The sequence below is a fragment of the Schistocerca nitens genome, chromosome 6, assembly GCF_023898315.1.
Source record: "Schistocerca nitens isolate TAMUIC-IGC-003100 chromosome 6, iqSchNite1.1, whole genome shotgun sequence".
Lineage (NCBI taxonomy): Eukaryota > Metazoa > Arthropoda > Insecta > Orthoptera > Acrididae > Schistocerca > Schistocerca nitens.
The window spans coordinates 432,452,371-432,524,459 of NC_064619.1; positions in this window are offsets into that span (position 1 = coordinate 432,452,371).

Here is a 72,089-nt window from a genome sequence, read left to right on the forward strand (position 1 = left end):
ACAGTGCTGTTCACAACATTATTTCTCAACTACAGCTATTGTTGAGGAATGATGGTGGACATATTGAGCATTTCCAGTAAAAAACATCATTTTGCTTTGTCTTACTTTGTTATGCTAATTATTGCTATTCTGATCAGATGAAGCACTATCTGTCGGACATTTTTTGAACTTTTGTATTTTTTTGGTTCTAATAAAATCCCATGTCATTCCAAGCATGTGTGTCAATTTGTACCTCTCTATCTACATTATTCCGTGGTTTATTCAGTTTTCAAATTTATACTGACTTTTTGGTCACCCGGTAATTCTGCTCCCCAAATGAATATTCTCAGAAATTTCTTCCTCGAATTAAGGTCTGTGTTTGACACCAGAATACTTATCTTGGAGAAAAGTGTCCTTTCTGCCTGTGCTAGTCTGCTTTATTTGTCCCCGCTTCGTCCGTCAGGGTTTATTCTGTTTCGAAGGTAACAGAACTAACTTCGTCTACCTCGCGACCACCAACGTTAATGTTAAGTATCTCGCCATACTCGTTTCTGTTACTTCTTATTACTTTTGTCTTTCTTCGGTGTACTCTCATTCCGTATTATGTATTCATTAGACTGTTCATTCCATTCAATAGGCGATGTCATAGCAATGTCATCACCGAGTCTTAACATTGATATCTTTTCACCATGAATTTAAACCGTACTCTTGAATCTTCCTTTTATTTCCGTTAGTGCTTCTGCGATGTAAAGATTGAACTGCGTTTCGTTCATGGTCTTCCATCCTATTGTTCCAGGTTTTTTTTTCCCAGCAAGACACACACCGCATAGCGTCGAGATTTTCACTGATGTGCACACTTTTCAGTACAACATACATACTGAAATAACTGGGGCAAGCAACCAAACTAAACGCAATAACTCTGTAACGAGCCCCCAGAGACCGTAGTTTCCTTACACCAAAATATCCACAAGGTATCCCCGAAAAACCTCTGAAAGTTTGTCGGTGGAGTTCTGGTTAACCCTGTGGAATGGTGTAAATACTTATTAATAAATATTGAAACTAGAGGGACACCAGCAAGGATGCGGACGTTCAGGGCACGCAGAAACTAGCGTATAACAATAATCGCAAAGTCACATCAACAGTAAAATATACAAAACGCAACTTACAGAAAAATAAAATAAAGCGAAAAATCACAGAAGCTAACAAAACACGGTATGGACAACTTGAGCTGCATACTCGATGCTAATAAATAAACAGTGAAAGAAAGATCCCTACAAACCCCTCTCTACCGAAGATCCGTGGTGGAACTAAGGAAAGAAGGAAGACCACGTCCCATCGACAGCGCTGTCATTAGGGACGGTTGTGGGTGAACTAAGCAAAAGAGTATAATTACAACTACTAGCTGGAATTTGTTGCAAAATTCAACAAGCATTTCATCTCTCTAATTTACTGATGAGCCCGTATTTTCCATAACTCTGTTTTGTGTTCGTTCTACTGCTATAGCCTTTCCATGACAAAGCTTTATAGAAGGCAACTTCAGTGCCAGGTAGGAGGGTCTGCGCACTCCAGTGAAATTTAGATGTATGGCGACGATAGCATAATTGCTGACCGGGTCACCCAAGCCGAATAGGTATCGACAGAAGGGCCGGACGAATCGTGTCTCTCGTAGGACAGTAGTCGGGGAGGGGGTGGGGGACTCTATAGGTAAAGGTAAATCAACCTTCCTAGAGGTGAAAACCCCAAGGGAAAATCCTGTTTCTCCAGGCTGGGGGTTGGGCATGGAGTTAACAACCCCACTTTGTAAAATGGAACTGTTGAGGACAGAACTGTTGAGGACACTACACATCGGCCTCAGAAGGATATGAATTGCAGGATAATGACACGGGAAAGAAGAATATTAACGAGAAGCACCCACTTGACATGCGAGGATTCTTAAGAGACCCGGTAAATTGCAAGAAATGAGAGGAGAAGTGGGTAACTATAGAGCGAAAATAGCTGCGCTACAAGAAATACAATGGAATGGACAAAGAATGAATGTATTGGGGAAACATATACTGATGTATAGTGCAAGGGATGCAGGCAGATATAATAAGTTTCAAAGCAATTAGCACAAGGCTGTGCTCCTTGAGAGATTCAAAAATGGTTCAAATGGCTCTGAGCACTATGGGACTCAACTGCTGAGGTCATTAGTCCCCTAGAACTTAGAACTAGTTAAACCTAACTAACCTAAGGACATCACAAACATCCATGCCCGAGGCAGGATTCGAACCTGCGACCGTAGCGGTCTTGCGGGTCCAGACTGCAGCGCCTTTAACCGCACGGCCACTTCGGCCGGCTGCTCCTTGAGAGATAGGGCAAAATTTTTCAGTGTTACGATGATGTATGCCTATACCACTATGGAGGAATCAGATGAAGATGAGAAGGATGCATTTTACTTCAAACTGGAGGGGAAAATCAGTAAAGTTTTGTCATGCTAAAATGATCCATGGGAATCTGAATGCAAAAATAACGAAAGAAAAAGTGTATAGGAACATAACAGGAAAAGAAAGCGTGTATGAAGACAGTAATGATAAAGGACTAAGGCTGACAGACTTCGCTAATGGTAAGGAAATGACAATAAAAAGCACATGACATCCAAGGAAATACATTAAGATGTGCACATAGGCATCACCAAACGGAGTTACAAGAAATCAGATACACCATGTAATTATCGATAAATGGCATGCATCAGACATTATGGTAGTCAATAGCTATAGAGGGGCAGACGGAGACATAGATCTTTGCTTAGCGCGGGACAGATATAAACAGATGACAGATACAGTAAGAAAGAAAAAGAGTGGGGGCAAAGTGAAACACAGATTAGAAAGGCTCCAAATTAAAGAAAAGCAAGAACAATACATTACAAGAAGAAATTAGAAGAAATTATCGAGACGAGAAAGAGCACATGGAAGGAACGGGACATAGAAATTAAATGGGAGATACTGAAAATGCCATTGTGTAACCATGGAAGAAATACTGGGGAGGCAATACACCAAATGGCAGCGAAGGGGTTTTACGAAGAATGTTCGCTTGTAATCCGAGAGAAATGAAGCGAGACAAAGAATGCTGCAAAGGAAAACAAGACTAGCGATGTAACAGTATAGAGAGAAGAGGAAAAGAGCAGATCAGTTTTGTAAGCTGAAGAAAAGGTAGTATGAAAGGAGCGATATTAATTCGTTACGAAAGTTCTGTGAAAGATCTAGAGATATGAGGAATTTGTTGAATTGGTGGGTGTACTTGGTATCCAGTAGCCCTTCCCAAACGTTTTAATCCGACAGGCCACTACATAACTATCCCAACATAGATTCGCCGCTGCCTACTTCTGCGGTGGATAAGTGGTCACTCGCCCTCTCCATGATCTCTCCAAATGACGTGCTCGGAAACAGCAAATGATGTCATATCGTTTAGGCTTTCACGGCGTAATTAAAACTTCCGGGCTAAGAGGCCGTGGTCCAATAGTGGAAATACTTCTCCCTCACGTTTCGTTGCCAGACTCACCTCAGATGACGTTGTCCGCAGCTGGCAACGAAACGTCAGGGAGAAGTATTTCTACTATTGGACCGCGGCCTCTTAGCCCGGAACTTTTAATTACTGAGCAAATGATGTATCTGCTGTCCCCGTATCCAGTAAGCTCATAACCACCTGTAGCAAGATTCTGCAGTTCGTTATAGCGTTCTCTTGTCAATTAACATTTGAAGGTTGAGTGACTACATAAAAAACTTACAGCACCATATCGATATTACCTATAACGGTCTTATCTAACTTCTTTTTCTGTTTTTACTTAATGTGATTCCCGTATAACCATGCTCTTTGACGTGACACACATATAAATGTTTTGTTGATTATTTATGACAATTTACATAATTGTAACAAATAAATGGATTTAATTTAAAAAGCTATATACTGTAGAAGAAAGTGTAAAATCTTTGTTTGTAATAGTGGTTCATGCGTAGGGAAAGTAGGTTTGTAATCATGTAAAACTTGGAGGGAAGTCCCTCCGCAACGGAACTCGCTAGGCGGAAATGGAAAAAGTTGATGTGGCGGCAAAGTGCAAGGCTCCCGTGTGGTATTAGTCAGTGGCTAGCAGGCAAAGGGTGCGCTTCTTGTGAGTTGAAAGAGGCGAGAAGAGCTGCAAATTTATGTAACATAGCCTCGGATGATGAAGTAATTCGGCTTCTTATTCATGGCATACTTTGGTTAGCTCTGCACTACGAAAATCAGACGCTAAGAAGAGAATTTTCAGGGCTTGTTAGATGGAAAGAGCCATGGATAATTTTGCCGCATTTTTGAATAGTACAGGAGATCGACACTGCCACCATCTTCATCTCAAGTTATCAATTGAGTACTGTATAATTGCATGGACCAGTTACGTGATTTTGTTTTTAGTAATAAGTTTGCATTTTGTAAACTTGTGTTGAGCCATTGTATTTTATCCTTAGTCATTTACCTAGACAGGGCCCCATCTCTAGTGCTACGATAAATCCGAGTATCCTAGTTTACTGTACTGGGAATTTCAATGGTATTACCCCATACAAGGCGAAAATGTTTATGGGTGCCTCCGCTGTTGTTACCACTCTACTGAATTCAAACAGACAAAAGTGTCAGAATTGATCCGATTTCTCCAATTGATACTCCATTTTCTAGCGTCCACAGCTCCACTCACTATTTCCAGATGAAAACATTACAATATGTAAAATCAAATAGCAACAATTAACTACAAATAAAGAACGACAGTCGATAAAGAAGTCCATAGCAGCCGGGATACTAACACGCAAAGCAAAAACAATACGAACTTATGCATCAAACTAATAGTTAGAGTTTTTATGTACACACATCAAAAAAAGTTTTGCATCACCTTGGTTCCGAGAGTTCCGGAACCAATACAGAAAATTGGAATACAGACCAACATAAACAGAATTTTCGTCCTTTTTATTGCTCATGAAAACCACACACTGCATGTTGTACCACCATACAGCGAGACCTTTAGAGGTGGTGACAAAAAACAAAAACACCTACAGCCGTCCTCATGATTTTAATTTATTTTGTCGCTACCAGTTTAAACGCTTCATTGCGTCATCTTCAGGCAATGAAGCGTTGAAACTGGTAGTGATTAAACAAATTAAAATCATTAGGACGGCTGTAGGTGTTTTCATTTTTTGTCGCGGTAATAAACGGCCGTCGTCCCAGAGACCACTCTGGAGGATGGACATACAAAAAATTCAGAGGTGGTGGTCCACATTGCTGCACACCGGTACCTCTAATACCCAGTAGCACGTCCTCTTGGATTGATGCAAGCCTGTACCCGTTGTGGCATACCATACAAAAGTTCATCGAGTCACTGTTCGTCCAGATTGTCCCACTCCTCAATGGCGACTCGGTGAAGATCCCTAAGAGTGGTTGGTGGGTCACATCGTCCATAAACAGCATTTTAAATCTATCCCAGGCATATTCGATAGGGTTCATGTCTGCCCGGACGCTGTGGACGAGCGGTTCTAGGCACTTCAGTCTGGAACCGCGCGACCGCTACGCTCGCAGGAGCGAATCCTGCCTCGGGGATGGATGTGTGTGATGTCCTTAGGTTAGTTAGGTTTAAGTAGTTCTACGTTCTAGGGGACTGATGACCTCAGATGTTAAGTCCCATAGTGCTCAGAGCCATTTGAACCATTTTGTTCATGTCTGGAAAACATGCTGGCCTCTCTACTCGAGCGATGTCGTTATCCTGAAGGAGGTCATTCACAAGATCTGCAAGATGGTGGCGAGAATTGTCGTCTACGAAGACGAAGGCCTAGCCAATATGCTATCGATATGTTTGCTCTATCTGTCGGAGGATGGCATTCACGTATCGTACAACCGTTACGGCGCCTTCCATGACATCCAGCAGCGTACGTCAGTCCCACATAATGCCACCCCAAGACAGCAGGGAACCTGCACCTTGCTGCACTCGCTGGACAGTGGGTCTAAGGCATTCAGTCCGGGTTACCTCCAAACACGTCTCCGACGATTGTCTGATTGAAGGCATATGCGACACTCATCGGTGAAGAGAACGTGATGCCAATCCTGAGCGGCCCATTCGCCGTTAGGCCCATCTGTACCGCGCTGCATAGTGTCGTGGTTGCAAAGATGGACCTCGCCATGGACGTCGGGACTGAAGTTGCGCATCATGCAGCCTATTGCGCACCGTTTGAGCCGTAGAACGACGTCCTGTGGCTGCATGAAAAGCATTATTCAACATGGTGGCGTTGCTGTGAGGGTTCCTCTGAACTATAATCCGTAGGTAGCGCTCATCCACTGCAGTAATAGCCCTTGGGGGGTCTTAACGAGGCATGTCATCGACAGTTCCTGTCTATCTCCTCCATGTCCGAACAACATCGTTTTGGTTCACTCCGAGACGCCTGGACACTTACCTTGTTGAGAGCCCTCCGTGGCACAAAGTAAGAATGCGGACGCGATCGAACCGGTTGAACTACAAATAACACGAGCCGGAGGAATGACTGTACTAATTGGCTGTCGGATTGCTTTCGTCCAAGAGGCGCTGCTCATCTTTGGGCGAGTTTAGTGACATCTCTGAACAGTCAAAGGGACTGTGTCTGTGATACTATATCCACAGTCAACGTCTATCTTCAGGAGTTCTGGGAACCGGGGTGATGCAAAAATTTTTTTGATGTGTGCATATAGACTGAAGCGGTTAGTGAAAATTTGTACCAAGGCTGGGAATCGAGCCTGGGTCTCTTGCTTAGTAGGCAGATGCGTTAGCCACTGAGCCGCCTTCGCACAGCGGTACACACATCTGCACGGATTACCCTGACACGCCTCTCTCCTCGATCCATATTCTTACAGCTGCCCCAGTCTGTTTTAAATTCCCTCTTACACACGAACAGAACTGTCGAGGCTCTCCATGTTCTGGAATAGCACCTCACCATTGGACGTAAATTGGAGATCCAGCCTAAACCCCAGGTGTAGGTACTAATGCAAATGAAATGACTCAATTTCGGAGACTTAACTGGTCTCAAACAGATATGATTTTATGTGTGTAAAATGAAGTGGCGAGTGCGTACCAAGGCCGGGAATCGTACCTGGCTCTCAGAATTTAGATCAAGGAGATAGGCATGTCAGGGTAATCCGTACATGCGTGTGAAAGGCTTAGTGGTTGACGCACCTGCCTAGTAAACAGGAGACCTGCTTCGATTCCCGGCCTTGTTACAAATTTTCACTCGCCGCTTCAGTCTACGTACATAAAATCTTATCTGTATGAGACCACTAGAGACTCTGAAATCGCGTCACTTCCTTTGTAATATTTATAGATTAAGCACACCACGACGCTGTCTAACCTGGAAGTTCGCGTTTTCAGCGTCAGATCAGAGAAGAAGACAAACTTCCGCTTACACCAAGATAAAGCCAGGTCCCAGAATACTTTACGATTACGGAACACACTTCAAAATTTGGCTAGTCTCTCCAATTACATCCACCATACGGTCTTGATTTAGCTCCGTCAGACTGCAGTCTATTTGGGCCTATGAGAAATGAGTTATTTCGCCAGCACCTCCCAAACTCATGTTCTGCCCGCAAAGCTGTAAGACAGTGGCTGACCTCAGCTGGCTCAGGCTCCCCAACATCGCTGGCAAATGTGTTTCACGGAAGACAGTGACTATGTGGAAAAATAGCATTATTTAGCTGTAGCATTGCTCATTTAAATGTGTATCTCTGCTTTCTGTATACGTTGTAGTTTCTGCGAACGTAGTTGCGAGATATTAGTTTCGGAATGATTCAGTAATACCCTTCTGAGTCTGGCCCTCTCCGGACCTACTTTCAATACTCCATGCAATCCTTCTTTACATCACAGGAGACCATTGTACCTAACCAGCCCTGTAATAGAAGTTTTATCTCTTGTATTATTCTGTTTCGGAATAATACCATTCGCACTATATGTAGTGAACTCGTTTTCTGAAATTACAAAAAAAAAAGTGAGGTTTCTCCAAATGCGAGAAACTGTTTTGAGCTACAATATGGTGATCGACCTACCAATAAATATCCTATTCGAGCCGGTCGTTGTGGCCGAGCGGTTCTAGGCGCTTCAGTCCGGAACCACGCGACTGCTACGGTAGCAGGTTCGAATCCTGCCTCGGGTATGGATGTGTGTGATGTCCTTAGTTTAGTTAGGTTTAAGTAGTTCTAAGTTCTAGGGGACTGATGACCTCAGATGATAAGTCCCACAGTGCTTAGAGCCATTTTTTCCTATCGAATTGAAAAGGGTTTCTGTCGAGAGAATCTTGTCAATACTGTATTTTATTGTTTATGTGTTATAATATTAGTCTACGTCCGCCTGCTTAGCTGGGTGGTAACGTGCTTGCCTCCCATGCACTGGGCCCGGATTCGACTCCCGGCAAGGTCGGAGATTTTCTCTGTTCGGGCGCTGGGTGTTGTCCTCATAATCATTTCATCCTCATCTTCGGCTGCAAGTTTCCCAATGTGGCGGTGACTGAAATAAGACTTCCACTTGGCGGCCGATCCCGACTGGGACATCCCGGCCAACAATGCCATACGATCAATTCATTTTTCGTTATTATTCTACTACATACCAATAATGAGTAGGTGAAATCAAATTAAGAAGTGTTATCAAGAACCAGTTACAATTTAAAACGTTTTGAAATAGAAGCTATTGGCAGCTAACACAAATGCCCCTTTTCGAAATGGGGAAAATTGTTAAGATGTGAAACAAACTCAGTTCAATTGTAAAATGTAAATTTTCACTGCTGGAAACGTCACAGTTAATGAACTCTTCCGGTCTACCATGGATTTCATATTAAAGCCCAACGCTTCATTCCCATCTAAGGGGGACGTTTACAAGGGGAACCGTAGCTTCTTCAGGAATTTCTGAAGAAAAGAGGAGGGCATGAAATCGAATGTCATCTAGATCCCACTACTGAAGAACGTGGGTAACAGCCTTCCACCATGGGTTGACAGCAAAAGTGGCCAGTTACACTCGGATGTTCAAACCACGTGTCGTCACGTCACTGCTCATGGAACCCAATTGAAATACGAGCCCGGCAATGGACTTGTGACGTCACACTAGTCCGTTTGTCCGCCATTCTTCGCAAACACTCGGCACTGTGCGGAACTCACGGGCAATCAGTACATCAATAAAATGGTACTCAAGAAGGGCCTTAACTTTGTAGTGTGCTATTGAGAGCTTGCTTGCATTGAAACGGTGCAATCAAGAACTATTAAATTCGTGTGAAAGAGTTACTCGCTCCCCACCGGTGACGCCTGCTGGCACTCGTAAGACCTTCGGTGTCATGTGCTGTGACGTACCTGCCGCGGCCTCTCTTCCTCGTGGACCTCGACTGTGCGGGAGTACGCGTAAACGGAATTTTGATGCAGTCAGTAGCGAGCCAGGCTGCGAACCGGACACTCAAAGAAGCTACGATCCCCCCTGAAAGTGTCATCCGCAGATGGGGACAAAACGTTGAGCTTTAATTTGACATCAGTTCGATCAAGGCGTAATAACCCGGGTCATTTTATTAATTGAAACTCATTTCATTTGAAAATATGACGGGTAACAAGTGTAATATCCACGACACAATGTTCTAGCCACAAGACGTTAAAATGAACTAACTGTACAAACTTCAACAAATATTATCGATACCTCGCATAAAAAAACTGTATCGTGTAAAAATGACGATAATTATTTCATTACCTCTGTAATAATTTAATTTCTGTGTGAATTAAAACTATTAACAGAGAACTACGTTCATGGACAACGACAATTATCATTACATATTCAGTTGTTCTTCCTGTGGTAACCGATGAACTGCTCGGACGTGAGACGTGTGAGGTCTGTAAAGACAAAACCTGTAACGATATTGTTAATTATTATTTGAAAAATAAAGTCGCTGTAGTATAGACGTAGATTTGTATTTATTTCAATTGTAATCCAATAAAATTAATGTTTTTCAGTGTTAATTTTCAGTTCCGCAATCAGGAGCGCAGCCATTAGCGCTAGTAACTTACAGCGGAGTTTACTAGTAGCTGGTAAAAAAAGTGAAGTAATTTCATTTAAAATTATTAGTGAATAATTTTAAATGATAAAGAATAGAAAGCAAAAGGCTTAAAGAATTTTATCTAAATATATTGACTTGATATAAAAGGAATCGAGAATAACAATAGAAAAATTGACTATCGTCTGTCTGCCGCCATCTTAGCAAAATTATCTCCGCAGCAGTTTTGAATCGAGAATTTTTGACAAACATAAATGTTGTTAGATATAAATGAATGGAAATAAATGTGCACTGGTGGTCTCCAATCTACTTTAAAAGACAAATTCAACTCAGATTGAATCTTTACAAATAGTACTCACAGCACGTTACGTAATATCAATTTCTTATTTGCTGATGTATGAAGAATAATTATTTCGAACGATTTACATGAAATATTTTAATAGGAGACATACGTCAGTGTTGTGCGCGGGTAGTATTTTGTGACTAAATGTTCCTTTTGCTAGAGAAAAGTGTTTCCATCTTAAGTAAATGATATGCAATTTAGTTCCACTCACACGACTTTACAGACATTTTTACACAACGTCAAGTGGAGATTTCTTTTGCAGAGTGAAAAATATTAGCAGGGATAATCATTTTTGAGATCAAACGAATTGTTACGCTGACAATAGGTAACTGCTTTTACGTTTTTTTTTTTTTTTTTTTTTTTTTTCAACCGAAATATCATTTATAGGTAATTAAAGTCTGGAAATACTATAAACCGGTTCCACCACAAACGGTAAAGAGACTTTCCGTTCGAAGCTACATGACGGTGCACGATTAACGAAGTATAGCTTAACCGTCCATATGTTTTGTAACTACATAGAAAAATACAGAATTTCACACACTATAAAACACGCAACTGAAGAATTAACATCATCCTTAAAACAGCTTTCATACACTGAAGCTCCAAAGAAACTGGTATAGGCATGCAAGTTCAAATACAGAGATATGTAAACAGGCAGAATACGGCACTGTGGTAGTCAACGACTATATAACACAACAAGTGTCTGGCGCAGTTGTTAGATCGGTTACTGCTGCTACAATGGCAGGTTATCAAGATTTAAGCCGGCCGGGGTGGCCGAGAGGTTCTAGGCCCTACAGTCTGGAACCGCGCGACCGCTACGTTCGCAGGTTCGAATCCTGCCTCGGGTGTGGTGTCCTTAGGTTAGTTAGGTTTAAGTAGTTCTAAGTTCTAGGGGACTGATGCCCTCAGAAGTTAAGTCCCATAGTGCTCAGAGGCATTTTATCAAGATTTAAGTCGTGTTTGAAAGTCGTCTTATAGTCGGCCCACGAGCAATGGTACACTGCGACTCTGAGGTAAGGATGAAGGGATTTTCCCATACGACCATTTCGAGTGTACCGTGAATATCAGGAATCCGGTAAAACATCAAATCCCCGACAACGCTGCGGCCGGAAAAAGATCCTGCAAGAACGGGACCAACGACGAATGAAGAGAATCAGATGGTTCAAATGGCTCTAAGCACTATGGGACTTAACATGTGAGGTCATCAGTCCCCTAGACTTAGAACTACTTAAACCTAACTAACCTAAGGACATCACACACATCCCTGCCCCAGGCAGGATTCGAACCTGGGACCGCAGCAGCAGCGCAGTTCTCGACTAAAGCGCCTAGAACCGCTCGGCCACAGCTGCCGACTGAAGAGAATCGTTCAACGTGACAGAAGTGCAACCCTTCAGCAAATTGTTGCAGATTTCAGTGCTGGGCCACCAACAAGTGCCAACCATTCAATGAAAACTATCGATATGGGCTTCTGGAGCCGAAGGCCCACTCGTATATTCTTGATGACTGCACGACAGAAAGCTTTATGTCTCACCTGTCCCGTCGACACCGAAAATGGACTAGTGAAGACTGGAAACATGTTGCCTGGTCGGACGAGACTCGTTTCATGTTGTATCGAGCGGACGGTCGTGTACCGGTATGTATGGAGCCTTTTGAATCGATGGACCCTGCATGTCAGCAGGGGACTATTCAAAATGGTGGAGGCTCTTAATGGTATGGAGCGTCTGCGATTGGAATGATATTGGACCCTTGATATGTCTAGATACGGCTCTGACTGGTGACACATACGTAAGCATCGTGTCTGATCACCAGCATCCATTCATGTCCATTGTGCGTTTCGACAGACATGGGCAATACAACACCCCAAACGTCCAGAATGGCTACAGCGTGGTTCAGGAACACTCTTCTGAGCTTAAACACTTCCCCTGGCCACTAGACTCCCCAGACACGAACATCATTGAGCATATCTTGGTTGCCTTGCAGACGTGCGGTTCAGAAGAGATCTCCACCCCCCCTCATACTCTACGGATTTATGGACAGCCCTGCAGTATTCATGGTGTCAGTTCCCTCCAGCACTACCTCAGACATTAGTCGAGTCCATGCTACGTCACCGGCGGCGGTGGCCGAGCGGTTCTAGGCGCTTCAGTCCGGAGCCGCGCGACTGCTACGGTCGCAGGTTCGAATCCTGCCTCGGGCATGGATGTGTGTGATGTCCTTAGGTTAGTTAATTTTAAGTAGTTCTAAGTCTAGGCGACATGAGACCTCCGATGTTAAGTCCCATAGTGCTCAGAGGCATTTGAACCATTTTTTCCATGCCACTCGTTTTCCGGCACTTCTGCGTGCTCGCAGCAGCCCGATCTTAGGGAGGTGTTCCAGTTTATTTGGCTCTTCAGTGTATATCACACAGCACTTAAACATGTAGAACTTCTAGTATTTACAAGCACTGCGGAAACATAACGTCTTGCTTCCCAACAACAAAAACAGTAGAAAATTCTGAGACCTAGTTATGGCGGTCTATAATGCTTATTCCGTCATGTGATTCTAAAATCTGTCACTAGATCGAAATACCGATCAGGAAACATCGTGCGTTCCTGGGTACACTATCAGCCAGTTACAATATAGTTACCTATCCTGTATTCTTTTTTTAGGTATCTGGCGCTGATTGTGGTAGTTTTTCCATCCATTAGCTATTTCTATTATACCGACAGCATACATTGGTACGTATAATCTATCTGTAAAGACCTACGCTACAAATTTCGCTTTTGCCTGAGGTACCCGTACTGTTTGCTGTCCACCTCAAATGCTATTTTAGTGAATAGAGAACGATCTTCGTTCTTGTAGGACGCAAATATGGGGCGACTTTTACAGCTCAAATTGAAACTACAATACGAAAGCTATTACCTTGTGCTGTTCGGAGCCGCACAATGTCAGTTTAAATCTGCCATTAGGTAGCAAATATCCCGACCGACCCACATCCAGCGGCAGCTAATGGGCCGGAGTATCGCGGTAATGCGAACCGCCCGAAGCGTTCCGTGGAACCATTTCCCGGGCTGTAATGTTGATGGCCTCTAACTGCCCGTCATTTGCTCCACTTGTGGAGGCGTCGCCGAGTGCGACCATCAGCCATCGGAGGCCAGCCGCCGCGAATAAGGAATATGCGGCCCCTCCCCAGTAGCTGACGCCTCCAACAGTTCTCTTGCGCCGACACTCCGAGGCAGACAACTGTATTTGATACAGAGAGACCGCGAACAGCGTAACGCAGACGTCTCTCGTACAAGTGTGCTGCATTGTTAGAAACACGCTCATTCTACATTATGTGATTTGGGAAGTATAATAGCCGAACTACACGTTAACTAACTTCACAATGACCCTGTGATCTATCTACTGCATTCCACTGTCCAAACGAGGCCATTCTTTTGGGGAAATTTAAAGTCTATAGCTTTAAATTGCCAATGAGTAAGTGGCTCACTTCACGCTTAAATGATATGAACCAAAGATATTTCACACAGTTTTCATGGTGAATCTTCCTTAGAACAGGAATAAATTGTTAACGGTGTTCCACAAGTTTCAGTATTGGGACCACTTCTGTTCTTGCTACACAGAGTGTTAGGTCATTCCTGTTACAAACTTGTAAGGCTTGTAGAAAGGACTGAGCACACAATATTTTGAAGTTGAAACCATGTCTGGAAATCTACTGCATCCATTGTATAGACAGACGTCATTTCTCGGAATGGATTCTTACACAAATCCCTTGGTGTTAACGATGCTAGATAACACCACGATAATTTTTTTCTCACTAAAACACTATTGCCAAGGCCGGCCGGGGTGGCCGAGCGGTTCTAGGCGCTACAGTCAGGAACCGCGCGACCGTTACGGTCGCAGGTTCGAATCCTGCCTCGGGCATGGATGTGTGTGATGTCCTTAGGTTAGTTAGGTTTAAGTAGTTCTAAGTTCTAGGGGACTGATGACCTTAGAAGTTAAGTCCCATAGTGCTCAGAGCCATTTGAACCATATTTGAACTATTGCCAAGGCGTCGTCTTCTAGACGTACCTATAAAATTTTTGTGATTCAACACTTTAACATCCATGTCGGCAGTAAACAGTCCATGTCCATCATTAAAGGAAATATTCCACTGTTGTTTTTAATGATTTCTTCGTCACTAGGATGTAGCCATCATAGTACTACTAGTAATAGTTGTTGTTGTTGTGGTCTTCAGTTCTGAGACTAGTTTGATGCAGCTCTTCATGCTACTCTATCCTGTGCAAGCTTCTTCATCTCCCAATACTTACTGCAACCTACATCCTTCTGAATCTGCTTAGTGTATTCATCTCTTGGTCTCCCTCTAAGATTTCTACCCTCCACGCTGCCCTCCAATCCTAAATTTGTGATCCCCTGATGCCTCGGAACATGTCCTGCCAACCGGTCCCTTCTTCTTGTCAAGTTGGGCCACAAACTCCTCTTCTCCCCAATTCTATTCAATAGCTCCTCATTAGTTATGCGGTCTACCCACCTAATCTTCAGCATTCTTCTGTAGCACCACATTTCGAAAGCTTCTATTCTCTTCTTGTCCAAACTATTTATCGTCCATGTTTCACTTCCATACATGGCTACACTCCATACAAATACTTTCAAAAACGACTTCCCGACACTTAAATCTATACTCGATGTTAACAAATGTCTCTTCTTCAGAAACGCTTTCTTTGCCATGCCAGTCTAAATTTTATATCCTCTCTACTTCGACCATCATCAGTTATTTTGCTCCCCAAATAGCAAAACTCCTTTACTACTTTAAGTGTCTCATTTCCTAATCTAATTCCCTCAGCTTCACCCGACTTATGGTTCAAATGGCTCTGAGCACTATGGGACTTAACTGCTCAGGTCATCAGTCCCCTGAACTACTTAAACCTAACTAACCTAAGGACATCACACACAACCATGCCTTAGCGGTCACCCGACTTAATTCGACTACATTCCATTATCCTCGTTTTGCTTTTGTTGATGTTCATATTATATCCTCCATTCAAGACACTGTCCATTCCATTCAACTGCTCTTCCAAGTCCTTTCCTGTCTTTAACAGAATTACAATGTCATCGGCGAACCTCAAAGTTTTTATTTCTTCTCAATGGATTTTAATACCTACTCCGAATTTTTCTTTTGTTTCCTTTACGGCTTGCTCAATGTACAGATTGAATAACATCGGGGAGAGGCTACAACCCTGTCTCACTCCCTTCCCAACCACTGCTTCCCTTCCATGCCCCTCGACTCTTATAACTGCCATCTGGTTCCTGTACAAATTGTAAATAGCCTTTCGCTCCCTGTATTTTACCCCTTCCACCTTCAGAATTTGAAAGAGAGTATTCCAGTCAACATTGTCAAAAGCTTTCAATAAGTCTACAAATACTAGATACGTAGATTTGCCATTCCTTAATCTTTCTTCTACTAAAAGTCGTAAGGTCAGTATTGCCTCACGTGTTCCAACATTTCTACGGAATCCAAACTGTTCTCCCCCGAGGTCAGCTTCTACTAGTTTTTCCATTCGTCTGTAAAGAATTCGCGTTAGTATTTTGCAGCTGTGACTTATTAAACTGATAGTTCGGTAATTTTCACATCTGTCAACACTTGCTTTCTTTGGGATTGGAATTATTATATTCTTCTTGAGGGTATTTCGCCTGTCTCATACATCTTGCTCACCGGATGGTAGAGTTTTGGTAGGACTGGCTCTCCCAAGGCCGTCAGTAGTTCTAATGGAATGTTGTCTACTCCCGGGGCCTTGTTTCGACTCAGGTCTTTCAGTGCTCTTCACGCAGATCATATCTCCCATATCATCTTCATCTACATTCTCTTCCATTCCGATAATACTGTCCTCAAGTACATCGCCCTTGTATAGACCCTCTATATACTCCTTCCACCTTTCTGCTTTCCCTTCTTTGCTTAGAACTGGGTTTCCATCTGAGCTCTTGATATTCATACAAGTGTCTCTCTTTTCTCCAAAGGTCTCTTTAATTTTCCTGTAGGCAGTATCTATCTTGCCCCTAGTGAGATAAGCCTCTACATCCATACATTTGTCCTCTAGGCGTACCTGCTTACCATTTTGCAATTCCTGTCGATCTCATTTTTGAGACGTTTGTATTCCTTTTTCCCTGCTAGTAATATAAAAATTTATTTATATTTCGATTGCATAATGCTTTTATTTACATATGACTAACTTCAGAGTTTTAAGCACCATCATCTGATGGCTAGGAATGGCACGTAAGTGTGAACTGCAGTATCATAAACAGGAAACTGATTGCTACTTACAGTACTGCAGTTTACATTGGTGTGCTCTCGTTTACCAGGCATTTTATGCAAGATGAAGGTGCGTAATGCACTGAACCTGGTGATATGTTAACAGAAATAATAAAATACTACATAATGATTAATCTATTTTTGAGTCTGACGATGAAAATTCAAAAATTTTCTGCCAATGAATTACGCATAGTATGAGTACATACCACTTGCTTCAGATTTGTGTATGCAGTAGAGTTCCGTCAAGTGTCATGCACCTGGTTTTGTCTTGTCCTATTTTGATGGCATCCTGTTACACAGCAACATGTCTACCGTTAGTGTCAAGCATTGGAACAGTCATGATATGGGTGAATGTCATGTGGAAAGCGAGCTTTTCAGATACATCACCGTTTCATTTCCTGGATGGGAGGCCAATCATCTTGTTGTATTTTGATGGACCTTGACAGCAACTGGTGTTAGAGATGTCTGAGCAGTGGCTGGCACGTTTTATGCTGTGCATTACACCTTGGTTGTTATTCTGTGATTACTCTCCCGCTGTTATCACGATTATGCTGTTATCCTCTCTCTCCGTGAGTGGCCTCGCGCTTATACACTCCTGGAAATTGAAATAAGAACACCGTGAATTCATTGTCCCAGGAAGGGGAAACTTTATTGACACATTCCTGGGGTCAGATACATCACATGATCACACTGACAGAACCACAGGCACATAGACACAGGCAACAGAGCATGCACAATGTCGGCACTAGTACAGTGTATATCCACCTTTCGCAGCAATGCAGGCTGCTATTCTCCCATGGAGACGATCGTAGAGATGCTGGATGTAGTCCTGTGGAACGGCTTGCCATGCCATTTCCACCTGGCGCCTCAGTTGGACCAGCGTTCGTGCTGGACGTGCAGACCGCGTGAGACGACGCTTCATCCAGTCCCAAACATGCTCAATGGGGGACAGATCCGGAGATCTTGCTGGCCAGGGTAGTTGACTTACACCTTCTAGAGCACGTTGGGTGGCACGGGATACATGCGGACGTGCATTGTCCTGTTGGAACAGCAAGTTCCCTTGCCGGTCTAGGAATGGTAGAACTATGGGTTCGATGACGGTTTGGATGTACCGTGCACTATTCGGTGTCCCCTCGACGATCACCAGTGGTGTACGGCCAGTGTAGGAGATCGCTCCCCACACCATGATGCCGGGTGTTGGCCCTGTGTGCCTCGGTCGTATGCAATCCTGATTGTGGCGCTCACCTGCACGGCGCCAAACACGCATACGACCATCATTGGCACCAAGGCAGAAGCGACTCTCATCGCTGAAGACGACACGTCTCCATTCGTCCCTCCATTCACGCCTGTCGCGACACCACTGGAGGCGGGCTGCACGATGTTGGGGCTTGAGCGGAAGACGGCCTAACGGTGTGCGGGACCGTAGCCCAGCTTCATGGAGACGGTTGCGAATGGTCCTCGCCGATACCCCAGGAGCAACAGTGTCCCTAATTTGCTGGGAAGTGGCGGTGCGGTCCCCTACGGCACTGCGTGCACTGCGTGCATCCGTGCGTCGCTGCGGTCCGGTCCCAGGTCGACGGGCACGTGCACCTTCCGCCGACCACTGGCGACAACATCGATGTACTGTGGAGACCTCACGCCCCACGTGTTGAGCAATTCGGCGGTACGTCCACCCGGCCTCCCGCATGCCCACTACACGCCCTCGCTCAAAGTCCGTCAACTGCACATACGGTTCACGTCCACGCTGTCGCGGCATGCTACCAGTGTTAAAGACTGCGATGGAGCTCCGTATGCCACGGCAAACTGGCTGACACTGACGGCGGCGGTGCACAAATGCTGCGCAGCTAGCGCCATTCGACGGCCAACACCGCGGTTCCTGGTGTGTCCGCTGTGCCGTGCGTGTGATCATTGCTTGTACAGCCCTCTCGCAGTGTCCGGAGCAAGTATGGTGGGTCTGACACACCGGTGTCAATGTGTTCTTTTTTCCATTTCCAGGAGTGTAGTTTCCGGCTGTGCCATGTGCGCGCAGTTGCTCGGTTGGCGTGGAGCAGCAAGGAACTCTCCGTGGCGAGTGTCTGGCCGGGGCCACTGGCGGCGTCCATGCGCAGTCGGAGTGTGAGGGGCTGTTCCCACTGCTACGAGGTCCGTGGCTCACCGATACCAGACACAAAAGTTGAGTCTTTATTTAAATGACAAGCCAGCCCCAACTGTTCACATTGTGTCGTTTGAATTTCGTTGTGGGCTGTTGGGACATTCCCGCAAGCAACAACGTGTGTTTTCAAGATGGCGAAATTCTAACTGCCCTCCTGTGGAGTTTAACTTAACTTGATTATTTTGAATTGAAGTGAACCAGCGAGATCTTCTGCTTTGTGGCCGTTAACGTTCCGGTTACCTGCCCTGGCCGTTGACGTAAATTCAGGCAGTGTATTATCCTCGTCGTGTTGTGGCTGTCCAGCATGGTATGTAGTTTGGCACCTGATTGTGTAATTCGTTGCGGGCGCCGAAATCGTCTGCGCTGTTCCATTGAGCTCCGTGTTGTGTGCTGGTCGGGTGGAGCGGAAGTTATCCTGTCGCTTGGTCCGCTGACTGTGTGTCGGTTGGGTTTCCGTCGGATTGAGAATTTGTTGGGCCGACTACCTGTCACACATAAGCGAGCGTTAGTGTTTAAACTCCAGGCCGACCCTTGGAAACTTCTAAGCGCCGTTTGATGTGCTGCCTTTTCTTATTTGTCCTTGTTGCTTGTTTATGTATGGCTTCTAGCCGATTTTAAATTAAAGTTTTTTTGCCCTTAAGGCGTGAGATTGTTCGGGCCTGCAGCCTAATTTAGAGAAATGTTTTAAGATGAGGCCTTCTGCCTTTTAAAATTCAAATTCTTGTTTTTGAGTCTTAAGTGCTTGGCCTTCAGCCGGTTTTAAATTAAAGTTGTTTTGCTCTTGAGGCGTGAGATTGAACGGCGCATTTAGCCAAGGAATTGAGTTTTAAAACTAATGTTTGGCTTGCTCCGTTGTAAGAGGTGAGGTATGCGCTGCCTGCAATAGGCAAGACTTAGGAGAGTCTCAGACCAGAGAGCAGTATGTCGTTAGTTGTTGCTTGTCGCTAGTCTGCGCTTGTCTGCGCGTGTCGACTGCAGGCTTGAGTAGTCTGCGTGAGTCGGCGGTAGTCGGCGCGTGTCGGCTGTCTGCTCTGCTCGGGACTCTGGTCAGGACTCTGGAGGATGAGTATTGTTGTAGAAGGTAAAGAAGCAGCCTTGCGCATATCTAGTAATGTATATTAATTGTCATTTAATTTCTTTCAAAAAATGCCCCAATAATAATTTTTATAATATAAAGTATTTTTTTTTTAAAAAAAAAGCATTCATTTCAATTTAAAGATTTTATCCAATGAATAATTAATTCCTTTCACGAGTCACAAAGCATAGGCCAGCATTGCACGGAGCTGTGCCGAAAATTTCTATGTAAGAGCAGATATATTTGCAGTTTTTGTTGAGGTAAGAATTTTTGCTTTTTTATTCAGAATACAGGGCCGAAGGGCAGCGCTGCTGTCGTCATAAAATTTACCAGGTTACTAAATGTTTTTTATTATTTTGGTGTTTCGGAATTTTTCTGTTTCGAACTTAACATTAAAATGAGAAAAGAATTTTGTGGGAACATTAAATGTGAATGCATTTCTGCACACAGATTATAAATGGGAGCCAATTTTGTTCAGAGGTTACTATATTAAAAAATTCATTTAATTATTATTTTTGTGGGGAGTTTACGCTTGGTTCATTTTCATTTTTATATATATTTATATTTTTTCTGTGGGGAGGTTACACCGTTTTTAATGTTTTCTTTACTCTTGTAATGTTTGTCAAATGAATAAGGAGTGTGTTCGGGTGCAACTGACAGCCACTCATTTTGGCCCCTTTCGACAAATTAAACTGTCTGACCTGTCCTGCGGGTATAGCAGGGGACCTCAATCTCTTTGAAGACGATTATAATAACATGACTTGACGCTGTACCACGTGAGTTGAAAGCTAGTCTCGTTCCCCTCTTATTGACTTCCTCACAAGGCAGTGTGAGACACTGGTATGACTCGAAGCAGTTTTGAATAACGAAAACACAACATATCGATAAATTGTTTGTGATTTCATATTGCAAGTTCTCCTTCCCTCATCCTCTCGTGCTAATTTCTTTATGCCGAGCCGGCCGTTGTGGCCGGGCGGTTCTAGGCGCTTCAGTCTGGAACCGCGCGAATGCTAGGGTCGCAGGTTCGAATCCTGCCTCGGGCATGGATATGTGTGATGTCCTTAGGTTAGTTAGGTTTAAGTAGTTCTAAATTCTAGGCGACTGATGACCCCAGATGTTAAGTCCCATAGTGCTCAGACAAATGTGAACCATTTGAACCTTATGCAGAGTAGCGAGCAGAGCTGAACAATTATATTCCAGTTGTATATCGTTTCTAATCTGAACATTTCGTTTTTGGTAATGCAATCTTATTCTTTCTTCTTGTTTCTGACCAATACATCTTCACTCGAGAGAGTAAGTGGCACACAATGGTGGGCTTGCACACCACTGGGCGGAAAGCGAAAGAGGGAATGGGCTTCACTACTGACTCATTACGCCTTGGCAATAGGTGCGAGGTGCTACCCAGTTGTTAATTCTATGTCACTGTGCACTCGGAGTGTTTGCCTGGAGGAGGCTCTGCCAGCGGCTGTCAACTACACTAGTTCAAACCAACCACATATAGAGGCACATGTCAGCTCTAATGACGCCTGCCACTTGCTTTCTGAGGCTATCCTCGTTTGCTTTCGGCGGACGGCTCATTTGGTGAAGAAAGCAAGTATTGCAACCTGAGATGACTATTTTTAGAAGCATACCAAGTGCCGATCGCGGTCCTCTGCTTTGGAAAAGAGGGGAAGGGCTAAACCAGAGACAGACGATTCTGCGACGATATCGGATGCGAATTTCTCTACCTCTGCTATCGGATGGGGAATTATAGGGTTTCCTTTAATAGGTGGGGCATGCATTATACGCAGGAAGTGGCTGCTAGGGTGGCGCAGTACTTGTGGCGTGCACATGTCTGTTTTTTAGGTTAGGGGAGCCAACCATTGAAATCAGAGATGCCAAAATCGAAGATACACAAGCCACAATGTTCTGAGAGAATGCTCTACGTCGCAGATTGAATATGGAAATTGGAAATGAAGTCCCATGCATCTTGACAGAGCGTAGGGGAACAATGCGGGAGATCCGTACCACCGTACTAGACAAGGTCCTAATGGAGGTGGTTTGCCATTGCCTTCCTCCGACCGTAATGGGGATGAATGATGATGATGAAGACGACACAACAACACGCAGTCATCTCAGGGCAGGTGAAAATCCCTGACTCCGCATGAAATCGAACCCAGGACCCCATGCTCGGGAAACGAGAACGCTACCGCGAGAATATGATCTTAGTGAACTGCATAAGCATCCAAGGAAATATCCTAGAATTAGTATCACTTATTGAAGCTTATAATTCTCAGACAGTATTAGGAACAGAAATCTGGTTGAAACCGAAATTGAATAGCAAGGTAATCCTAAGTTCAGATTCGAATATTTATCGCAAGGACAGTTCAGATTCGAATATTTATCGCAAGGACAGGATATTTGGCAATGATGGATCGTTTTAGTAAAGAATTTGATAATATCTATCAAGGTTATCACAGATTGCGAATATAAATTAATCTGGGTGAAGTGAAGTATCTAAAGTCGCTCAAAAATGGTACCTGGTCAGGAACTGTAGTGGTAGAGCGCTTCAGGGAGAGGTTGCAGAATATCATTAATAACTATCCTCGTCATGCCGTCGTAATAGAGGTTGACTTCAACTTGCCAGAAATAAATTGGAAGAGTCATGCTACGAAAACTGGTGCCAGAGACAGGAATTCGTTTGGTATTAGTGTGAATGCTGTGAGTGTCTTGTACGAAAATTACAATGAGCAGATAATTAGAGAAATGACTCGTCAAGGTATCACCTGAGCCTCCTACCAACAAACAGACATGAACTTGAATCCGTCAACGCAGAGGAAGATATCAGTGATCATAAAACAATGATAGCAACTATCACTAGGGATGTTACAGTGAACGTTAAGAAAGTAGAAAAATATTTTTGCTTAGTAAGAGTTACAAGAAACAAACTGCAGTGTGTCTAAGAGGTTTGTGAAGCGTGCCAGTCCCCGGTGACACCAGGCCAATTTGTTTACGCTCGTCGACTGCGGAGACAATTTGAGACTTTAGTGCCTGATTTCGAGAAATCGCTTACGCTTTAGTAATGTGCTTTGGTATTTATTGTTCAATTCAGGCTGTCTGAAGTACTTCCTGTTCTATTGAAACTTCACTGGTTTTATTTCTGTTTGAGAGCCCACATGAGATTAGCACTCTGGTGCAATTTTCCCATTAATATTTCACACTTAATTTATAGCTAATGTCTTTCAATTTAAAATTTAACTCATCAATCTTAAACGAATTTTTTTATTTAAATATTCACTATTCAGTTTAAAATATAACTGGATGTTCCTGTAATCTTAAAGAAAATTAATGTGTTACATTTTTCCTGCGTTCGTTTTAAAGTTGGCTTTTATTACTAACAAACGCTGTTCAGTCCTGTAGTCCGTAACGAATGTTGTTCAATCCTCCAATCGTCCAATCCTTCTACGTTCTGTCCTATAAATCACAGGCATCATGCACGCTATTTCTTGGTAGCAGAGAGCGTAGTTACGTTCCGAAGGTTCGGTTAGTTTGTTGAACACCATTCGTCACCTATGTTGCAGCAATTTTGATACGACTAATTTTGGTAATAATTTTCCTGTTTTGTCATAATCTACGTCGGTTTTATCAAGTGCACTCGCTGATGGTACGGGGTCTCACCCGGTGACAGGGATCAGCTGCCTGAGGAAGGAGCAACTCGACTACGAGCAGTCTATTCGCGGCCAATTGGAGGACAGAGACGTCTGGGAACTGCGCTCAAGTCTACGTGGAGCGGCGCCGCTTCCGGGACAGGTTACTGCGGAACATGTTGGCCAGATGAGCGCTGGACTACTGCGCCGCTTCACATTCCGATCTTGAGAAAAACCTCGCGTTCCTAGAGGGTAGCCAACCACCGCAAGCACAAGTGTACCAAATTCAGCTGCAGATTACGCAATGCCTTCACTGAACTGAGGGTTTAGGGCTGGTAGTATCAGATTTACAATCAAAGGCGAAGCATAGTAAATTTGAAATTAAAGTAATGTAGTTAGAGATGAGATTGTTTGCTTTAGAATGGCCATGGATACAGGCGAGACTGAGAAGGCAGTGCCTTGTTAGAGAAATCGGAAGAGTCTTCTAGCACGGGTACACGGAGCGCGAATAGTGAGTCATTTCATTTTGCTAAATTGCCAAACCCATTTTTACGTGTGTTCAAAGGACTGGCGTACCGTTCCATCAACACTGTGCAACAACCAGTAAAGTTTTTATGTTTTCTTCTAAATTTAGAGAGGTAGATTAATGTGTTCAGGGTTTCATGGAGTGTAATTTTGTTATACTCATTGTGTCGAGGTTCATTGGCCGACATGGTGGGTGCTGTCCTGGCGGACCATAGAAATCTGGAGGAGTTGCGCACGGGGATTTTGAAGGAAAGGTTGTGTCGGTTAGGGTTAAGAGCGACTTGAATAACCAATACATTTTTCGTGTTCAACACGTAGGAGAGCCATTGACTGAATATATACGGGAGGCTCGAACGGCAGCACTTGTTGATGTATTGAGGTGGTGCTCCTGTTGTGCAGCGCTTGAAGCCGGAGAATCGCTTCGGTGTTTTATTCTCGGAGAGCCCTGCCACTACAATGACTTAGATTGTTGGTGACTAGCACCGGCGGCGTGATGCAAGCTGATATGAGGCGCTGGCACGAGAAAGTATTTGTCCAGTTAAGCGGCAACGACGACGGTAAAGGTAGCGGAGTCGGTAACGCCAGTCGCGTTTAGGGATATAGTTACAGCTGTGGCGAGACGGGCCACCTCTTTCGCCATTATCGCGACGAGCAGAAAAGGCAGACGAAGAGCTGGCGCCGAAACGGACGCATGCAGTTTCAGTCTTGCGCTTTGCCGAAGACTTTCAGTAAGGTAAGAGGGGTGACTTACAATCCGCTACTTTGATGTGCGCGAATCTTAATCATGAATATTCCGTGCATTATTAGGCTCAGAGGGCAATATTTCTTTATTAAATTATCAATGGTATCGCAGGTATCGTATATATGTAAACTTTCTGAATTACAACCCGTCACGCGAACCTGTAGCGCGGTTAACGGTCAACTTCTCGCTTTGATTGGGTTGTTAGGTGTCTCCTGTAGGACTGGTAACTCTTACTGGCTCTTAGAGGTATGAGAGGCGAAAGGTTTAGGCACTGATTTGTTGTTAGGGTGTGATTTTGTCAAAAAGGACTAGGTTAGTTTTGGATTATTCACGGTGGTTTTTTTATTTTAAATTCTGCCTATCTCTAAGGTTTCGTTTGTGTTGGCACGATAAATTTTGGTGAGTTTGTTCGGTATCAGCTGATAACGGTGGGTCTGATGTGACTCATTTGTCCAGGGGAGAGCCTCAAGACTTACTCAATGTGTTCCAGGAGTTTCCAGAGGTTTCGACGCATAGTTTAGGTGTGACCATCGAAACTGAATACCGTATCTGGCTGTCGGATGAGGTGCCAGTTAAGCAATCCTCTTACAGGCTGCCACCTCCTAAAATGAGAGCGTTGGGTTCGATAGTAGTATGGGGGGAAGGAGTAGAAGAAAATGTTACAGGAGAATATGGGCTTGGGACAAGGAATCAGAAAGACTATTAAGTCCTGGAATAACTTTCGCTAGAAATAGCGAAAATTCTGTTCAAGAATTACAAGAGGAGGAGGTATACTTGTAAAAGGCCGGGTGGTGCGGGAAGATTTAAGTTAGATTACACCATGGTCAGACAGAGATTCCGAAATCAGATAATGGATTGTAAGGCGTACCCAGGAGCAGATATAGACTCAGATCGCAATGTAGTAGTGACGAAGAGTAGGCTGAAGTGTAAGAGGTTAGTCACGAAGAATCAATATGCAAAGAAGTGGAATACGGAAGTACTAAGGAATGATGAGATAAGCTTCAAGTTCTTTAAGGCTGTAGATACAACAGTAAGGAATAGCTCAGTAGGCAGTACAGTTGTAGAGGACTGGACATCTTTAAAAAGGGCAGAAAGAAAACATAAGTCCAAAGGAGGTGACTGTGATGAAACCATGGGTAACAGAAGAAATACTTCAGTTTATCAATGAAAGAAGGAAGCACAAAAATGTTCAGGGAAATTCAGGAATACATAAATACAAGTCGAAATGGCTGCTGGAAGAATGTGAAGAAATCGGAAAGGAAATGATTGTCGGAGGGACTGACTCAGCATATAGGAAAGACAAAACAACCTCCGGTGAAACTACAAGCAAGGGTAGTAACATTAAGTGTTCAACGGCAATTCCACTGTTAAATGCAGAGGAGAGAGCGGATAGGTGGAAAGAGTACATTGAAGGCCTGTATGAGGAGAAAGATTTGTCTGATGTGACAGAAGAAGAAACAGGAGTCGATTTAGAGGAGACAGGGGATCCAGTATTAGAATTTACGAGAGCTTTGGAGGACTTAAGAACAAATAAGGCAGAAGGTATAGATAACATTCCAGCAGAATCTCTAAAGTCATTGGGCGTGGCAACAAAGCGACTATTCACATTGGTGTGTAGCATGTATGAGTCTGGCGACATACCATCTGACTTTTAGAAAAATGTCATCCACACACTTCCGAAGACTGAAATAGCTGGCAAGTGCGAGAATTATTGCACTATCAGCTTAGAAGTTCATGCATCCAAGTTACTGACAAGAATAACATACAGATAAGTGGAAAGGAAAATTGAGGATGTATTGGATGACTATCAGTTTGGCTTTAGGAAAGGTAAAGGCACCAGGGAGGCAATTATGACGTTTCAGTTGATAATGGAAGCAGGATCACAAGCTGCGACATGGTCGCGAATTGAACAGTGATCCGAATATAGAATAAATTTCCTTTAGTACAGTCTATGGTCACAAATTTTTTGTCATCAAACTACCGGTTTCGGTTAATAATGACTATCTTCAGATCTGCTTTGTTAAAACATGTCCTAACATTGCTGCTGACAAGATGACTCTTAAAATTGCGTAGGCTTCCGCGGCCAGAGTCAGTCGACATAAAAGTTTTCTGGGTAAACAAAAAACAAACTGCTGCTTTTGGAGAAAAAAAAACAACGTTTCGGCCACGGTTGCAGCGGCCTTCTTCTGGGTGGCCGAAACGTTGGTTTCTTTTTTCTCCAGCAGCAGCAGTTTTTTTACATTATGACGCGGTACCATAGCCAGAAAACTTTTATGTCGGAAGATGACTCTGGTATATACTACTATTTGACGATGCTGGCGATGATATTGTGTTTACTAGTTGACGTTGCTACTATGGCTCCAGCATATTAGGACATGTTCTTATAAAACATATCTGAAGATGGTCATTACAGACCGAAACCGGTAGTCTGACGACAAAAAATTTGTGACCGTAGATGTGTAGTAAAGGAAATTTATACGTTCACAGCATTTGTCGACAATGTAAAATGGTGCAAGATGTTAAAATTTCAGAGAAAAATGGGAGAAAGCTACAGGGAGAGACGGATAATATTCAATATGTACAAAAGCCAACAACGTAGTCTCGGATTAAAAAGGGTGTAAGACGAGGATGTAGTCTTTCGCCCCTACTGTTCAATATGTACATCGTAGAAGCAATGACGGAAATAAACGAAAGGATCAGGAGTGTAATTAAAATTGCATGTGAAAGGATTTCAATTATACGATTCGCTGATGAAATTGCTATTGAAACACTCCCTATTAAACCCACCGTTACTGACTAGTGGATTATAGCCTAACAGTTTAAAATTGTTTGGCCGTGTGCAATTGATAAAGGCTGATACGTTAATATTTGCACGGGAGTTGTTTCGTACCAAATCCAACAGAGCAAATTAGAATGTCAGGTAGCAATAATCGGTACATACTTTGTTGTCAAAGTTTTATATCTTTTGTCTAAATAGCACGAATGAAGCAGTTCCTCCCTTCGTCTGACAAAGTAATAACGGTTAATTCATAACAGGTCGCCTATTAATGTCGTCACACGCCAATTTTCTTCATTTGGCACTGAATACGCAATCCTCACAGAAATCCAAATCGTGGGCGTCCGTTGCGGTTGTCGCGTAATCACGGTGCACAAATGAACACTTAAAAGCATCAAACAAATTACTCAGTTAACGTCATTTACGTATTTGCTGGAGGTCAGGTCCTCGGCTTTTGGTGACACACACAGGCGTTAAACAATTGTAAACGAGCTCGGGCGTCCTGCTGAAATCCACCCTGCTCGCTTAGCAGCCATCTACTTACTATCTCCGAGTCTCAACACTGACTACCCTCTGGCGCACTGGGCGCTCGACTATCGATAGTACCTACTGCGACCTGCGTTAGGCAAAGATATATTGTTCTCAATACGTAAGGGGCGGTTGATCCCTTACACTGTACTCAGTGAAAGTGAAGAAGAATTACGTGATCTGTTGAAATGAACAGCCTAATGAGTACAGAATATGGACTGAGAGTAAAGAAAGAAAGACGAACGTAATGAGAAATAGCAGAAATGAGAACAGTGAGAAACTTAACATTAGGACTGATGGTTACGAAGCAGATCAAGATAAGGAATTCTGCCTCCTAGGCAGCAAAATAACCAATGACGGAAGGAGCAAGGAAGAGATCAGAACCAGACTAGCACTGGCAAAAACAGCATTCCTGGCCGAGAGAAGTCTACTAGTAACAAACATAGGCCTTAACTTGAGGAAGAAATATCTGAGAGTGTACATCTGGAGTACGGCATTGTATGGTAGAGAAACATGGACTGTGGGAAACCAGAATTAAAGAGAATCGAAGCATTTGAGATGTGTGGTGCTACAGACGCATGTCGAAAATTAAATGGACTGCGCAGAATCGGAGAGGAAAGGAATATGTGGAAAACTCTGGCAAGGAGAAGACACAAGATGATAGGACATCTGTTAAGGCATCACGGAATGATTACTAGAGGTAGCTGTAGAGGGCAAAAACTGTAAACAGAGATTGGAATACATCCAGCAAATAGTTGAGGATGCAGTTTGCAAGTGCTACACTGAGGTGAGGAGGTTGGCACACGAGAGGAATTCAAGGCGGGCCACATCAAGAAGAATGATGAGAAAAAAAGGAAAAGGGCGTTATCCGGCTCTCAGGATCTCCTTATGCCTCACCGATTTCTTGGTGGAGCGTACAGGCTAGTAACATTATCGGAATTTGAATTTTAAGGTGGTTCTGGAGTCCGTTCCCCTTCCAGATGTATGTGATTGCTTCGCTTGGTTCGCTGGAGCTCCGTCTTTCACGGTGCTCGATTTGAACCAAGCGTATTGTCAAACTCCCCTGGCAGAGGGTCCAAGACTCACTTAGCATTTACAAGCACTGGATCCTGAAGTGCCTAATCGGGTGCCCTTTGGGTTGTCGGCGGGAGAGGCTGTTTTATCTAGGCTCCTTGATTCGATATTGGATGACATTAAAGTTCCGGTTCGTGTATAGTTACCTGAACGATGTAGCGATTTACAGGGGATCCTTTTCTGAACATCTGGGACACCATCGCCAGGTCCTGTTGCAATTGGGGAAGACGGAAATCAACAGTGAAACCCTCCAATGTTAATCTCGCACGTCAGGAGATATTTTCCTGGGGCATGTGGTCTCAGTCAACAGAAACAGGACTGACCACTCACGAACTCGGCTATATACTGCTTTTGGCCTCCCCAAACGGAAAAGGGAATAGCGAGGTTCGTGGGAATGGTCAGTTTTCTTCGAAAATTCAGTCCCGAGTTGGCGGAACTGGCAGCGCCTTCAAATTAAAAAAAATAGTAAAAAAATAAAAAAATAAAATTGTGTGTCAGTTTACTGTTGATCAGAATAAGTAAAGAGAGAAATGTCTGAGTACGTTCAGTTTTGCTCAGCTGTTTGAAAATAAAATAACGTAAGAGGTTTACCAGCACTGTCATTCTTAATTTTTCTAAGGTGATGTTTCATCTTGTCCGAATTCTCAAAAACTTCATTCCAGTTGCGCACACCTTAATTTTTCCCATTTGTACATGACCCTGGTACTTTCAACGTACAACGAAATCAGTGTATAATACGTTTGATATATTGTCTTCTTACTTTTAGAGGCCGCGCGGAGTGGCCCCGTGGTTTGAGGCGTCATGCCACGGATTACGTGGCCCCTAGCGCCGGAGGTTAGAGTCGTACCTCGGGCATGGGTGTGTCTGTTGTTGTTAGCATAGGTTAGTTTAAATTAATTTAAGCGGTGTGTAAGTCAAGGGACCGATGACCTAAGTAGTTTGGTCCCTTAGGAATTCACACACATTTGAACATTACTTTTAGGGGGATGAGCAGCTTCTTCAGTCCATATCACTTCTCGTAAAGCTACCAGCCTCCCTTACACGTCCACTTATTTCTTTGACGTTCCTTCTACTTTCGTGTGTTACAGTCCACAGATACTTGAAGCGTTCCACTGATTTCAGTTTCTCCCTACGGGCCCACCCTTTTTTATTTTGTTTTGACCACCAGGTGACATTTCTTTACATTAAATTTTAGGCCACACTCCTGCATAACTTCTTCCCAAACATCGAACTGTTCCTGTACGTCCTCCTCGTTATTCCCTCATACTTTCAAGTCTTTAGTAAACAGCAATGCTGCCATACTGTCTCCTGTCTCTCTTACCACTTGTATCACTATGTCATTCGTCGCCAGTGTGTAGCTTTAATTACTTTTAGCGCTGTTACTGTAGATGTGGGTACCCGTGGTCTAGGGGTAGCGTCTTCGGTCCTGGGTTCAATCCCCGCCACTGCCTAAATTTTGATAAATAATCAGCATTGGCGGCCGAAGACTTCCGGCATAAGAAGTCAGCCTCATTCTGCCAACGGCCTTGTCAAAGAGGGCGGAGGAGCGGATAGAGGTTCAGGGCACTCTCTTGTCCTAGGGGTGGGAAATTGCCCCTAAAGGCGGAAGAATCAGCAATGATCAACGACATGAGGATGCAGAAGGCAATGGAAACCACTGCATTAAAGACACGTAACGGGTATCCACAGGACATGTGGCCTGTAATTGAAGAAGTGTCATGATGATCTCTCCATTGGCAAAAGATTCCGGAATAGTCCCCCATTCGGATCTCCGGGAGGGGACAGCCAAGGGGGAGATTACCATGAGAAAAAGATTGAATAATCAACGAAAGGATAACGTTCTACGAGTCGGGGCGTGGAATGTCAGAAGCTTGAACGTGGTAAGGAAACTAGAAAATCTGAAAAGGGAAATGCAAAGGCTCAATCTAGATATCGTAGGGGTCAGTGAAGTGAAGTGGAAGGAAGACAAGGATTTCTGGTCAGATGAGTATCGGGTAATATCAACAGCAGCAGAAAATGGTATAACAGGTGTAGGATTCGTTATGAATAGGAAGGTAGGGCAGAGGGTGTGCTACTGTGAACAGTTCAGTGACTGGGTTGTTCTAATCAGAATTGACAGCAGACCAACACCGACAACGATAGTTCAGGTATACATGCCGACGTCGCAAGCTGAAGATGAACAAATAGAGAAAATGTATGAGGATATTGAAAGGGTAATGCAGTATGTAAAGGGGGACGAAAATCTAATAGTCATGGGCGACTGGAATGCAGTTGTAGGGGAAGGAGCAGAAGAAAAGGTTACAGGAGAATATGGCTTTGGGACAAGGAATGAAAGAGGAGAAAGACTGAGTTCTGTAACAAGTTTCAGCTAGTAATAGCGAATACCCTGTACAGGAATCACAAGAGGAGGAGGTATACTTGGAAAAGACCGGGAGATACGGGAAGATTTCAATTAGATTACATCATGGTAAGACAGAGATTCCGAAATCAGATACTGGATTGTAAGGCATACCCAGGAGCAGATATAGACTCAGATCACAATATAGTAGTGATGAAGAGTAGGCTGAAGTTCAAGACATTAGTCAGGAAGAATCAATACGCAAAGAAGTGGGACACGGAAGTACTAAGGAATGCCGAGATACGTTTGAAGTTCTCTAACGCTATAGATACAGCAATAAGGAATAGCGCAGTAGGCAGTACAGTTGAAGAGGAATGGACATCTCTAAAAAGGGCCATCACAGAAGTTGGGAAGGAAAACATAGGTACAAAGAAGGTAGCTGCGAAGAAACCATGGGTAACAGAAGAAATACTTCAGTTGATTGATGAAAGGAGGAAGTACAAACATGTTCCGGGAAAATCAGGAATACAGAAATACAAGTCGCTGAGGAATGAAATAAATAGGAAGTGCAGGGAAGCTAAGACGAAATGGCTGCAGGAAAAATGTGAAGACATCGAAAAAGATATGATTGTCGGAAGGACAGACTCAGCATACAGGAAAGTCAAAACAACCTTTGGTGACATTAAAAACAACGTTGGTAACATTAAGAGTGCAACGGGAATTCCACTGTTAAATGCAAAGGAGAGAGCAGATAGGTGGAAAGAATACATTGAAAGCCTCTATGAGGGTGAAGATTTGTCTGATGTGATAGAAGAAGAATCAGGAGTCGATTTAGAAGAGATAGGGGATCCAGTATTAGAATCGGAATTTAAAAGAGCTTTGGAGGACTTACGATTAAATAAGGTAGAAGGGATAGATAACATTCCATCAGAATTTCTAAAATCATTGGGGGAAGTGACAACAAAACGACTATTCACGTTGGTGTGTAGAATATATGAGTCTGGCGATATACCATCTGACTTTCGGAAAAGCATCATCCACACAATTCCGAAGACGGCAAGAGCTGACAAGTGCGAGAATTATCGCACAATCAGCTTAACAGCTCATGCATCGAAGCTGCTTACAAGAATAATATACAGAAGAATGGAAAAGAAAATTTCGCTAGGTGACGATCAGTTTGGCTTTAGGAAAAGTAAAGGGTTGAGAGAGGCAATTCTGACGTTACGGCTAATAATGGAAGCAAGGCTAAAGAGAAATCAAGACACTTTCATAGGATTTGTCGACCTGGAAAAAGCGTTCGACAATATAAAATGGTGCAAGCCGTTCGAGATTCTGAAAAAAGTACGGGTAAGCTATAGGGAGAGACGGGTCATATACAATATGTACAACAACCAAGAGGGAATAATAAGAGTGGACAATCAAGAACGAAGTGCTCGTATTAAGAAGGGTGTAAGACAAGGCTGTATCCTTTCGCCCCTACTCTTCAATCTGTACATCGAGGAAGCAATGATGGAAATAAATGAAAGGTTCAGGATTGGAATTAAAATACAAGGTGAAAGGATATCAATGATGCGATTCGCTGATGACATTGCTATCCTGAGTGAAAGTGAAGAAGAATTAAATGATCTGCTGAACGGAATGAACAGTCTAATGAGTACACAGTATGGTTTGAGAGTAACTCGGAGAAAGACGAAGGTAATGAGAAGTAGTAGAAATGAGAACAGCGAGAAACTTAACATCAGGATTGATGGTCACGAAGTCAATGAAGTTAAGGAATTCTGCTACCTAGGCAGTAAAATAACCAATGACGGACGGAGCAAGGAGGACATCAAAAGCAGACTCGCTATGGCAAAAAAGGCATTTCTGGCCAAGAGAAGTCTACTAATATCAAATACTGGCCTTAATTTGAGGAAGAAATTTCTGAGGATGTACGTCTGGAGTGAAACATGGACTGTGGGAAAACCGGAACAGAAGAGAATCGAAGCATTTGAGATGTGGTGCTATAGACGAATGTTGAAAATTAGGTGGACTGATAAGGTAAGGAATGAGGAGGTTCTATGCAGAATCGGAGAGGAAAGGAATATGTGGAAAACACTGATAAGGAGAAGGGACAGGATGATAGGACATCTGCTAAGACATGAGGGAATGACTTCCATGGTACTAGAGGGAGCTGTAGAGGGCAAAAAGTGTAGAGGAAGACAGAGGTTGGAATACGTCAAGCAAATAATTGAGGACGTAGGTTGCAAGTGCTACTCTGAGATGAAGAGGTTAGCACAGGAAAGGAATTCGTGGTGGGCCGCATCAAACCAGTCAGTAGACTGATGACAAAAAAAAAAAAAAAACTGTAGATTAGTAAAAGAGAATCTATTTTCTTGATACCCTCACTTCCTTTATCAAGAGACATTTTCGTTCTGCGGTGACCTCTACTGACGGAACAGCGAAGCTACTGCGATAGGAGTGGGCTATGCCAAGCATCGTAACGCTGCGCAACAGTGTAGAAGCCTCGAGGTTTTCCTTCCTGGCCGCCGCAGTGTATTAAAATCGTGCTGACGTCAGCATGGTGGTGCGCGCGTTAGGGCACCTGCGTATTATGGGAACAGCGTGGGGGGGGGGGTGGGGGGGGGAGGCATTCCGCTTTTACGATCGGCGCATTTTCACCGACACGCAGGAACCACATCGGGGCTCATATCAACAGTAAAACTCTCTGCGGGACAGCGGCGCGCACCTGCAGTAAACTTCCCAGTACATAAAATATATAATATCCCAATATCTGCATCTGCAGAAATTCTCCGTAAGCTCGGGTGGCGTGCGTGATGTACGATTATTCGTATAAATATTAGGAAATTAGTGTCCTATTTCCATCGCGTACTGAAGTGATAGTCTACATGTTTGTACATGATCCCTAATCTCTTCTCACGACAGGCAAGATATACACTGATATACAATGAGGTGACAAAACTCATGGAGTCTACTTACATACAGAGGCCGTTAATATCGACTATACAAGGTATAAAAGTACAGTGCATCGGCTTAGCTGTCATTTGTACTCAGGTGATTCATGTGAAAAGGTTTTCGACGTGATTATGGCCGTAGGACCGGAATTAACAGACTTTGAATGCGGAATGGCAGTTGGAGCTAGACTCATGGTACATTCCCTTTCGGAAATCGATAGAGCATTCAACATTCCGAGATCCACAGTGTCAAAAGTGTGCCGAGAATACGAGATTTCAACGTTACCTCTCACCGTGGACAAAGCAATGGTCGTAGGCCTTCACTTAAAGACAGAGAGCAGTTGCGTTTACGTAGAGTTGTGATTGCTCACATACAAGCAGCACTGTGTCAAATAACAGCAGAAATCAATGTGGGACGTACGACGAACGTATCCATTAGTACAGTGAGGCGAAAGTTGGCGTTAATGGGCTATAGCAGCAGACGACCGACGCGAGTGTCTTTGCTAACAGTACAGCAACGCCTACAGCGGCCCTCTTGGGCTCGTGGCCATATTGGTTGGACCCTTGAGGACTGGAAAACCGTGGTCTGGTCAGATGAGTCCCGACTTCAGTTGGCATAAACTGATGGTAGGTTTCGAGTGTGGCGCAGACCCCACGAAGTTGTCAATAAGGCACTATGCAAGATGGTGTTGCCTCCGTAATGACGTGGGTCCTCTGGTCCAACCGAATCGACTGGTGACTGGAAGTGTTTAGGTTCGGCTACTTTGAGACCATTTGAAGTCATTCATGGTCTTCACGTTCTCGGCGAACGAAGCACCATGTCACCGGTCCACATTTATTTGCGGTTAATTTGAAGAACATTCTGTGTAATTCGAGAGATTGATTTGGCCATGCAGATCGTCTGACATTTAACATTTATGGATCATAAACGAAAGGTCACTTCGTGCATAAAATCCTGCATCGGAAACACTTAAGCAATTATGGACGTGTATGCAGGCAACATAGGTCAATATTTCTGCAAGTCCATGTCTCGTCGAGTCGCTTAATTACGCCGAGCAAAATGAGGTCCGACAGGATAATTGGAGGTATCCCGTGACTTCTGTCTCCATGTATGATAGTGGCTGCAGAGTTGCGCAATCATCTCTAAACAGCAAGTCTTATGTCAAAACGGTAGGTTGATCAAAACAAAATGTCCAGACACTCTGTGACCAAAATGGTACTGAAACAGAGGATGACAGACTAAAGGTTCAAAATGGTTCAAATGGCTCTGAGCACTATGGGACTTAACATCTAAGGTCATCAGTCCCCTAGAACTTAGAACTACTTAAACCTAACTAACCTAAGGACATCACATACAGCCATGCCCGAGGCAGGATTCGAACCTGCGACCGTCGTAGCAGCGCGGTTCCGGACTGAAGCGCCTAGAACCGCTCGGCCACAGACTAAAGGCCGAAATACTAAATGCCTTTTTCCAAAGCTGTTTCACAAAGGAAGACTGCACTGTAGTTCCTTCTCTAGATTGTCGCACAGATGACAAAATGGTAGATATCGAAATGGACGACAGAGGGATGGAGAAACAATTAAAATCGCTCAAAAGAGGAAAAGCCGCTGGACCTCATGGGATACCAGTTCGATTTTACACAGAGTACGCGAAGGAACTTGCCCCCCTCCTTGCAGCGGTGGACCGTAGGTCTCTAGAAGAGCGTAGCGTTCCAAAGGATTGGAAAAGGCACAGGTCATCCCCGTTTTCAAGAAGGGACGTCGAACAGATGTGCAGAACTATAGACCTATATCTCTAACGTAGATCAGTGGTAGAATTTTAGAACACGTATTAAGTTCGAGTATAATGACTTTCTGGAGACTAGAAATCTACTTTTTTAGGAATCACCATGGCTTTCGAAAAAGACGGTCGTGTGAAACCCAGCTCGCGCTATTCGTCCACGAGACTGAGAGGGCCATAGACACGGGTTGCCAGGTAGATGCCGTGTTTCTTGACTTCCGCAAGGCGTTCGATATAGTTCCCCACAGTCGTTTAATGAACAGAGTAAGAGCATATGGACTATCAGACCAATTGAGTGATTGGTTTGAAGAGTTCCTAGATAACAGAACGCAGCATGTCATTCTCAATGGAGAGAAGTCTTCCGAAGTGATTTCAGGTGTGCCGCAGGGGAGTGACGTAGGACCGTTGCTATTCACAATATACATAAATGACCTTGTGGATAACATCGGAAGTTCACTGAGCCTTTTTGCGGATGATGCTGTAGTATATTGAGAGGTTGTAACAATGGAAAATTGTACTGAAATGCAGGAGGATCTGCAACGAATTGACGCATGGTGCAGGGAATGGCAATTGAACCTCAATGTAGACAAGTGTAATGTGTTGCGAATACATAGAAAGAAAGATTCTTTATCATTAAGCTACAATATAGCAGGTCAGCAACTGGAAGCAGTTAATTCCATAAATTATCTGGGAGTACGCATTAGGAGTGATTTAAAATGGAATTATCATATAAAGTTGATCGTCGGTAAAGCAGATCCCAGACTGAGATTCATTGGAAGAATCCTAAAGAAATGCAATCCGAAAACAAAGGAAGTTGGTTACAGTACGCTTGTTCGCCCACTGCTTGAATACTGCTCACCAGTGTGGGATCCGTACCAGATAGGGTTGATAGAAGAGATAGAAAAGATCCAACGGAGAGCAGCGCGCTTCGTTACAGGATCATTTAGTAATCGCCAAAGCGTTACGGAGATAATAGATAAACTCCAGTGGAAGACTCTGCAGGAGAGACGCGGGCGCCGGGTCCTCGCGTCTCTTCTCGGTGCGGCCTGTTTATTCCATCCACCGCCACCGACCTGCCTCTGTCGGTGCGCTCTCGTCTCATTCTTGATAATGTTGTGTTCCACGCGCTGCTGAGTTGGAAGCCACTATCCCGATTGACCAGGTTATCACTGATTCGTATCTCCACTGCCTCTTTAGTAATAGAGTCTCAGAAACCTTTCGCTCTACACAGTCTCTTGGTTTCTTCAAATTGAAACGTGTGTTCTTCACTGAGGCTGTGCTCCGCTACAGCGAATTTGTCTTTATGTCCGAGGCGGACGCTTCAAACATGTTCAGACATGCGTGGTGTTATGCAACGTTGCATCTGTCCAATATACAGAGTGGTCCATTGATAGTGACCGGGCCAAATATCTCACGAAATAAGCATCAATCGAAAAAACTACAAAGAACGAAATCGAGCCTTCATTCTTACTCTACCAGTCTTATTGTACCACTTGGTTCTTATGAATAGGCCTATACGGTTTATAAAATAATTGGGGAAAGTGCCAACAAAACGACTGTTCACGTTGATGTGTAGAAAGAGTGAGAGTGATTATAGAGGGTGGTCCACTAATAGTAACCGAGCCAGATATCTCACGAAATAAGCGTCAAACGAAAAATCTACAAAGAACGAAACGTGTCTACCTTGAAGGGGGAAACCAGTTGGCGCTATGGTTGGCCCTCTAGATGGCGTTTCCATAGGTCAAACGGATATCAACTGCTTTCTTTTAAATAGGAACCCCCATTTTCATTACATATTCGTGTAGTACGTAAAGAAATATTAATGTTTCAGTTGGACCATTTTTTTCGCTTTGTGATGGATGGCGCTGTAATAGTCACAAACGTATAAGTACGTGCTATCACGTAACATTCCGCTAGTGTGGACAGTATTTGCTTTGTGATACATTACCCGTGTTAAAAAGGACCGTTTACAAAATTGCGGAAAAGGTCGATATCGTGTTGATGTAGGGCTATTGTGATCAAAATGCCCAACGGGCGTGTGCTATGTACGCTGCTCGGTATCCTGGACGACATTATCCAAGTGTCCGGACCGTTTACCGGATAGTTACGATATTTAAGGAAACAGGATGTTTTCAGCCACATGTGAAACGTCAAACACGGCCTGCAACAAATGATGATGCCCAAGTAGGTGTTTTAGCTGCTGTCGTGGCTAATCCGCTTATCAGTAGCAGACAAATTCCGCGAGAATCGGGCATCTCAAAAACGTCGGTGTTGAGAATGCTACATCGACATCGATTGCACCCGTACCATATTTCTATGCACCAGGAATTGCATGACGACGACTTTGAACGTAGTGTACAGTTCTGCCACTGGGCACAAGAGAAATTACGGGACGATGACAGATTTTTTGTAAGCGTTCTATTTAGCGACGAAGCGACATTCACCAACAGCGGTAACGTAAACTGACATAATATGGTCTACTGGGCAACGGAAAATCGACGATGGCAGCGAAAAGTGGAACATCAGCGACCTTGGCGGGTTAATGTATGGTGCGGCATTATGGGAGAAAGAATAATTGGCCCCCATTTTGTCTATGGCTATCTAAATGGTGCAATGTATGCTGATTTCCTACGGAATGTTCAACTGATGTTACTACAAGATGTTTCACTGCATGACAGAATGGCGATGTACTTCCAACATTATGGATGTCCGGCACATAGCTCGCGTGCGGTTGAAACGGTATTGAATAGCATATTTCATGACAGGTGGATTACTCGTCGAAGCACCATACCATGGCCCGCACGTTCATCGGATCTGACGTCCCCGGATTTCTCTCTGTGGGGAAAGTTGAAGGATATTTGCTATCGTGATCCACCGACAACGCCTGACAAAATGTCAGTGCATGTGCAAACATTACGGAAGTCTAACTACTCGCTGTTGAGAGGAACGTCGTTACACGTATTGCCAAATGCATTGAGGATGACGGACATCATTTTGAGCATTTATTGCATTAATTTGGTATTTACAGGTAACCACGCTCAGAAATCATAAGTTCACAAAGGTACATGTATCACATTGGAACAACCGAAATAAAATGGTCAAACGTACCTACGTTCTGTATTTTAATTTAAAAAACTTACCTGTTACCAACTGTTCGTCTAAAATTGTGAGCCACATCATATTAACAGAATCTTCCGTCGGTTCTTGGTAGAACAACATTATATCTTTGTGACTATTACAGCGCCATCTATCACAAAGGGAAAAAAGTGGTCCAACTGAAACATTTGTATTTCTTTACGTACTACACTAATATGTAATAAAAATGGGGGTTCCTATTTAAAAACACGCAGTTGATATCCGTTTGACCTATGGCAGCGCCATCTAGCGGGCCAACCATAGCGACATCTGGCCTCCCTCTTCAAGCTAGACGAGTTTCGTTCTGTGTGGTTTTTTCGTTTGACGCTTATTTCGTGAGATATTTGGCCCGGTTACGATCAATGGACCACCCTGTATTGTTTCCCACATTCACAGGAAATACTGTAGACACCCGGTGTTCTTAGACCCAATTTGTCCTTCACTGACCCCAGCATATTTCTGATTTTTGCTGGAGGATGGAAGATGGTTTTTATTTTGTTCTTCTCCAGTATCCTGGCAATCTTGGTCGTGGGCGGCCCTGCGTATGGGAGGAACGCCAGACCTTTGTTGTTCTCTTCTTCCTGAAGGTCCTTCTCCTTCTTCTTCTTGCTCATCTTGAGAGCGCGTCTAATCTGCGTTTCGGTGTATCAATTATACTGGAAGGTTTTCTTCAGGTGCTGAATCTCAGTAGAGAAACTGCCCTTGTCGCATATGTCATGTGCTCTGCGGACAACGGTAGTGAGCACGGATTTCCGTTGTGCTGGGTGATGGCAGCTGTTGGTGTTGAGGCATAGGTCTGTGTGTGTTTTCTTTCGGTAGACCGAGTGTCCCAGTTTTCTTCTTTATCAGGATATCGAGGAAGGGTAGGCACCCATTCACTTCCAGTTCCATTGTGAACTTGATGTTCTCGTGTATGCTGCTCAGATGGTTGAGAAATTCCATTAGAGTGTACTCGCCATGCGGCCAGACCGCAGTATCGTCCACGTACCGATAAAAGACCTTGGGCTTAAGGCGTGCTGTTTACAAGGCGATATCCTCGAAGTATTCCATGTGCATTAGCGATACAAGGTGCCAGTTCTGGCGTTAGGGACTTGCTTATTCTGTGTAAGAAATATTAGTAAACAATAATAGCGAAGCTGTCACTGTTTGTTGGTAATATTTACTGGCAAAATGCAACCTAACACTAGTGATGTGTCTAGACAAGACAGCCTAGACACAATGAGAGGAAGCCGAAAGGCACGAGCTTAAACTCACGCAGGCTGGCGTGAGGTCTGAAACAGTATACGTAATGAATGCTATAAAGAAAAGTACGTAGCTTCTGGAATACTTAACTTTAATCCACATTTGTAGAACATCGCTCTTGATGATACGTGCTTCACACTATTAATTATTAAAGCTATGGCGCCTTCCTAGGTCGTAGCAATTGTAGCTGAAGGCTATGCTAACTACAGTCTCGGCAAATGAGAGCGTATTTGTCAGTGAACCGTTCCTTGCAAAGTCGGCTGTACAACTGGGGCGAGTGCCAGAACGTCTCTCTATACCTGCCGTGTGGTAGCGCTCGGTCTGCAATTACTGACAGAGGCGACACGCGGGTCCTACGTCTACTAATGGACCGCGGCCGATTTAAAAGGCTACCACCTAGCAAGTGTGGTGTCTGGCGGTGACACCACAACTACACTCCTGGAAATTGAAATAAGAACACCGTGAATTCATTGTCCCAGGAAGGGGAAACTTTATTGACATATTCCTGGGGTCAGATACATCACATGATCACACTGACAGAACCACAGGCACATAGACACAGGCAACAGAGCATGCACAATGTCGGCACTAGTACAATGTATATCCACCTTTCGCAGCAATGCAGGCTGCTATTCTCCCATGGAGACGATCGTAGAGATGCTGCTGGATGTAGTCCTGTGGAACGGCCTGCCATGCCATTTCCACCTGGCGCCTCAGTTGGACCAGCGTTCGTGCTGGACGTGCAGATCGCGTGAGACGACGCTTCATCCAGTCCCAAACATGCTCAATGGGGGACGGATCCGGAGATCTTGCTGGCCAGGGTAGTTGACTTACACCTTCTAGAGCACGTTGGGTGGGACGGGATACATGCGGACGTGCATTGTCCTGTTGGAACAGCAAGTTCCCTTGCCGGTCTAGGAATGGTAGAACGATGGGTTCGATGACGGTTTGGATGTACCGTGCACTATTCAGTATCCCCTCGACGATCACCAGTGGTGTACGGCCAGTGTAGGAGATCGCTCCCCACACCATGATGCCGGGTGTTGGCCCTGTGTGCCTCGGTCGTATGCAGTCCTGATTGTGGCGCTCACCTGCACGGCGCCAAACACGCATACGACCATCATTGGCACCAAGGCAGAAGCGATTCTCATCGCTGAAGACGACACGTCTCCATTCGTCCCTCCATTCACGCCTGTCGCGACACCACTGGAGGCGGGCTGCACGATGTTGGGGCGTGAGCGGAAGACGGCCTAACGGTGTGCGGGACCGTAGCCCAGCTTCATGGAGACGGTTGCGAATGGTCCTCGCCGATACCCCAGGAGCAACAGTGTCCCTAATTTGCTGGGAAGTGGCGGTGCGGTCCCCTACGGCACTGCGTAGGATCCTACGGTCTTGGCGTGCATCCGTGCGTCGCTGCGGTCCGGTCCCAGGTCGACGGGCACGTGCACCTTCCGCCGACCACTGGCGACAACATCGATGTACTGTGGAGACCTCACGCCCCACGTGTTGAGCAATTCGGCGGTGCGTCCACCCGGCCTCCCGCATGCCCACTATACGCCCTCGCTCAAAGTCCGTCAACTGCACATACGGTTCACGTCCACGCTGTCGCGGCATGCTACCAGTGTTAAAGACTGCGATGGAGCTCCGTATGCCACGGCAAACTGGCTGACACTGACGGCGGCGGTGCACAAATGCTGCGCAGCTAGCGCCATTCGACGGCCAACACCGCGGTTCCTGGTGTGTCCGCTGTGCCGTGCGTGTGATCATTGCTTGTACAGCCCTCTCGCAGTGTCCGGAGCAAGTATGGTGGGTCTGACACACCGGTGTCAATGTGTTCTTTTTTCCATTTCCAGAAGTGTAGATTGCGTACTTACAGCTATCCTGCGTGGCCGTTTTTCAGTACGACTTAAAAAGAGTGAGAGATTATTAATTGATCCCCGATGAGTCGGTTCTCGATTGTGTTCAGGAGACGTACAGATTGATTACGCGAAGGGGTTTTCTTAATTGACCTTTTGACCCGGATTGCCTTCACGCAATCAGAATCTTCGATGAAAATACCTAAGGGGTCTATTTGAATATAAAAATGGAAATGAAAGCAAATTAGTGGAATATCGTAAGAGAAAGATTAACAGCTCGTAAGTTGAACACGTTAGTGGTCTCCCAAATACAATCAAGACACCGCGATAAAGAGCGAACTTGTAACAAAACGCATGTACGATTTGAACATCATATTTGGTTAGTCAAAGAAAATGATTCGAAAGAAAGTTACTGCACCTTAAAATATTAATATATTTTGAACAAATTGGCTTTAAACTTCTGGATATTAACAAATACACAATAAATACATGACTTACATCTTATATTTCTTTTGTAGTCCAATAATCGCTGCTTTGTCAGTCCGTTCTTTCGTAAAATTAAATGTCGTTGCGTGTGCATAAGTACATTGTATCCTCACCCGAGTTACCGAAATGTTTGTTCGTCGTTTCACATAGTTTTTACACACAATAAAAATACAACTTGTAGCAATGCTATGCAGTACGTCTTAACCTGTCGGCGATCAAAAGTACAAGGGATAATGAAGTCTCTAGATCATTCCTTAACAAAAGATAGATTGTTCTTTCTTCTGTTTCGCTGCTTCTTGCTATCAAGCGCTGCGGCAATGATTTTAAATATCTGCGCCCAGCGGGTCATAGTGTTTATTTAGAGTATTTAAACGCTGGACGCGCGTCTTGGTACAGACGCACTTTAAAAAAAATATTTCGTCTCTTTACTCTCGCGCTGTGATGCTTAGTATCTTTATGAACTACAGCTCGTTGGCTGTCCTTTTCGTTTATGACAAATATCTCATATGCAAAGCTTCTGAAATCCAATAATATTACACAGTGGGGATCCCATAGCGACTCCACCCACCTGTTGGTAAAACTTGCCCCCACACTGCAAATACGTGGTCGTGAGTGCATGGCGGAATAATTCCACTGTGTCTTCCTCAAAATGATTCTCCAATAGTTTTAAGGAGTCCTTTATCGGTACCCTCGTGAAGAGTGATGTAGCGTCAAAGCTGAACATAATATCAGTTTTGTCAAGACGCCACTCATTGAGTGTGTTAACAAACTCTGTGGAATTCTTGATGTTGTGGGGACATTTACCTACGAGAGGCTTAAATAGTTGGGCAAGTAAACTGAATTGTCTTACCTCTAAAGCAGCAACGGTGGTACACCATATATTCTGGTCTCTCACAAAAATATAAATATGCTAACTACAGGCTTAGCAATGTGCAATGCTGGCCATAGTACTTGAAATGTGCATGGAATTCATTTGGCTGATAAACTAGAACATTTAAAAAACTCAAGCTTCTTTGAAAAATATATGACATGGACTGGGAGGCGGTACTGATAATGTTGAATTACTAATACTCAGCTTTTTTTTTAGCAAAATCATATTGCAAGTTAATTTTGTGTTTTCAGAAACATCTGGCAATTGAAGTTACATTACTCTCAATTGATTCACAAACATTGAGATTTAACAGCAAGTATTATCTAACTTCATTAATCCAACACAAATGCAAATCATCAAATTACACATAGCCACCGAACTGTCTCAACGATAGTTCGAAATAACAGCCAGAGAACCAAGCTACATTTCGCCATCTTGAGCATTTCCTATATTAAATAAACGAGAAATGCCCAAATTATCCTGCCCCAGCCAACGGATGATCGTCTGTGTACACACTATCTCGGTAATGTCCGCCGACCTGAGAAATTAGTTCAGTAGTATTAACTGAGTAGTTAAGATTCATTACTTGTTAATTAATTGACCGACCGGTCTCTGTTTGGTGTCAGTTTACTCGGAATTATATTGGGAATTCGAATTTGTGATGAGAATAAAAGGATTAATTCTACTACTCTCTTTTCCTTTGTGGTGGGAACTGGTGTGGACAGATGCCGTGGACTCACGACGTACGTATGTGCGTGATAAAGTCACTGCGCTACAGAATAATATGACTGTTTCTGTAACTACTAACTGTGGCTAACTTTTCTAATTTTTCGTGGTGTGCAGATACCCGAGGATGGCCCGTTTCTGACCGAAAGTGATTTCTTAGCAAAGTACCAATACAGCTGTGTCCAAACCATGATTTCCAAAAATTTCTAGAAACTTTAAATCGTCACTTTCTCAAAATAACTTTAATAACTCGCTAAAAAGTCGTATTTTTCGTACATCTCATTATAGTCATGTATGTGGTTGTATAACAGAAATAAATAGTGAAATAAAGTCAAGCAGAACGGCGCTTGCATCGAACTGAAAGTGTCTTGCTGAAACTTTGACCCACGGAAGAAATTATTCTGTCTTTGAGGGAACTCCACCTGGCAATTATTACAATGACATGCAATTACATTCACACAAAGATAAGGCTGATGCAGAAAATGTCAACTATGTGTTAACGCAGAGAACTACCATGTTGTGCACGCCACTAAATTTGTGGTGTTGGGCCGGCAGGGGTGGCCGAGCGGTTCTAGGCGCTACGTCAGGAACCGCGAAACCGCTATGGTTGCAGGTTCGAATCCTACCTCGGGCATGGTTGTGTGTGATGTCCTTAGGTTAGTTAGGTTTAAGTAGTTCTAAGTTCTAGGGGACTGATGATCTCAGAAGTTAAGTTCCATAGTGCTCAGAGCCATTAGAACCATTTTTGTGTTTTGGTATCCATTGACTACAGAATTAATTAATCACGACTGGAATCAGCCAAGTCATAGATAAGACACTGGTGAACTTCACCTTGTGTCCTAAAGAGATTTCATACAAAACATTTACACGAAACATACACAGTTAGGAGCGAGTTGTCTGTATTGTACCGGCTCCTAATTTGTACCTCTGCCACAGTATTCATACCTCTTATATCATCCGATATTTAGTGAGGTAAGCGTAAGCTATGGTCTTCTCGTTGTCATATTGTTAGCCGTGAGCTGTGTGTGTTGAGGAACAGATCTTTTAAAGATAGCGTTCATTTTGTTGTAGTTTTCATCTAATATTTTGTGTACGTAGCGAAGAGAATTATTGTTCTAAGGTAAGTGGCAAAATGATGTTTCGTTGATGGATGAATATATATGAAATAATCTGTTTTCACATAGTCATGAATCTGTATTCCTTGCGGTTCGTTTATACGAAACAAAGAGAAAACGACGACACTGCCTGTAATTTAACACTGTAAGTTTCTAACGTTGTACCGATGCAACTTGAGACATTTGCTTGTCCTCTGAGCTTTAAAAAATGCATTTAGAGCTGTTAAGCCAACATAATGTTTATAAGTGATGTGGTGAAGATTCTAAAGCGTGCTTTATGCTAAATTAATAATGACATTAATATTTTGTATTGCAATACGGTGAAAGAAAGACGTTATCGAAAGTGGAGCAGAGATGAATGAGGATCGTGGAGCAAATGAATGTGTGCCTAAGCCGACAACTAAGACACATGATGAAGATAACATCAAAAAATGCATTTAGAGCTGTTAAGCCAACATAATGTTTATAAGTGATGTGGTGAAGATTCTAAAGCGTGATTTATGCTAAATTAATAATGACATTAATATTTTGTATTGCAATACGGTGAAAGAAAGGCGTTATCGAAAGTGGAGCAGAGATGAATGAGGATCGTGGAGCAAATGAATGTGTGCCTAGGCCGACAACTAAGACACATGATGAAGATAACATCGAAAATGCAAACTGGTATATAAAAATTTTTGTCCAGAGTAAAGTGTTTTCCAACGAAGCTGAAAACGAGTTGTAAGAATGTATTCTTACAGTTGAGATGTTCGTTTTAAGCATGTCGCATGTAAGAAAACTTTCGATCAACATTGCTGAACAAAAGGTTTCCCCCATAATTTCAGTCCAGAAGCAGCCATATCAGACAGAATGTGGGCTGTAAATGTGTGTCCAAGAAATTTTAAAAAGAAATATAAAAACGAGCTCACGGAAGCAAGGGAGAAGGAACGTAGAACTACAGCTCCACATGTCAAAAGGGAGTGTTCTGGAGGTTCTACGTGGAAACCAACACAGAAACTCGTCCGCCAAACAGAGGAATGGTACAGCGAATTGTGTGACGAAGATCTAATGGAAGAAATGATTTGTTGCATGAAATGCAAAAACTGGATTCATGTGAAGTGTGCAGGGTGAGAAAAGGATTGAAGTAGTTACAGTGCAATGCCTGCAAATAGTAAGTATCAAAACATAGAACATTTCCTTACACTTAGACTATTGCATATATTTAAGCACAGGGACGTAGGTAACAAGGATGGTTCAGTTTACGCATCCATTGGTACAAATTAGGAAACAATATTCACAATTTGCACCAATTGCAGATGTCTAGAAAATTAAGTGTAGAATTAAGAGCAGTACGTTTATTTTTCTCAGAATTTCCGGTCTTTAAATCAGATACAAAGAACAAGACATTGTAATCAAGGACAGAATTGTTTAAATAATGTTGGATTTACTGCTCAGGTTATAATAAACAAAATCTCAAAATTGGTACAATTTAGGCAATTCTGTGCTACTGCACAAGGGTACAGAACTCATAACAGGTCGGCCAAGGAGCCATCGAGCATATACAAAGAAGACAGATGCAAAATCCAGAAACTGGTATGGCAGCAGGGAGAATGTTACAGAAACACTGAAAAATTTTTAACTACCGGACACTCGGCAAGATGGCGCAAACCTCTCCAGGTCTTTCTTAGGATATTTCAAGACCCGTCTTTTACACTATAAACTATGTATGTTCTTCGTCCCCCTTTGCATCCATTCTGTAGAGATGGTTCAGATAAAATTGCACAAGTAATAGTTCGCTCTGAGGTATGCAAGCAGTCACTCTTCGGACGCTTCATCTTTGAAGCAAACATTAACACGTAAGACGCAATAAAGCACACCCTCTACCACACAAGTCACATTAATTTGTCGAGTGTGTAGATGTGTGAGGAGCGTTCAGTAAGTAATGCAACTTTTTTTTCCTCGGCCAGTTGCGCTTGAAAAAAATGCGGAATTCGTTGTGGAACATCATGGAATATTATCGCTTCAGGCTCCATAGTTTCATGAAGTTCCAATAGGTGGGGGCGCTATACATAACCTTCAAAATAGCAGTCTGTAACGGAGGTGAGTTCCGAGCAAAGAGCTGTCTTTGAGTTTCTTTTGGCGAAGCATCGCAAGTACCCATAGGCGCTTGTAGAATGTCTACGGAGACCTGGCAGTGAACAAAAGCATCACTGGGCGAGGCGTCTGTTACATTCTCAACAAGGTCGCGTAAATGTCCGATCTACCGCACGCAGCTGTGACTCCTACTATGTGGGACTTCAGCGTATTCGTCGCCACAAAATGCAAACGAACTTCTCCTTGTCCATGGCAAGTACGCAGCTAGTGGTCTCGCGGTCGCATTCTCGCTTCCCGAGCACGGGGTACCGGGTTCGATTCCCGGCGGGGTCAGGGATTTTCACCTACCTCGAGATGACTGAGTGTTTGTGTTGTCCTCATCATTGGGCTGAGCAAAGGTTGGGAATTTGTATGGGCGCTGATAAATGCGCAGTTGAGCGCCCCACAAACCAAACATCATCATAATCATCACCATTTTCCATGACAAGTCTGTGCACCCGAGAGGAGCTCACAAAACTTGATTGGACTTCTCTTGTTCTTCCAGCCTACAGCCCGGATCTCACATGTTCCGACTGCCATCTGTTTGGCCCAATGAAGGACGCACTCCGTGGCAAGCGGTATATGAATGATGGAGCAAGACGCTGGCTCCGACGTCGACCATTAGAGCAGTACCATGTGGACTTACAGCGCTCCCAGTAAAGTAGTTAAAGGTCGTCGTATTGAACGGAGACCATGTTGAAAAATAGGGTTTTGTAGCCAAAACAGGAATAATATGATAATTTGAATTATGAATAAAATCGACCTCCCTTCAGAGAAAAAATGGATTTTCCTAGTTACTAAATGACCCTCCTAGATGGAAGAGAAGTTTTCCACACATAAATTGTAAAGTTATAATAAACAATTGGCGTTTGAAAGATATCTTCACTCAAATCCATAATCACTATTAATTCAGGAGAGAGAATAATATTTAACATCAAAATGTAATGTTCATGTAATGGATAAGTTTTTCGAAAACACTCAGTAAAAGACTAGAGATACAGAAAAAAGTGAATAAAAACAATAATACACAAGCTATGAGTCTATCTAGAATGAGATTTTCACTCTACAGCGGAGTGTGCGCTGATATGAAACATCTGGGAAGATTAAAACTGTGTGCTCTCCTTCCTTCCTTCCTTTCTTTACCTTAAATTTCTATTGATACACTCATAAAACTTGCTGGCAGATTATAACTGTGTGTCGGACCGAGACTCGAACTCGAGACCTTTGCCTTTCGCAGGCAAATGCTCTACCATCTGAGCTACCCAAGCACGACTCACGCCCCGCTGCAGAGTGAAAATCTCATTCTGGAAACATCCCCCAGGCTGTGGCTAAGCTATGTCTCCGCAATATCCTTTCTTTCAGGAGTGCTAGTTCTGCAAGGTTCGCAGGAGAGCTTCTGTAAAGTTTGGAAAGTAGGAGACGAGGTACTGGCAGAAGTACAGCTGTGAGGACGGGACGTGAGTCGTGATTGGGTAGCTCAGATTGTAGAGCACTTGCCCGCGAAAGGCAAAGGTCCCGACTTCGAGTCTCGGTCCGACACAGTTATAATCTGCCAGAAAGTTTTATGAGTGTATCAATAGAAATTTAAGGAAAAGAAAGGAAGGAAGGAAGGAGAGCACTACATATGGCAAACATAGACCATTCCTTGATTAAGATAATACAACAGATGTATAAAGATAACATTTTCGACGTGAAAGTTGGTAATAAACTTTCACAGAAATTTAGAACAAGCAAAGGCCTTTTACAGGGCTGTCCGATATCACCATCATTATTTAAAACATATATAGACATAACAGTATGGGATTAGAAATAAGAGATGGAGCTACCTATATCATTTATTGTTTGCTGATGATCAAGTAGTCGTGGCACAAGATGGGGAGGATGCCAACTTTATGTGCAATGAACTAGCAGTAGCATACAAAACTTGTGGTTTGAATATTAATTACCAAAAAACAGAATACTTGAATAATGATTCAGATGAGCTATACATTGAAGGGAAAAAAATCAAAGAAATAAACAGTTTCTGATATTTGGGATCCATTTTAGAAATCGAGGGAAAATCAGAGTCAGAAATCAATAAAAGAATTAGTAGCGGACGGAAGGTCATTGGGGTGCTTAACTCAGTCTTATGGAGCAGGAATGTAATGAGCAGAACTAAAAAATTAATATACAAATCCAGATTAGAGAGCGTGGTTCTGTATGGAAGGGAGACCTGCACATTTAACCTGAAGCACATTAACAAATTACAAGCTCTAGAGATAGACTTCTGGAGAAGATCGGCAAGAATTCCATGAAAGAAAAGGTAAGCAACACCGAAACAATAAGGAGAATGGAAGTAAAAGAAAGAATATATGACGTAATGGATAGAAAGAAATTACAGTGTTACGGGCATGTACGAGGAATGGAGGAAGCCAGAATACCAAAATTGATACTGTAATGGGAACCAGTAGGGAGAAGAAGAAGAGGACGACCCATGACCACCTGACTCCAAAATGTACAGCACACAATGAAGAGAATGGGCGCAGAGGAAGAGGACACACAAGATCGTAACACCTGGAGGAATATTTTGAAAATATAGTTTAAGAATGTTTATTCTTTGTATAGTAATTTCCGAGTAAATTATTATTTTGGAGATAAGCCACTTTAATGAGGAAAAGCTCAAAATAAAAAGGAAGGAAGGAAGAAAAAGAAAAAAAGCGAAAGAAATAAAGAAAGAAATGGAGACAGAATTAACGAAAGGGATAAAAGAACAGAAACAAACCAAGAAAGAATGGAAGGAAGTAAGATTAGGACAGAGAAAGAAATAGAAAGAAAGAAACGACAAGAGAGAGAACACAATAGAGAAAGAAAGATACTGAGCGAGACATGCTGCAAGGAAAAGAGTGAAAAACAGAAAAGACACAGAGAAAGAAAGAGAAAGAGGTAGAGCGGGTGAGAGAGGAGAAGAAATAGACATAGACTGAGGTAGAGAGATAAACAATGAATGATGCAGGAGGAGGGAGCAGGAACGAGATGGGTAGAAAAATATCTGTACCTCGTATGTCTTTGAAATTAAAAGACAATGGAAGAATAAACTATTATTATCAAACGACGATGACAATAAGAATTGTAATCAATGTTTCAAGAGTAAGGGTTCAAGACGTTCGCTGTTTTGTGGAACTGATGCCTGGAGTAGCTGCAAGTGGCTACTCGATCGACACTTTCTTGCACGCATCTCTGCGGCAGCAAACTAACGACGAGGACGTCATGACACCGCTCTCCGCTAGCGGAAATTGAGCTTCGGAGATAACTGGCAATTAAACTTAATATCGAAGGTAAATTTAGTTACCTGCAGCGCCATACGTGATGAGAGACTAATGGAGCGTTACATCCATCAGGCGAGATGACCAGCAATAGTCAACCGCTGCGCTGACAAGGGTCGCTCTCCGGAGCAAAACTGGCGCGAGGACAGGGGCCGGCAGAGCAACCCTCGTCACACTACTGATGAGTTGTGCAACGACGTTAATTCAGCTTCGTGGCGCCCGCTCACCGCCAGGGGGCGCAATATCTGCACCGACGAAATTAGTTTAATGCTCCGTTGCAGGGACGAAGCCTCTGGACTCCAACTGTGGTGGGATGCACAGCAATTACAGCGACGAAACGTTGGAGGGATAGTAAGGCATAGGAAGCAATCTCTAATGGTTTAAAATCTCTTAAAACGAATGACAGAAATAAGTATGTAACAGCATGCGACAACAGTACTTCAGTGTGCATAACGCTCTTTACAGTAATGGATTTCACACCGCTCTTGCCAGAACCGGCCTTAACCTCCCAGTCAGCATGGGTGAGTCATTTATTTGGCGCCCTTTATCATGTAATAATACGTATAATGAAAAAAAAACTAATTTTGAGTTGGGTACCATATTTGGTACTAAATTTAATATAACTCTAAGCGATGAGCCTACATTGACTGCCAGTCGTCTAGAACACAAAACATTTAACGAAAAACAAATATAAACAAACAGCTAAAACTTTACTTTTATGGAATGAGATTTTCACTCTGCAGCGGAGTGTGCGCTGATATGAAACTTCCTGGCAGATTAAAACTGTGTGCCCGACCGAGACTCGAACTCGGGACCTTTGCCTTTCGCGGGCAAGTGCTCTACCATCTGAGCTACCGAAGCACGACTCACGCCCGGTCCTCACAGCTGTACTTCTGCCAGTATCTCGTCTCCTACCTTCCAAACTTTACACAAGCTCTTCTGCGAAACTTGCAGAACTAGCACTCCTGAAAGAAAGGATACTGCGGAGACATGGCTTAGCCACAGCCTGGGGGATGTTTCCAGAATGAGATTTTCAGTCTGCGGCGGAGTGTGCGCTGATATGAAACTTCCTGGCAGATTAAAACTGTGTGCCCGACCGAGACTCGAACTCGGGACCTTTGCCTTTCGCGGGCAAGTGCTCTACCAACTGAGCTACCGAAGCACGACTTACGCCCGGTCCTCACAGCTTTACTTCTGCCAGTACCTCGTCTCCTACCTTCCAAACTCCTGAAAGAAAGGATATTCCGGAGACATGGCTTAGCCACAGCCATGTCCCCGCAATATCCTTTCTTTCAGGAGTGCTAGTTCTGCAAGTTTCGCAGAAGAGCTTCTGTAAAGTTTGGAAGGTAGGAGACGAGATACTGGCAGAAGTAAAGCTGTGAGGACCGGGCGTAAGTCGTGCTTCGGCAGCTCAGATGGTAGAGCACTTGCCCGCGAAAGGCAAAGGTCCTGAGTTCGAGTCTCGGTCGGGCACACAGTTTTAATCTGCCAGGAAGTTTTACTTTTCTGGCTTTTTTGTCAGCAAACCCTACGATAAGATCAGTAAAATGGTTCAAATGGCTCTGAGCACTACGGGTCTTAACTTCTAAGCTCATCAGTCCGCTAGAACTTAGAACTACATAATCTAACTAACCTAAGAACATCACACACATCCATGCCCGAGGCAGGATTCGAACCTGCGACCGTAGCGGCCGCGCGGTTCCACACTGTAGCGCCTAGAACCGCTCGGCCACTCCATCCGGAAAGATCAGTAAAACCTACAATTATGGATAAAGGGATGTAAGGCGAAAGATTAGAGCCTATGTACCATCATGTGTCATTTCCTGTAACTACGTTGTAAGTAGGCTATTTAGGTTTTTTTAATGGTAACACCACGTAGCGCTCTGTATGAAAAACACTGGCTGTGCTGTGTGCAGTCTGTGGCTGAGTGGCATTGTTGGAATTTGCCATTGTAGTGTTGGGCAGTTAGCTGTTAACAGCGCGTAGCGTTACGCAGTTGGAGGTGAGCCGCCAGCAGTGGTGGATGTAGCGAGAGAGATGGCGGAGTTGTGAGAGCGGATGATCTGGACAGAGACAGTAACTTTGTAAGACTGGATGTCATGAACTGATATATATAATATGACTTTTGAACAATATTAAGGTAAATACATTGTTTTTTCTCTATCAAAATCTACTATGCCTATCAGTAGTTAGTGCCTTCAGTAGTTAGAATCTTTTATTTAGCTGGCAGTAGTGGCGCTCGCTGTATTGCAGTAGCTTGAGTAACGAAGATTTTTGTGAGGTAAGTGATTTGTGAAAGGTATAGTTTAATGTTAGTCAGGGCCATTCTTTTGTAGGGATTATTGAAAGTCATATTCCGTTGCGCTAAAAATATTGTGTGTCAGTTTAAGCACAGTCTTGTACAATTTTTCTAAGGGGACGTTTCATATGTCGACCCTTAGCCGAGGACACCTCACTGGAATCTTCTGATTTTTCTTGTAGTTGGTGCAATTAGTGCAGCCTTTGTTTATTGCTAGCACGTAATTGTAGAGAGAATTTCCTTTGTAGTTGTACTTTTTCATTCTTGTACAGTAAAATAGTTGTGGCATGCATGTAGATTTGCACCAAGTATTTCGCAGCTGCGCTTGCAATTAACGAGATATCATTTTCAATGCTATGTTAATGTGTTTTCTTATTTTGCTCTTCAAATTGTGCTTTTCTGTGTTATCGTGTGAAATATTGTGACGATAATGGCGTGTGAAAAACGTAACACTAGGCTCCAAAGTAAAGTGAGAAATAATAGTGACGACGAGCGTAGCTTACCAGCACCACTGTGTAATGAATTAACAGACATTCAAAGTAGTAATTTGGTAACTGTGCATAGGGAAATTTATTGGGCGGCAAATAATGGTGTAGACAGTGAAACAGGTAGTGAACAAGGAAGCATTATCGATCGATCGGTCGGCAACAGCTCGCCTCTGCAATCGGGAATGACAGAACACAATATTGCAAATACTGTAGACTCAGGTTTTGGGTTCTCACCGTTTTCTCAAATGAGTCAAGACACATTTTCCGCTTGTCAAAATGTGAATGTTGCCGGTGCAAATTCACTGCCGAAAAGTACTGAGGAACATGTTTCAGACACCAGTGCATTGTTATTACAATTAATGCAACAAATGGGACAAAAGCTCCAAAAGTTAGACACAATGGAACAAAATCAGAGACAAACACAGCAAAAGCTTCAAAAGTTAGACACAATGGAACAAAATCTTCAAAAGTTAGACACCTTGGAACAAAATCAGAGACAAACACAGCAAAAGCTTCAAAAGTTAGACACAATGGAACAAAATCTTCGGAAGTTTGACACCACGCTTGAACAAACACGTGAAGATTTAACTACTGAGTTACATAACATTGAATCGAAATGTCAAAAAGTCTGTAATGACGTAAAAACACAAATTTGTGAGCATTTTCAACCTATTTTTTCGCGGCATGAAAATGCATTACAGAATCACGAAGCAGCCATAAAAGAACTGCAAACTATTGTTCATGAAAATTATGAGACCTTGCAAGCTAAAACTGACTCAGTTGCATCTACCGATTCAGTTACGCAACTTGTAAAAACCCAGGAAAACTTAAAGGACACAGTATATACTCTGAAAATTGGTTCAGAAAGACACACAGAGCAAATTAGTTCATTATCAGGGAAAGTAGTCGAACTTTCGGATCAGCTAAATAATTTATCTACAAAGGTAGACGATGATCTGAATGACACAAGACCTGTAGCCTTCGCTGACACTGAAGAGTATGAACAAATCAGAAAATTCAAACAAAATCAAAATCAAATCAATACACAGTACAAAAGAGAAATCCGGGAAGTACAAGATCAGTTGGCACAAGTAATACAAGAATTACATATTTCAGAGGACACTCGCGCTCCAGTACGGGAAGAGGGACATAGAGATACGGAACAACCACAAAATAATAACACAGGACAGTTCGGAAATTATGAAAGAAATTGGCAAGGCGCATTGAATTTTGAGATGGAACCGCCGAAACGATGTATCAATGACAGACATGCGACTCGCCGACATGATGATTTTGACTATAAGCTGTTTATTACTACACGTAAATTCAAAACATTTAAGAATTCCGGCAACGACATTCATCCACAAGCGTGGCTTCATCAATTCTCTCATTGTTTTCCTCCCAACTGGTCATTAGAGCACAGATTAGAATTTATGTGTGGCTATTTAGAGAATGAACCAGCCGTAAGAATGCGATCGGTCATTCACGATTGCCACAGTGAAGGAGAATTTTATCATGCCTTCCTCTCAGCATATTGGTCTCAAGCTACACAAGACCGAGTAAAACATAGCATCATAATGATGAAACATTTCGAACAATCTGAATTCTCCAGTCTTGTGAAATATTTTGAAGACATGTTGCACAAGAATCAGTACCTGTCAAACCCATACAGCCCCTCAGAACTCATCCGCATTTGCTTAATCAAATTACCTGAACATTTACGACATATTATTTTGGCAGGACGTTGCAAAGACGACATTGAAGCTTTTCAGGGACTCTTACTAGAATTGGAAATTGACACTGACAATCGCGGAACGCGAAAACAGGAACACAACAATTACAGGTCACATCCGTCGCAATTCCGCGATGAAAGAAATAATAACTGGACATGACAAGGCTATTCACACAACACAAATCGTGACCAAAACAGACACCACCCGTATGATAACCGTTGGCAGAGTAGTAATAATTACAGGGAAAGATCACCTCTCCGCGGTAGTGACTATCACAAAGACAATCAGAGAAACAGACAATATGGGAACCAAAATAATTATTATCAAGGGAGACAGTATAACTTTAGACGTAACGGTCCAGCGTGCAGTTACGATTCAGGGAGAAATTCTCCACCACGTGACCGACAAGAAAGAAACTATGGAATCTACCGACATGACAGACGACATGATCGTAACGACAGACCTGAACTGCATCAGAACTGGCGGGATTCAAACAGGGCAGGGCCCTCTCGACAAGGTAAATTTGTAGAAGTTAGGTCTCCAAATCCAAATAACGACGCGCGCCAACAAAGAGACAATAGGCAATGACTCATACAGCTTGCAGCCACAAAACGTACTTATGAAACTGACGACGCAGCTGCCGTAGCTAGTAATTACGTAAAAATGGAAAACATTAGGGACATCTTACTCCAGGAACACGACGTAAAATATAACAACATTGTATATCCTGTGATTCACATTACAGTAAATGACGTAAAATTTATGGCAGTACTTGACTCTGGCAGTCCCATTTCAGTAATTAGTGAAACAGCCTTTAGCAAATGCAAGCAATCGAACGATTGCCCCACACTTTCGTTACGTAAGATTAAATTACAAGGTGCAATCTTTGGAAAAAGTGTAGATGTACGCCAACAAACCAACTTAGAATTCTTTTGCCAAAGCCACAGCTTCTCTATGAACTTTCTTATTGTTCCATTATTGTCTACGGAAATTATATTGTGAGTAGACTTTTTGAATGAATACAAAGCAATCTTAAACTTTCACGATGCTGAAATAAGTTTAGAGAAGGAAGGTAAGTCAATAGCGTTGAAATTTGAAGATTGGCTCTCAAACCATGTTGAAGAAATTAATCGGCTTTACCTCCTGTTAGACAACAGTTCGGAATTTTCGACGGAACTTGACACTAACAATCACTCTGCATGTACTGACAGGGATGATATCGACGGCGCATTTGATACTAATGAGTTAATTCAGAATAAAATTCAAACAATTGAGAATTGTAATACACTGAGAGGCAGGACCTTTTTGGGATTTTACAAGTACATTCCACAGTTTTTACTCACAAAACAGGAACAATCAAGGGATTTCAATACCAATTTCGTGTTCGTGAGCATACTAAATATTGTGTTAGACCATACGTAATTCCGGCACATTATAGGGACCGTGTTAGAACAAAAATACAATCTATGCTAGACGAGGGCATTATTGAGTCTGCAGTAAGCTCATACAACAATCCATTACATGTTGTTGAGAAGAAAAATGGATCGATTAGGCTTGTCTTAGATTCGAGAGAAATCAATACTATCATCATTCCTGAAACAGACAGGCCGCAAACGATGGAAGAACTTCTTCAAAATTTTAATGGTGTAAAAGTGTTGTCTTCTATTGATCTCAGATCCAGCTTTTATCAGATCGAACTTCATCCAAAATGTGGAAAATACACAGCTTTCCTTTGTTTCGGCGTTTGTTATCAATTTCGGAAACTTCCTTCTGGTTTGAAAATTTCTTCGGCAGCATTCATTCGCGGGCTAAATTTCATATTACCTGAGTTCTTAAAACGTCATATCACCTTATATGTGGACGATATTCTGATAGCAGAAGCCTCATGGCAACAACATAATCGCATCCTCAACAGCGTGTTACATATTTTTGCAGAATCTGGAATTACAGTTAACTTGGAAAAGTCTGAGTTCGGTAGGACAAAGGTGAAGTTTTTGGGACATATTATTTCTTCTGAAGGGATTCAGCCGGATCCTGAAAAGTTAGAAGCAATCAGAGCAATTCCAGTTCCATCCACAATAAAACAAGTCCGAAGTTTTCTAGGTCTCGTAAATTTATACCGTCGTTTTCTGAATATGCAAATTCTAGTTGCACCAAAACTTTGTTCTCTCACTGGAAAAAATACTATTTGGAACTGGGACGAACAAGCACAGGTGGAATTCAATTCTTTGAAAGAATCGCTACTTAACGCGCCAATACTAGCTCATCCAGATCTGTCACAAGATTTCTGCCTTAGCACAGATTCTTCTAAAGTCGGTCTTGGTGTCCATTTATTTCAAGAAGCCACAGAAAATGACACTACTGTTCAGAAAACTATTGCTTTTGCTAGCTGAGTGCTAACCAAAACTGAAAAAAATTATTCCGTTACTGAATTAGAAGCTTTAGCTATCGTTTGGGCATTTAACATATTCCGTTTCTTTCTTTCTGGTAAGCACGTAAAAGTATACAGTGATCATCGTGCATTACAATTTCTTATGTCTTCAAAATTAAATCATGACAGGTTAAAACGTTGGGCATTGTTTCTGCAAGAATTCCACTTCACAATAGTCTACATTCCCGGCAACGAGAACATTGTTGCGGACGCACTGTCACGCGCACCGGCTGGGCTTGAGAAAAGTAACGCAGAAGGCCACCTCGAGAAAAATTTCAGTATTCTTTACATTCAGAAAATCGCCTTTGAAAACTTCATCACCACATCTTTAAAGGACATTGCTCATGATCAAGATAAAGATTCGATTTGGAAAGACATCAAAAGTAAATGGCATGAAAAGACACACACTCAGATTCGGCATTATTATCTTGTTAGAAACAACATACTCTTCAAACGCTGCACTGTTGATGACAAGCTGTGGGTACTTTGCATTCCAGATGATTTTCTTAATAAGCTCATTTGGTACATTCATTTCAGCTACGCACATTTTGGTCCACGAAAATGTTATCATATTCTTCGAACGACTTGTTATTTTAACAATATGGAAAAGAGAATTCGAAGAGTCTTGTCTGTTTGTAAACTTTGTCAAAAGTCGAAACCATCAACTATCTCACATCGTGCACGGTTGTTTCCTATCATTCCTTCTAAATTAAATAATTTGCTGCTGTTGATCTCTTGGCACCCCTTGTCAGAACATCGAATGGATTTTCGTACGTTCCAGTCGCTGTTGAACTTACTTCAAAATTTGTTTCTTTCACTCCGTTACGTAAAGCCACTGGACGGTCTGTATCCAACGCCTTTGTTAAAAATTTCTTACGTGAAGTTGGACACGTTTGTAAAGTCATTTCAGATAACGGACCTCAGTTCAGATCTGCTGTTTGGTCACGCATGCTTCGGAACCATAAAATCAAACCTGTTTTTATTTCATTGTACTCACCACATTGTAACCCGTCTGAACGGATTATGAAAGAAATCAATAAGCTTTGCAGACTTTATTGTCACAGAAAGCATCAGCATTGGAACAGATATTTACACTTATTTCAAAACGTGCTGAATGAAATGCCTCACGACTCCACTGCTTTACCACCTATTCTTGTACTAAAGAATGAAGAACCACCGAACAGAGTCAGAGAGCTTGTACCTTTTCCGAATACACGTAAACTTCGACACAAAGACATAATTGATTTAGCTATTAAAAATATAAAATCTGCAGCAGACAAAAGGAGAAAACTACACGATAAAGCAAATGCAAAGAAATTATATATTGGGCAGAAAGTTCTCATTAAAGCTCATTCATTGTCACATAAGAAGAAACACTTGAGTCACAAATTCTTTCTAGTTTACAATGGACCTTACAGAATCCGACGTATACCACATGATAATTGTGTTGAAGTTGAAACTCTACGTACTAGGAAGAGTAAAGGATTGCACCACATTTCGCATGTAAAACCCTTTATTGAAAGATAATCTGCTTTTTAACTTAGTCTTTGCCATAAAATTTTTCATTTCACATTTCTAGTATGCTGTGTCAGACTTAAGAAACTGTTAACATGCAACAATGTTTGAAGTTAAATATCCAGTCAAGAACCAAGAGAACATATTTAAACAGAAATTACGAATGCATTGTTATAGTGAACAGACAACACAGTATTATTGTGTGTGAACATTCTTGCTTGTTAGTTGCACGATTACGTAACGACTATAAGGCTGACATACTTTGAACATGTACCAGTACTGCTAATGAGATTTTAATGCAACATTTTGGTTTACTTGAAAATACATTCTGGATTTAAAGTACTTTCTGAGAGATACCAGATGACACAGTGGTTAGTTTATTTGACAGCTACACGATTATATCATGACGCTACTAATATGTGACACAATTTACATGGTTGCTTTTGCGGTGTATCTGTTTTATATCCGCACAGTTTTTCTCTATTATTCTGGAAAGTTAAACATGTTTTAGTAGTAACATTTGTGGTATAGCTACAATGTGACAGCCTTTTTCGTAGCACAACAATACGTTACAGTGTAGTACTTTCTTGATCACGGTAAGGTACGTAATAACTACGATATCTATACGCAAAGCATTTCACTTTCGTTTATGATAAGGTAAGTACATTTGTAACCTCCCCCTCACTTATCGACCTTAATGACAGTGAAAGCTTAAACCGCGTGTACCTAATGGAAATTTGGGAAATGCAATCGTCACCGAAGTTAATTTGTCGGTAAAGAGGGAGGAAAGGGTTACATCTAAATGAAAGGAAAAATGCAAATGAAAGTGGTGGAAATTAATTTTGAAAAGGGGTAAAGTTAATAAAGAATGTAAATGTGCGGCCGTTACGTTAACAATTAACTAGCAGTAATTAGATATTTGAGATTTGGGGGTAATTACGGTCGCCAGTCCCAAGGACATTTACTATAGTAACTGAAAAAGAAAGGTTATTACACATATAATTAGCACTAGAAGCGTGGCAACTGAAGGTTGACACGTGTAGTGTCAAAACTGAAAGTTTGTCAGAAGTAATAAATTTCGCTACACTCTGACTTAATTTAGCAAAAGAATTAATAAAACCGGAAAATCGAAAGTTAATTTAGTGACTGAAGTAAAAGTGAGCTTTCTTTCTGAAGCACATGGAAATTCAGTAAAATACGGTTAGTCTTGGACTACCTCAACAATCATTTCAAAACGTACTTGAATCTACGCAATTTAGAAATAAGAGATTTAACTTTGAACTTGAATTAAATGATTCTGAACAATTAACAATAGTAAAATTTAGTACGTACCAAGCTGAGCTGCAGTCACAGGTAAGCTAAAATACGGTAACAAAACTCGCACTCTTAATTTGTGCTTGTGTAATCTAAATATTGTAGCCAGCTATGAATACCTTAACTGAACTTTGAAATTAAAGCAGTGAAATCGAATGATGCTGGCGTTTGAATTTCAACGACACTCGGGTTCATTCCGGAAAAGGAAGGGATCCTGCTTGGTAATGCAATTGGGACAATGAGCAACATAGGTTCATGCTACGTTGCTGTAATTTTGTGATTTGAACAGTTTGAGAAGCTGAGGTCTGCCATACAGTTCTAAAACTTTACGTGCTTCCAGTCTTCCTTGTTGGTTGATTGAAGGTTTGACGCCGTCGATCGAGGAGGTGGCGACAGTCACTCATTGTCGGCCGTCGCTGTTGCAGAAGCTGGATGTTGGCGCGCCTCCTTCTCGACACGGTCACCAGGCGAAACGGGCTCTTGATGTGCGCCACCTAATGCTTCCCGTCCGCGACACCGTGTCAGAAACTATCATAGCAAGTCGAGCGCAATTACATGCTGCCAAACCCCGAACGCGCGGCAACTCGCGGGAGCGTCACACAACACACCTGCTCCACTGCACTACCCCAACCAGACTCCGCTCTGCTCGCGCTCCACCCGTTCAGAGTTTAACACTACCAAAGATCCTAAACACTTTCGTTCTTCACACGACCTATCGATGTATTCCTTCGATAGCATAGTTTTCCCTAGGCAAGACCCAGCGTAAAATACAAATAATATTTACAAAACAAACCAATTATACATCGACATAAATGCATATATATATATATATATATATATATATATATATATATATATATATATATATATATAGTAAAACAATTACAATATATAAGGACACAGAAATGTCATATCTTGAGGTAACAAAACAAGGAAAAAGTTATAGTATAATAGATGGAAATAGGAGGATATGCATTTCCGGCGTTACACGTGCCCCACATTGTCTGAGGATGTTCGTGTAACCTAAACAGACTCAGAAAATGTCCCAAAAAAGAAACAGCGGAAATGCATATGCTCAAAACATCAACGAAAATTTAGCATTCGTCTAATTAAGCATAAATCAATTTTTAGACCATAATAATTGAGTGGAGACACTCCTAATCTTATACCACTCTGTCATCTTGCACAAAATAAAACAGGTTGACAACATATTAAAATTCATAGAAAACAGAAAATGGTTTAGCTATTCCAAAATCATTAAAATTCGTAACGCTATCAAGAAATGGAATACTATTCACAAAATCAATCAGAGTACATGGTCATAAAAACAGGTAGATCAAAATACGCAAATTAATTATTAATCACACAGAATACACATTTTTTATATAACCTTTTCATAATTAATATTCTCGTCATGAGAGTCCACTTAACGCTAAACAAGAAAATAATGTTCAGCAGATCGAAAAAAAAACATAAATATTGACAACAGAATTCTTTCACATAGGCTGTCCGGGAAGGAAAACAACTCCGCCTTCCGTACCCGCAAGTACAAAGAATGCCGACAGCGGCACAAGAGCCGACAGAGGCACAAGAGCCGACAGCGACTCCGCCTGGCCAGTATTGTTGCGCCCGCCTGTGCGGCACACTTGATCTCACTCGCCTGTGTAACGGCATTTCCAGAACGTCCGTTTCACTGAATTCTTTCAGAAAAACTCACTCCCGAGTAATCTCAAGGAGTCCATTAACACTATCACAGTGGATAACTCAACACTGTCCATCATCACATGCATGTACTAGCCTGAAACTTAAAACAGCGTCTAAGTACATCGGCAATGACTAGTAAATCACATATTTATGAAATCTTACAGCTAGTTACAAAATCATATTTACATTGCTTAATCTACTGTGACTCAGCTGAAAACTTAAACTAGCAGCTTGGATTTTTAAATTGATTAATATCCAGTAACTCTTAAATCATTTTTAATTACAACTTCTTTAATGACCTCTAGGTCAGGCAAAGGCATCGCAACATGGCACATCCTTAAATCTTACACTCTATATTTACATACTGTACAAATTTCCCTTTCTGTGGTATTAATCAATCATTGGTTGGTACAATTTCAGGTCTACAATGTTCCGTATACCTAATAGCTTTCCAGAGCTTGGATACTCTAAGCAATAAGCATTTGTGTGAGGTATACCAATGACTTTATATGGTCCATTAAAAACAAACTTAAATTTAGAGATTTCATTGTCTATCTCGCTCGATTTCTCGTGAGCTTTTACAAGTACTAAGTCTCCGATTGCAAACTTAGCAAAACGCGCTTTAGCGTCATGACGACGTATGCGAGCATCGGCTTTTAGCTTCATTATTTCTCGCAAACGATCTTTTTTCACACCAATACTAATGTCAATCAGTGGAGGGAATTTGGTTATCTCTTCCACTAAACTTTTACTTCTGTCATCCAACAGGATTTCCTCTGGAGAAAATCCCGTCGATTCATGTCTCAAGGTGTTCATAATTCTCTCAAATACTGCTACATATTTGCCCCATGCCCTATGGTTGCGCATTCGGGAGGACGACGGTTCAATCCCGCGTCCGGCCATCCTGATTTAGGTTTTCCGTGATTTCCCTAAATCACTCCAGGCAAATGCCGGGATGGTTCCTCTGAAAGGGCACGGCCGACTTCCTTCCCCATCCTTCCCTAATCCGATGAGACCGATGACCACGCTGTCTGGTCTCCTTCCCCAAAACCAACCAACCAACCAACCAACCCTATGGTTGTGATGGCAATAGGTATGGCAAAGTCGGCCTAGCTCGCGCATATACCTCTCAGCGGGATTCCCAGCCGGACAATAAGCTGAAATATGGATCACCTCGACCCCATTACTTTCCATGCCTTCATTCCACAACTTAGAAGTAAATTGTGCCCCATTGTCTGATAGAATCGCCTTGGGTTTACCAATATGAACAAAATAATCGTTCACAAGCTTGCTATAGACCGCTTTGGCTGTAGCTTTCCTAATCGGGTATAGTTTGATGAACTTGGAAAAAGCTTCTAGCACTACTAAAATGTAGGCAAAGTTTCCTGATGACTCGGGCAAAGGTCCGTACGAGTCCACGCACAATAATTCAAAGGTGTCGTTAGGCCTTATACTTTGCATAGGACCACGACTCGTACAGTTGGTAACCTTCACCTTCTGACATAAATCGCAAGTTTTCACTCTATCAGTTACGCGTTTTAACATGTTGTTAAAATGCACTACTTCACTCAGCTTTTCCGTACATTTCTTTGGTCCACAGTGACCATACGCCAAATGGTAGTAGTCTATTATTTCCGTGACGAATTTGGTAGGCCAGCATACCCGCCAAATATTACTATCTACCCTTACGTATGTACAAGATATGATCGTATATCTTGTAATACTTCCTTAATTTCTCTCCTTCTGGACTTCTTTCGTCATATCGGGTTTTCACCATATTTAAACAACCGTCCTCGTTCTGATGACGACGTAGATTCTTACAGATGTTCATTATTAATTCACGTCCCTCAACTTCTTTAAAATAGTATAATTTGACCACTCCATCTGTCTCATCTTTCAATAGATCTTGATTAGACTCGGGCAACCGCGACAGCGCATCCGCTACGCAATTGTCGGTCCCTTTTACGTAACAGATGTCATAGTTAAATTGCTGTAAATACAGCGACCACATAGTCAGTCTTTCGTGAAGTAGTTTACAATCCTTCAGATAAGTGAGCGCCTTATGGTCCATATGAATAATCACCTTACGGTCCCATAGGTAACTCTTGAACTTCTTGAATCCCCTCACTTTTTGATAAAGTTCGACTCGCGAACGCTATCGTCCGGTGTTCCTTATCCTCTCCTTTACCAACTTCTTGGAACAGTTCTACCCCCACCCCGTAATTCGACAAATCCGTTCCCAGATGGAAGGGTAGCGATAAATCAGGATGAAATAGTATGTTAGATCTTAACAACTCGTCTTTTCATCTCTCGAAAGCGGCCTGACACCCGTCAGTCCACACAAACGGAACATTTTTGCGTAAGAGGTTATTCAAATTTTCATCATTAAACACTTGTCCTTTTACAAATTTACGGTAAAATCCTGTTAGCCCTAGAAAACTTTTTAACTGTTTCCTAGACTTGGGTGGAGGACAATTCCTTATTGCCTCTAGTTTCTCTGGGTCCTTCGTAATACCAGTAGTGGTAATTACATGCCCTAAACATTTCAGTTCCTGCTTCACAAATTCGCATTTCTTTAGCTTTAGAGTCATTCCGCCACGGCGCAATGCTCTAAAAACTTCATCTAACAGGTCACAATGGTCATGCCAAGTGGCATTGGCCAACAATAGGTCGTCAACATATACAGTTAATCTTGAACTCAAAGCCGGTCCTATCACTTTATCTAGGGCCCTGATGAATACGGACACAGATATATTAAGTCCAAACGGCAGTACTCTATACTGATAACACCTGCCAACAAACAAGAAGGCGGTGTATGGCCTAGATTCTTCTTCGAGTTCTATTTGCCAGTAACTAGCCGTCAGATCGAGGCTAGTCATGAACTTAACGTCATGAAAACGTTGCAAAATCTCTTCCATACTCTCTGGTCTGTCTGTTTCACTTTGAACGACTCTATTCAACGTGCGTGCGTCAATCACAATACGCACACAACCATCCCGTTTTGCTACAATGACCAACCCGTTATTGTATGGACTCGTACTTCTTTCAATCACTCCCCACTCGATCATCTTATCTATCTCCCGTTGCACTGCTTCCTTTTTGGACAGCGGTATAGCATACGGTCTCACGAAGAATGGTTCGTGCGGAATTACATGCAACTTGCATTTATATCCTTCCACAAGTCCCGGTTTGTCTGAAAACACACTCTTATTCCTCATTATTACTTCATACAGGCCTCGTCTTTGTTCCTGTTTTACGTTTGACACACCGTCTACAATACTTTCCAGTTCACTTTCTACACTATTGTCAATGCCGAGATTCCTCACATTACAGTAGTTCAAATTCATTCCTACGTCAATGTCATCCGGCCAGTTAACAATGTGTATAGGCTGGTATTGCCTATGCACACCGTCTCCTGCCTCGTCAAAACTAACTACTATTGCTTTATCTTGTGACGTACATGTCAAAGTTTTGCTTTCGCAATTAATCACTGCACGGTACTTTAATAGCCAATCTAGCCCGATAATTACTTCCGTAGTTAAGTCTGGCACGACGACAAACTCTTGTTCAAATCGTGCCCCACATATCTCAAAGTTGACAAAAATCTGTTTTGTGGCCGGTTTACTGGCCTTCCCAGTAGCACCGATAATTTTCACTCCTGTTACTGGCATAACTACGATGCCAGGTCTGTCTTTCAGTAACTCAAATATTTTCCCAGATACAGCACTCAATTCTGCACCGGTGTCCATCAACACGTTTAGTTGTAGGTCGTGCATATTAACAGACACTACTATCTGTCTACACTTGTCCTCGACTGTTTCTTTATTTTCCCACAGTAAATCCTCGTCTACATCCAGGTCATTCCAGAAAAAACCATCCGGCTTTGATCCTAAATCCGGCTTATCTAGCGGTCTTTTCAGCCTCTGTTCACATACAGTTTTAATTTCAACACGTTTGTCCTGAGGCTTAGTCTGTAGCTTCGCCTCCAATACCGAAACCTTTTCCTGTAACTCGTCAACTAGTGAGTGTTGCTTTGCTATCAGTTCATTAATTGTCACCTTCGTTGATTCCTCTTTGGTCAGATTGATCTCATCTGCCAGTCTACCTGGAGGAATGTGCCCAGTATTATCTGCAATTACTTCCTCTAGATCTGCGCAACCCACACTGCTATCGTCTGACCGTATAATGTCAGCTCTAACCTCATACACGCTGTAATCTATGTGCTTTTCTACCAATCGTGTCCGGCTATCACTAAAATTTTCGCAATCTTTCTCCTTAATACTCTCGCAATGTTTAAACTGGAGGTTTGCGTCGGATGGGTCGGCTACTTCTACCACTATAACTTTCGGTAAAGTCTGCCGGTTAGGGCCAGAACTTTCCGTTACTACTTCAACATCCAACTCCTGTGGGACGAAACACGACGAATCTTGCTCGTGCTCCCCATTAACATCAACTATTTCTGGTAAAGTCTGCCGGTTAGGGCCAGAACTTTCTATCACTTCACAAACACCACCTTCCTGCGGGACGAGACGCGGCAAATCCTGCCCGGGCTCCCCATAAACACTTCTCCCGTACAGGCCCCTATAATCTCTTAGTTCGTCGTATAAGCGACCGAACTGCCTTAACCAGACCTCATCCCTCTCTGCATCCCCTCGCTCGATGACGGACGTGTATTCCGACATCTGATCTTCTCTCAACAATTGCGAAGCATTCTTAAACCCAATCTCCATTTCCGCTGTGGGTGTTACAGCTGCCACTTTATAATCGTTTTCCGGAACACTACTTAAATTGTACTCACTGACAGTGAATGTATTTTCTACCGCCGTGTCTACAGCTGATCTACTACTTGTGGGCGCACTCCTTTCTCCTAACTCTGGCACACTCTCCCGCCGTTGAATATTCCATACGGAATTTTCATAACAACGACACCTGGGTTTTCTCCTGTTATTGGGCCTCCAAAATTTCTCCACGCCCGGTGGGCCCCTCACCGGCGCGGCTAATGGTTTCCCTGTCTCGTCCCAGCAGATCTGCTCCCCGGATGCTGCTGAGGCGGCTTATCGCACTCTCTGGCGTTATTACTATCCTGTGAAGCCCGTATCACGTTAGTATGATACTGGTTTCCGTCATTCCTGTTATTATTTGCATTGTACCGATTGTTATTACGGTCCGAACCATTATTGTTATTGCTGCCATTGTTGCGGTATGCATTATTCCCATGGTTATCGTTGTTGTGGTTGCTGTGGTACCCGTTGTTGTTACCACGGCCTCTACCACTATCGCGATTATTGCGCCAATTGTCCTCGTCCTCAACTCATTCCAGGAAATCGTTGATTGTCCTGTAATTGCTTCCTGTGTAGCGTTTTGTATCATCTGGAAGCTTCTTGTAGAGTTCCCAGACTATTTCGGATTCCGTGCGGCGATCATGCAAATATTCCAACTTGCGGATCCAACCCTCACAAAACTCCTTCATCGAGCCACGCGAATTCGCATCGAAAGGCCTCGATACGACAAATTTGCGCCAGACACTTTGCTGTTTTTGCTCTGACCAGTATTCAGCCAGAAACAAATTTTTAAACTCGTCAAAAGTCAGGTTGGTAATGTTGAGGTTTAAGCCCCAACGCTTGGCATCACCAGCCAACACATCAATAACCGCATTAATTTTTCTCTCATTAGTCCATGATCTGGGTAAAACTCTTTCACAATTTTTAATGAAATCCGTCGGGTTTATACCGCCTTTTTTCAAGGGGTCGAACCGCTCCTCTTTCGTCAACAATTCCGAACTATGTGCACAGATTGGCACATAGCTCTGTTTTTCGTCAAGTGTCCTTTCTAATTCCGACACTCTCGTAATTACTTGGCAGGTGGTTGTCGCAAGCGTTTCTACTTCACTTTTTTTTTCTTCGCAGGTATTAGCCTGCTTCGTCACTTTGGTATCTACTTCGGATACTAAAGCCTTTAAGTTTCCACCTTATTTTGATCCTCTTTTTTCACTAATTGAATTTGTTCCGTCACCTTATTCTCGATGATCGGAGCAACTGCTTGTGCAACACTTTTCTCGATTCTGCTAATTTCCGAAGAAAAACGAGTATTTATGCTCGCAACTTCCGCCTGAACGCCTATCATTTCCTGTTTAAGATTACCGATTTCGGTATTAATCACAACAATATCTTCTTTGATTTTATCAACTTTTGTGTTAACAACTCCAACATTGTTATTAACTACATTAATAGCTTTGTTCTGATTGTCTAGCTTCCGTTCAATTTTTTCAGACTGACTCGTGATTTCGTTAATCAAAACATTCAATAAATCAGTTAAATTCCCGGAAACTACCGGTTTTACTTCCGTAGCGGCTTCCTCTTTAATTGTCCCCCCCGTATTCGTCATCAAGGGATACACATTTGATTTTCACTTCCGATTCAGAAACATTTTCTCTAGTTTGGAATTCCATTTCTGCTCTTTGTTGCGTTTCGGCGGTCGCGTCTTTCATGCTGGCCGCCTGCCCCTGAACAATATATATATATATATATATATATATATATATATAGTAAAACAATTACAATATATAAAGACACAGAAATGTCATATCTTGAAGTAACAAAACAAGGAAAAAATTATAGTACAATAGATGGATATAGGAGGATATGCATTTCCGGCGTTACACATTGACTTCAGCAGAACTTTGCTTACAGAGGACGATGACTACGACACTTCCACAGAATTATCTTACAGCAAGACGCACATTTAGTGCTACAGGACACGCATTTGAGTCATTAATTTTGTACTTAAACCATTTATTTTTCAAGATTTTTTGATTGCAAAGAAAGTTTTCCGTGATACATTTCATTCCATTGCTGTAATCTGTAACACCTGAGGGTATAATTACATTAATCCTCAGGGGGTGCACGCTTGCTTTGTGTACCATGTGTTTGGCAAGCACAAGGAGCCCTAGCTAATATGGTATTTGCTTATACAACTTTACACATCGGTACCATATTTCTCTAACACATAAATCTGATCGTCTAACTGGGAGAGACAAACATTTATTTTACTACATCTGTGACAGATGTTTACGTAATTACACAGTTGGATAACTTCACACTTATGAAACTGTATTTTGTCTGTACTTTGTGAACTGTTCATATTTTTTCGGAACCATTGTGATATTATGAGAGCTGTGAATGATGTATTTGGTATGGGATCATGTTTTTTAAAGTACGTTTGAGGTAGATGACACTATTGAAGTGGCAGAGATTTTTTTTGGGTTTTGAAATTATTGGAGGAAGTTACGACGATTTTGAGATTTGGCTGAGGTTTTATGATGTTATGATGACGATGTGTATTACGCTATTGCGGTATGTTTATGATCAATAAGCTGATGCTATATGCGGAATTTGATTATGCTACCTATTTATTATGATGAAATATTGAAGAAGTGTCTACAAATATGTATATGTGTAATAAAGCAAGGAATAATGAGTAGTGGTTAGGGACTCTGGTTTGTGAAAAAGGATGTTGGAAACCGAGAATAGTACTTTAAGAGTTATGAAATGTGTGTATATGCATGAATGTATCACTATGCTGGTGAAAATTTTTTGGATACTGTTATATTTACAGGATTTTGTTTCTACAGATTTGAAACGCAAATTCTCGACCTGTGAAATTTTTATATGAGACTGCCACTCTAGTGGAAACTGCTGTCGTAAATATTTCGGTAAGAAAGGTAAGTGACCTTGACGTAATGCGTTTTGGGCACCCAGCTAAGAGATATTCGTCTGACAAAAGAAAGCCCTTAGGTGGAGAAAAAAAAAGAGGTCATTATCCTCGCTATTGACATTCCTTTGTAGAAAGCATCGCAAATACGACACGCTCATTACTTGGAAAGATACTTACATCTGCGCACCTGATTATGACAAGCGTCTTTCTACGAGAGTTGAGAGAATTTCTACTAACTTATGAAATATCACATGACTATTGAATGATATTTTTATGCTTCGCTTTAGATAGTTGCTTATTTCATTTGACATCTTGTTTCCAGCTGTGTTACAGCATTGGTTTTATAAATAAAATTAACTGCATTTGCTAATATGAAAACTTTTTGTCAACAGATCTATAATTTTATGATCCACATTCTTCGAAAAAGGAGCACTTGGAAAGGAAATAACGATAAGAAGGGATTAATAACAGTTCCCACATTACTTATTTATTTTTCTTTTTGCTGCACATTGGCTCATATTAGTGATAATGTTGCATTTGCTTTGCTAACTTATATATAACTTATATATATTGCTGCTTGCTTTGCCAATTTACATTTTTTTGTCATTGCTGTTTGTGTTAATTGTTTTGTGCTGCTGCATTGCGTCGTCCCTTAGTTTAGCATCTGAGCTCAGTAGATTTAAATTAGCTTAAGAGGGGGTAGACCATGTTGTTGTTGTGGTCTTCAGTCCTGAGACTGGTTTGATGCAGCTCTCCATGCTACTCTATCCTGTGCAAGCTTCTTCATCTCCCAGTACCTACTGCAACCTACATCCTCCTGAATCTGCTTAGTGTATTGATCTCTTGGTCTCCCTCTACGATTTTTACCCTCCACGCTGCCCTCCAATGCTAAATTTGTGATCCCTTGATGCCTCAAAACATATCCTACTAACCGATCCCTTCTTCTAGTCAAGTTGTGCCACAAACTTCTCTTCTCCCCAATCCTATTCAATACCTCCTCATTAGTTACGTGATCTACCCATCTAATCGTCAGCATTCTTCTGTAGCACCACATTTCGAAAGCTTCTATTCTCTTCTTGTCCAAACTGGTTATCGTCCATGTTTCACTTTCATACATGGCTACACTACATACAAATACTTTCAGAAACGACTTCCTGACACTTAAATCTATACTAGATGTTAACAAATTTCTCTTCTTCAGAAACGATTTCCTTGCCATTGCCAGTCTACATTTTATATCCTCTCTACTTCGACCATCATCAGTTATTTTGCTCCTTAAATACCAAAACTCCTTTACTACTTTAAGTGTCTCATTTCCTAATCTAATCCCCTCAGCATCACCCGGTTTAATTTGACTACATTCCATTATCCTCGTTTTGCTTTTGTTGATGTTCATCTTATATCCTCCTTTCAAGACACTGTCCATTCCGTTCAACTGCTCTTCCAAGTCCTTTGCTGTCTCTGACAGAATTACAATGTCATCGGCGAACCTCAAAGTTTTTACTTCTTCTCCATGAATTTTAATACCTACTCCGAATTTTTCTTTTGTTTCCTTTACTGCTTGCTCAATATACAGATTGAATAACATCGGGGAGAGGCTACAACCCTGTCTCACTCCTTTCCCAACCACTGCTTCCCTTTCATGCCCCTCGACTCTTATAACTGCCATCTGGTTTCTGTACAAATTGTAAATAGCCTTTCGCTCCCTGTATTTTACCCCTGCCACCTTCAGAACTTGAAAGAGAGTATTCCAGTTAACGTTGTCAAAAGCTTTCTCTAAGTCTACAAATGCTAGAAACGTAGGTTTGTCTTTTATTAATCTTTCTTCTAAGATAAGTCGT